Source organism: Galendromus occidentalis, unplaced genomic scaffold, assembly GCF_000255335.2.
Source record: "Galendromus occidentalis unplaced genomic scaffold, Mocc_1.1 scf7180000077485, whole genome shotgun sequence".
In the NCBI taxonomy this organism is placed as follows: Eukaryota; Metazoa; Arthropoda; class Arachnida; order Mesostigmata; family Phytoseiidae; genus Galendromus; species Galendromus occidentalis.
In genome coordinates, this window is record NW_003805473.1 from 2,161,711 (window position 1) to 2,214,523 (window position 52,813).

The window sequence follows — 52,813 nt, forward strand, 5'->3', positions numbered from 1 at the left end:
GCTGTACACGGTATGCCTCGTGAGATCGATTCTCCGACTTGGGAATGCCTGATTGTCGAGAATCTTGAATCCGTTGACGCTCATAGCGTCAAGCAGCAGAATCGCTGAAAACACGTATCAACGTATCCGATCGGGTGGAAGGCGCTAGCTCAGTTCTCCTTGTAGGAGCGTCGCGGTATCAACTTCCGACGTTGTTATGCGGAGGGTAATCACCTCAACTAAAAGCCAACACGTTGTCCTTTTTCTACGTCGTAAGAGCGTAGCTAAACAGGCTGCTCTATTCATGATGTCTCCGACGAGTGACGCATCTTCAAGATGTCGTGGGTCAGGGTCACTGAAAACATTACCGTTGCGACCCAAGCTGACGCATGACCTCAAAATCCGCGTGCGTGTTTCGTCTCGTCACCTCATCTCGGGTTCCACTCCACCAGTATGACGCTCATTTGAACGGCGAAATGAACGGGCAGAGCTCGAGTGACGCTCAGCGCCGAGCAGATGAATGGAATGTTTCCCCCCTTTACCCGTCACTCACTGGAAGGGGTCTCGAGGTTGCGTGAACTTGGATTTCTCGGGAGCCACTCGGATCGTATCGAAGCATTGGAGCTAGTCCCTACGTGCTGATAGGGGTTAGCGGGAGTTCCTAGGAGGGCAGGACAATGGGGCCTTCATCAGAGAATGCAGCGTTATAGCCCAAGGAACGACCGAGACTCTCCGGATCATGGGCCATTTTCATCTCAGCTGAAGGACACATCCCCTCCGTCTGACCTACCTGTGATAATAAATCGACACGAGTTCGCGATTGGGACAAGTTCGCCATCTACAGCAAGTTGAGCTGACCGTTTTCGACCCCTGCGTTGGGTGGGGCTCCGCGGAGTCTGTGTCTAATTAGAGGATTCCACTGGGGTCATGGTCCAGGCTATCCTTGAGCAAATCCCGAATCATGAGTTAATCGCTAAACTGTTTTTGTTCATTCATATTCGAAGCCCAATCGTCTAGGGAGCTCAATCACGTCACGGCACTTGTAAATTCGCCGGTTTGCAATTTCGCCAATGAACTCCATGACCCGGAAGATACGGTCAGAAAGAGAATACGCTGGGGCCCGGATGCACAAGGCTGTAGGTCGGAACCTCACGTCCGTTTCTCTCAAATAGAAGATCGAGGAGCGGAATCCGGCGAGCGCACTAGGGTTCATATTCGGTATGGTCTTGAACCGGCTTTGCGGTCATCCACTTCATAAGAGAGATCTGCTGTAGAATCTGATCCTTGCAATATAACGCGTTCTGTGCGGCAGAGCTCACACAGGGAGTGTACCTCCCGATCGGCATCCGAGCTCCGAGCTCAGAATAGGATAGAGCACGAGGCTGCTGAAGGCAAATTCCAGGGTGGTTTTATTCGCTGCTCCTTCCCCAGCTCGCGGGGAGCTAGCTGCCCAGAGTCTCAAGGCCGTAAATGCGATCGACGTCCGAACATCAGTACCGCTGCTATCGATGATTCCGCCATGGAGCTGATGGGTCGGGAAGAAGGATTGTAACCAAGTTTGTCCATGTCGCGCTTCACCGGAGAATACAGCGATTGCGCGGTGCCGATGACCTGGACTCCGTGCGATCAACGAGCAGGTTTACCGCTAGTGCTTCGGGGCAGATTCCCGAATGATGCTCAAGAACAAGGTCGACGGGTTCTCTTCTCGCGCGAAGCCTGAGAACCGCCTTTCCTCACCTCAATGACTTGTATCGAGAGGAACACGGTCACGGAGCGTGGGGAACGCATGTTTCATTTTTTTCGTTGGTGGATTCTTCATTTTCATGCATTCAACGCTGCATGGCAGAGACGGGGCTGAGAGCCACTGCGCTTAAGCTTGTGCGTAGCCGATGACCGAGAGCTTAGCTCTCTGCTCACCCCAAAAGCCCAGAGCACCCGGTGGGTTCGTTCTAAGATTCCTCTCTGAGAAAGGCCGCTTCTTCTCCGAGATTTTACCCGAAGGAGAGACGCCGAGCGACCGGAAGATGACACCACCGTCAGAGGACCCGATTCCAGCCATCGACAAAGAACGACTGATTTCTCAGAGAGCCGTGACGGTGGGGATTCTCCTCCGATACAGTCACCATGTCCCCGAACTTCCCAGAAAAAGGACTGGTATGTCAGTGTTGGGAGTGAATTCCTGACGGTAGCGTAAATCCCTCGAACTCGCTCCTTACGCTTCAACACTCCGTCCATCTATCCAGTATGAGTATGAATTCGATGACATCCCGCCCCGAACTGGATGAGAAAGGCTTCGTGCAAGATTTGGGAATAGAGTTCGAAGATCCCGTCGATGCCTGAGATCCGGCCCCCGATCGGGTGCGTCTTATTAGTTCTGACCGAGTGGAGATTTCATCGAACGAGAACACGCTTCTGAGATCGATCGGCAGGACCAGGCAAAGTCAGCAGCCCATCTTGCCCGAATCAGACTCGGAGTTCTCGATAAAATCGCGATTTCTGAAACTTCAAGCTGCGAGACAACGTGTGCCCGCCACGTGACCCTGGAGTGAACGGCGCGTGAATCCGCATCGTGGCGATATATGCCCTATCTGTGTTCATGGAGCTCGAATTTGCCTGAATATTCCGTTCCTGGGCAGGTGTCCGTCGATACCGAAATAAACCTGCAACAAGCTCCAAGATATTACGCAAATGGTTGTTAGGCGAAGCGCGAGATTAGGCTTTAGGACCGCGCTAAGATTAGGCTTTAGGACCGCGCTAAGATTAGCAGGCGTCGGAAGGTCGAGCGGAGTCTTAGCGGTTTCTAGTCCTCCGCTATTGACGGATCTTACAGCAAGCCGGCTCGGCTCCACCAGCTCGGGTCTGCTCCCGTAAGAGAATGATCATGGACTGAAACCGGAGCTGGCGTCGTCCCTGACGTAGGAGGGATCTCCTGCTCCCAAGGACGGATTGGACGTGATCCGATCGTGCTCCGGCCACTACGCTATATCAGATGGCTGAGAAACGACCGCAGGATCGATGCTGTGGCATCGGAAAATGAGAGAATTCTGGTTTCGCATCCGGGAAGAAAATTGGATCGGACCAGATGTGAAAACTCAAGAGCATGGCTGCATCCGTTCGACTCGTTTCGATCATCGACTCCGAGATCGCGGTAGAGTGTGATGGGCTCAGAGGCGAAGCAGGGTGCTCATGAGTTTTCGATCGCCGAATTCTGTATCACAATGAGGTTATCGGCAGACTTTCTGATTCCGTCTTCCCGCACCGACGAAGAACAAGCGCCGTCTGGTGACTGACTCCGAAAACTGAGCATCAACATACGGAGCAGCTTTCGTGCGGCCAAGATCAGCGGAAGCTCCGAAGTGAATCGACGATGTCACAGTCGTGTGGGAATATTTCTTTGCCTAGGAGATTGCCCCTGCTCATATTGGACAATGTGCTCTTCCCAGGCACCTCTGTACGGGTACCTGTCAACTCGCCGAAAAGGTAAACCTGTCTCCTTCATTCGGAGTGCATAGTCTGCGAAGTGGGGGCGAGATCTCTCACTCAGATCTTTGAGCGGGCTACTGGGGTTTCGAAGCGCGCTCCAGCAGAGGTTAAGCGAGAGCTTGAGCGCGTCGAGTACGCGAGAAACTTAGCACAAGAGTTCGTCGCTGCCACAGAAATGATCGACTCCATTCCGCATCTGAGCTGTCAGCTGTTTTTCCCTGACGGGTCGCTGAACCCTGGACCAGTTGCAGCCAGCAATGGAGTTTTCTTTGCTTTTCCAATCGCTGATCCCCTAGCTCACAGCGTACGGATCCCCTCCGAGGATTATTCCTCTCCGCGGACTGCTACCAGACGTGCTTTTCCATGATCAGGCGGCTACACGTTGTTTTCCCGAGGTGGATTTCGTGCCAGCTACTGGAAAATTCCCGAGTCATGTCGCTCGGGGAACGCCAGCTGATTTATTGATTTCCTCGGCTCATAAGGGGTTCGGCTCGGTGAGGTTCGGCTCAGTTCAATCTTCTTATGCTTAAGAACGAGTTGAAATTTATAAAATATCTTTGGGGACCTGGTGCGGACAAGAGGCAATTCTGAGGCAGCAGCTTTTTTCATCTGGTGTATCCGGCATCTTTTTCCTCAAGGACTCCGCCGGAATCCTTCCTGTTCCCACGTCAGATTTCTCTGTGGAGACTTCCAAAATATTGTTCCTCGTTCTCCATACTTGTCTCGCTACATCAAAGGACACTCTCCGAAGCGAGCTCCATAATTACTGCTGCTTATCGTTATTTTCTTTCCATTTCCTCCAGCGTATTGATGATAAAGAACCACCTTCTAAACCACCATACAATCGGCGGGGCTTTCGTCGGTGTAGTACCGAGAGAATATCCGAAAAAAGAGGTAAAATTCTTCAGATGATATTACGGCCAGAGGCGACTTGAGCTCATCATGCACAATATTCAATGAATGTATTATTGTTCAATAACTCGAGATAATTGGTCCCAGTCCGGACAAGCCGAGATTCTGCATCCTATCGGAACAGCGGGATTGGTGGTTCAGGTGATGGGCAGTAGCTGGCCCCGGACGACGTACACATTGCAGATAAACGGAGTCTGCAGATTCAGGCAAGAAACACGATTGGACAATGCATCCCCATTCCCATCGAAGGGCACCTAAGTCATCGATTCACTAAAGATCGAACGACAAAAATCTTCCGATTTCAGCCTCGATGAAATTGTTCACGAGTCGCCGTACCTGATCGGATCCGTGACACAGTTGGATCGACTTCCCGGAGAAGTTTATTCCGTAACCTCTCTCAATTTGGAGGACCCGTTGGAGCTAGAGCTGAGCGAACTTTTGACAGAAACACGCTCCCTGGCGGCCGATCTCATCGAACGCCTAGAGCTCAGTTCTGGCTCCGCGCAACGGTACAAGGTGAGCTTTCCCCGATTCGGAGACGTCCCGTGCAGCTATGAGCGTTTACGGAAGTAGTTCCATCCCATCGCCTGTTATTATTCATTTCATCATTGGTGTCCTTCCAGCGACTGATGAATAGTCTGCCATCGTATGCGCTGCCGGACATCTGCACATCGATAGTCTCCGCCAATCATGAAGAACGCTTAGCGGTTTTGGACGCGGTTCTCCTGACGGACCGAATACGAAAAGCTCTGCCCCTCTTGCGACGCCAGATCAATTCTCTTGAGGGAAAAGTGAAAGTCACGAAGCACAAAGACAAGATAATCAATGGACTGTCAAAAGACGTAAGAAGAGGATTCCAAATCGACGATGACGACGCAGAGGATGGAGACGAAATCATGGCCCTCGAGAAGAAAGTCAAATCCAACGACTTGCCGGAGCATGCGAAGAAAGCTGCTCTGAAAGAGCTGTCAAGACTGAAGAAGATGCCTCCTCACATGCCCGAGCACGCAATGACGCGCAACTACCTTGAACTTCTCGTTGAGCTGCCCTGGAATCGAAGAAGCCAGGAGCATATCGACCTTCAGAAAAGTAAAATCGCGTTGGATCACGACCATTTCGGTCTCGAGAAGCTCAAGAAACGAGTTCTGGAATATCTGGCTGTTCGGAAGTTGAAGTCACAGATAAAAGGACCAATTTTATGCTTCGTCGGCCCACCGGGAGTCGGGAAAACCAGCGTTGGTCGTTCAATAGCCAAGAGTCTGGGTAGGGAATTCTATCGCATTTCCCTAGGAGGTGTCTCCGACCAGGCTGATATTAGGGGGCATCGCAGAACATATATTGGATCGATGCCGGGAAGGATCATTCAAGGTTTGAAGACTGTTGGCGTGAAGAACCCCGTCATTCTTCTGGACGAGATTGATAAGATGGTAGGCTTTATTCCTGGCCTGAGATATGGAATTGAATCTTCTTTCTTTCTGAGCGTTACTTCATTGCCTAAACCTCCCATCCTCAGGCGGCCGGCATCCACGGAGATCCCGCCGCAGCTCTACTGGAGGTCCTGGACCCCGAGCAGAACTCATCCTTCACAGACCACTACCTGAACATATCGTTCGATCTGAGCGAGGTTCTGTTCATAGCGACCGCGAACACCGTTTCCACTGTTCCGGGGGCTCTCTTGGATCGCATGGAGCTCATCACGATTCCTGGTTACACACATGAGGAGAAGGAACACATAGCTCGAGATCATCTCCTCCCGAAACAATTGGAGCAACATGGCATTCTGTCTTCCATGTTTGAATTGACCGATGATGCGATAAGGAAAATCAGTGAGTCAGCGGCTTGGTTTGCGATTCAATTTCGGAAAAACCCACCCCGGAGAGTATCAAATAGAAAAGACGTCTCTCGTGGGAGCATAATCAATTGCCCGCTTTTTCAGTATCGAGCTACACGCGAGAAGCGGGGGTGCGCGCCCTCGAACGTCGTCTGAGCGCTATTTGTCGCGCCGCTGCCGTCAAGATTGTCGAAGCAAATCCCACCGACTTGAAAAGTGGACATATCGGCATCGATCAAGAGGTCTTGGAAGAGATTCTCGGTCCTCCTCTTTTCGAGTTCGATATTGATTCGAGGTAAACTAGCGAATTATCGTAAAAGTCTGTTCGAGTCAGTTCTTTAGTAGCTTACTCATCACGTGAATTAGCGTACCGGGAGATTCTCATCGCTCATGCTTTCAATCGGCACTCTTTCCCACATTCAGATTGGTGCAGCCAGGCGTAGCCATTGGCCTGGCTTGGACCGCTGTGGGGGGAGAAATCATGTTCGTCGAGGCCTCGAAAATGGGTGGTTGCGGTCAGTTGACCCTGACAGGTCAACTGGGCGATGTGATGAAGGAGTCTGCAACATTGGCCTTGAACTGGTTGCGTATCAACGCCTCCCGATTTGACCTTAATCCTGATATAATGGAGGGAACGGACATTCATATCCACTTCCCGGCGGGAGCTGTAGAGAAGGATGGTCCATCTGCTGGAGTCACGATCGGTGAGTGGCGAGGAATCGAAGTACCTACATCTACACGAAATTCGTGGCGTTCCGTGGCATGCGAACTCATCGATTTTATCTCTTTCCTTCTTTCAGCTTGTGTTCTCGTGTCTCTATTCACGCAGAGGATCGTGGCCTCCGACGTAGCGATGACAGGCGAGATCACCTTGCAAGGTCTGGTATTACCCGTTGGCGGCATAAAGGAGAAAGTATTAGCGGCCCACAGGTGTGGTCTCAGCCGGGTGATTCTCCCGCGTCGAAATCGAAGGGAACTTCAAGAAATTCCGAGGAACGTTCGAGAAAATCTGACCTTCTATCTCGCTGGAACCATTGAGGATGTTCTCCAGCAAGCGTTCGTTGGGGGATTCCCGCAACTGAGGCCTGTGGTCTACAATACGCAAAACGCCATGAGTAAACTTTGAGCCGGAAAAGAGCACAGCGGTTTCGGTGAACCCCGCGGGAGAACGCTGTCCACATCGTTTCTAATGACCGATGACGTATCGGGGAACAAACGACCTATCATCTTTCTGGCGGGTCAGCTGTTCTCGACGGGCCTAACATTCTCACAACTTGCTCATGTATATAAAAAGACTCCTCATGTAATCAACTCTTCCAATGCTCAGAGGTTGTGATAAGTGATGTTGTTTCTTTTGTGATACGATCGGGGGCGTGTTTCCGTTTCGAATAAACCGTTAGTTGTGTACCTTTTCTAGTTTATTCTGAAACTCATTATTAGATTCGGGAACGGGAGCGTCAACCTTGCGCGTTCCTGTCGAGGTCCACTACTCCTAAGATCCAATCTATGTAGGCGAGCACGTTGACGTGTACTCCTGGAGAATTCCTCACGGCACAGCCCCTCCCCCATGACACGATTCCCATCTGAACCAATCTCCCTCGCTCCTCTTGGAAAACCGGTCCACCCGAGTCTCCCTGCAAAAGAATTCAACTCCTCAAGGTACCTTCTCCGAACTCTGAGCATGTAATTATCTATGAATGATAAATTGAACGAGGGTGGCGAAAATATTTCCGAACAACTTACTATGCAAGCATCTTTGTTTTCTGATAAAGTGCAGAAGTTAGTCGTAGGATTCAGCTTGAATGCCGGCAAAAGTTCCAGGCATCGGGCCATGGGGAGAATATCCAAACGGACGATTTTCAGGAAATCTGATGCCGGGCCATCTGCAATCGATTCGTCTCCGATTGAGGAAGAATTCTCCAGCACTCCGAATCGGACAATGTTCATGATTCCTGTAAACTCACTGGGCTCAACGTATCCGTAGCCGGAAACGAACACTTTGGGAGCCGGTTCGAGGGTTCGAGCTGGCAGACAAATTATGTTTACGAAACCATCGAGAACGACTCGCTGTTTCAGACGGATGATCCCTGAGGGAGAAAAATCGATTAGCTCGGACCTCCGTGAATCGAGAATCTTCTCGTTCGATTGCTTGAAAATCTTCCCTCTCCGGATAGGCTCGCCGATGCTGTACCGATATCGTTCGCCAATGATTGTCTATCGAAAGCTGGATGAACGAAGAACATGGCGTCCGTCTGCATACGTCCTCTCGTAATTAGGGCAGGCAAGCTTTTTCTGTGGACTCCGATCCAAATGGTCACTTTCGAGCTATTCATCCTGAAATCGTGCTTGCCGCTCATCATTCGCTCATCGGATAATGGAAAATTTCAACTCGAATTAGGTCTTCCGGGATCGCAATAGGGACAGAGAATCCGAATTTCGATCACAGATAGACTCACCCATCTATACAATGGCCGCAGGTGAGAACGTGGCGATCCGATATGAGGGTTCCCGTGCCGTAGTATGTTCTCTCGTTGTAGAGAGCGACTTGGAAAGGCAACTCCCCGGGTAGAACGTTTCTACCGCCGATGATCCTCGACGGCATGCGCTGATGGACGAGTCGGGTACCGCACATCGGGAACTATTCGACAAATGAGAGGCACAGTGATTCTCGCAGGTTCATCGCAATCTCCGGTTACGGAATTACGTCTAGCTGCGAATTAAGTCTCAACCTGTTTAGCCGATCCGAGGAAGACGCTCGTCACAGGAGCATTCAGGAGAGAGATCAGGGTCGATGTCCAGAGGAACTCGACTGTGGGTCGCATTCTCGTGAAAACGCAGTCGAGCGATCCAGATGAGAAGCCTTAGTCAGAGCTCCACACGATGGGGCACCGACACTGGAATCGCTGTTATGAGAGTCTGTGGCCATCGAAGTGAACTGTTTGCCAGGTTTGACGATTGATTTGCGGTCGCGCTGCCTGATCGTCAGATGCTCCTCCTCCCGCTCCGACGACGACTATTCTGACATCTTTTCTTCCGTGGTCATTTGTTGACCCATTTATCCTCACGCAGTCGATTTCCCAGTGCTTCTATTTCTTGATAGCACTGGGACCTGCCCCCTCCGTCCCGCGTTCGATGCCTCGGAGCTCCGTCCAGACATCCCGGGAAGCCGCTCATTGTGACTCCGGATATTTCCCGTCCAAGGTCAGCTTCGAGATGCAGTCGATCCGGAGGAGAGAGAGCATCGCGGGAGTAGGCTATCCGGTGGAGAGAACCGAAAGATTTTTCCGAACCTCATTGATTGAATACTCCCGCTCTGGGGTCCCTTCTGCGGTTCGAGAACATTGTGCGGAAATGGAATCAATCCAACCAGACAGGACGGTCTTAGATCGCGAAGCGCCCGCGTCAATAGAGAATTCGGATATAAATAGCTCTCGAGTGCTGCCGTGAAACCCTCGGGAGCGGACTCCGCCGAGGATGACCGCTGCTACCTGCTCGCGAAAGCTCCGAACCTGACAAAGAGATAACTTCTTCTCCACAGAACTCCGGAAATTCGAGCAGCCCCGGTGAGCGGCGAGCAAGTTCTGCTGACAAACATTGACAGACTATACGCGACCAGGGTCAAGCCGAGACGATGATTCGCATCATTTGATGAGATGAGCCGTAATCGGAGCTTTCACTGGACTACCTAACCACCCTTCTTCGACAACCAAGATAATTCTGGTTCGTATATACGAGTTGGTTCCGTTGGAGAATATTTCAGCTCTCCGAATTTTATTCTCCTCTTCAGGGTCGAAACTCTATGTACACTGAATATTTAACAAGTCTTAGGCTCTGGAGACGGGCGTTTGAGCGTTTGGGTTTGCTTGGCTGCCGATCTGCCCGGAAACCGGTGCTTGGGCTCCCTGGATCGGATTCGATTTTCGGAGAGCATTGAAGTGTTCCATGTATTGTTGTATCGTGTCTACAGGGGTGTAGATCTCTCGCATGCGAAGAGCGAGATACTGGACGGGTTGGTTGAGTGGAAGACCTGCATGAACGAAAATTCGGTTTTACATCCTTGGGAGCTCCGATTGATGACTGACAAGCGATCGAAGAACTGACAATAAGTTCAGGACTCGATCCTCACCCAAAAGTGGCTCCATGAGCTCACGCATCAATTCCCAGCACGAGGCGGTGACAGCGCAAGGTTGATATTCGCATTCCACGAGAAGACCGCGGGCGGAAGTTCCAATGGTCACGGTGCCGATCTTCAGGATGAAATCTTCTACCTGACAAGGGAGACGGAGCTGCCTTAGTACAACGTCAATGCCAACAGAGAAAATGATTTTAGCCTCCTGACGTCCTCACCTGGTATCGAGGTCCCTTACATTCGACCTTGGTGCCAATTTTCGTCGTGAATAGCTGAGGATTGAGTTTGTTCATCAGACTGTCGAAGTTGGCGTCTGCGACCAGACAGAGACCTGACTCGAGCAGCGAGAACACAGATGCGGGATGCTCGCTATCGTGGAGAACGTGTTGAAACCTTCCCATAGAGACGTTTTGATAAGTTTCACAATCGACACAGAAAACGCCATCTCTCCGACCGCCGAGCTTCTCGATCATGCGACAAAGGTTGTCCGCAGTCGATTGCAATGCCTCCGGTCCGGAGCATGGGACCATATGAACGGTGACAACACCCATTCCCTGGTTAGCGGCAAGCCTCTGGAAGATAAGTTCCTTTTAAGTTCTCCGGCGCCATGAGGGCTGGAATTCGGGCTCTGAATTTGTCGACCCAACAATCGCAGGCACCCAGGTCAATCAGTGCCCCATACTGATCCTTCTCCCCGAAACGCCATCTAGGATACCGACTCACCGCACATTCGATCCGCGTAACCCCCAAGGGGGTTAAGACTCTCGAAGATGAGGAAGATGGACTCGCGGAGATAGCACCGAATCTTCAGTCTCAAGTCTCAACGAAAGTCCGCCGGCACTATGAAGACTACCTGGACCGGGCTTGCGGGACCAGAGACCCCCGATATTTACAAAACACAAAACCGTCGGACGGAGGAGATATGGGGTGCGTATTGGCGGGAAATTCAAAAGCCGACGATTGCTCTCCCTGGATCTCTCTAATCTCAGCTCTATTCCCGATTCGGGGGATCAGCGCAGGACATGGATCGGCGCGTCCCGGGGAAAGATGGTTGCCCGAGATTTAGGGAGGATTTGATGGACGTGAACGAGAATAGAAATAGGCCAATGGTTGGCATGCTCTGTCAGTCGCAAAATCATTGGAAAATCAGCCGATTAGGGAAGCCGCTTTATACCAGTCCATGAGGGGGACAGTCAACCTAGCCCGCTCTGCAGAAGCTGGATGCGGTTCGGCGGTCCGCGCGAACCATTTGCATATTCCATACCGGTCCAGTCACCCCGCCGCATATTATCCTGCGCCGGCTCGCATTGATTGTGTGCTCCGTCTACCTCGATAGCTTCGATGATGAAATGATGGGGCATGCATGGTCTCTCAATTAGATCGAACTCAATCGAGAGATCCGAATTTTCCATCAGATCGGCGTCTCGTCTTCAGCTTCCTATCGAAAAGTCTGAGGGGGGCTATGAGCATTCAGAAGAGGTGTGTAATTGTGGATCAGTGTCGGCCGTGAGAGCACTCAGTACAGTTCACTTTCAAACTCTCACGGCGAAGGTGAGAGCTCCCGTCAATGTCGCAGATTGTTGTCCTGATACCGAAAATCGTCAATTATTGGTCTTTCGGCAGATCGCTCCCGAGATTTGTGGAGCAGATCATCACGAGCGCGCGCTCTCTTTCTATGACACTATTCCGACCGCGTGAGCTACTGCGTCCCTCGACGCCGGAGCGCTTCTGCGCGAAATACGTGAATCTGAGCACGCAGATAATTTCCAATCGCGATTTGATCGTGCCAAGTCCCAAGCTCCGTCTCCGCTCGCTTCGCAGGTGTCATGGTCGATATTCGAGCTTAAGCCGCTCGGAGGCCTACGTTTTATAGTTTGCCAGTCGTCTAGCTCATCATTCGCTCGCGCTCTTCCACTGCTCGTGAGCAGCGGCGGAACCCAGATCGGTATTCGAGCTTTGGCGCCTCCGCCAGCAGCCAACATGGCGGTGACTCTCGTCTCTTGTCTTCGTCTTGTGTCTACCTACCCTACTCTCTCGTGCTCGAGAGAGCGGCGGCGGCGGCGAGCGGCGGCGGTAGTATGTGTCTGGTAGTAATACAGATGTGTCTGTATTAGTTCGATGCGGTCTGTCCCGCCGCCGGTAATAATTTCTCGTGGTCGACTATTCAACGGACTCCGGAACGAAGTTGTCTGTGCGTTGTCCCTACTCCCGCGTGGATTTCGGCACGAGCAGCGTACGTCTCAGGACGCTCGCACTCCGGTTGGGACGATGACCGAGACGAAGAAAGAGAAACCTATCGAGATAGACGGGAGCGTTCTAGAGGGTGTGAGTAGCCTCGTCGATCATCGTCTCCCCCTTTGGAATCTTATGGGTGATTTAATGGAGGTCTCAATTCACGATTCCGCCGATTTGCCTCCGGTCGTCTTCTGGGTTTGGAAAGAATTTATTCTGGTCCCCCCTCCTCTCGGGGAGGGATCTTACATTAAGTTACGGACGATCGATCACACTTTTGATCTTGACCGAGTGGGGGAGACCGAACGCTTTGTCCTCCGGGTGGTTCTATTTATTTGCACTATAATTACTGACGGTCGATTTTCTAGGGCGGTCAAGTCCTCCGGATAGCCGTATCGCTTTCGGCGATCCTCGGAAAGCCCGTCAATGTCTACAACATCAGGAAGAAGCGAAGCCGGGAAGGACTCAAGTGAGAACTGTAGTGAATGATGACAAGGTGTTCCCTGATCGATGTTGGCCCAACGGGAGACATGAACGAAGTTCTCTTTCAGGAATCAACACATGAAAGGTTTAGAGCTCGTGACGAAAATATCTAATGGCACCATCGACGGTTGCCAAGTCAACTCTCGAGAGATCACATTGTATCCTGGACGAACCACGGGAGGCCGACTGCTCGAAGCCGATTCAGAATCTGCCGGGTACGTTGCAAGCGCTTGCTCGAACACTCGCCGCATTTTTCGAGGAGCTCAGAAACGCAAATTATGAGTCGTATCTAAAGAACCAGTAATCTTGATGTGGGACTCGAGCTTACGAATCGAATTTCCAGGAGCATCGCGCTGATGTTGCAAGTCGCTCTGCCTGTTTTGATATTCGCGCCAGAGACCCAGCCGACGAAATTGATCCTCAGAGGCGGAACGAACTGCGATCTCGCGCCCCAGATCGACTACTGTGAACTTGTAAGTAGCTGTTAGGCGCGGGGGTAGGGTTAGTCGACTTGTCACGGACCGAGATTCTAGTGCACCTCGGACGGCTCGGAACCTTGTCGAAACGTCGTTGGCAAACGGCGTCGGTGGACATTGTTCTTGTATAGGTTCAGCTTGCTGAAGTATGTTGTTGTGTGGAATTCAGGTAATTTTAAGCCAAGCGAATGCACACGAGGCCAAGATGGTCTCGAACGGCCGTAGCCTTCTGAGTGAGCAGCTCGGGCAGGGCCAGGATTCCGCTCTGATGTTTCGTCCGTGAGTATCTAGAGCTACATCCGTTCGCTCCCCGCAGCCCTCCGAACAACCGAACCGAGGGCTCACCGACCGTCGTGCGCTCACCGTCACCGCGACCTCTGGGAAACTTCACTCTGCCAAGCTACCTGTGGTGTCTTTCCGAGCTCAACCCCTCGAATCGTATCATTGAAGTTCGTTTTGCTCTCCACAGGTTCTCCGGCCCTGGTTGAAACATTTCGGGGTGAATTTCGACATCGAGATCAAGCGGAGGTGAGTCCCTGACGCACGTCCCTGGCGCTCGATCCTCATGGCGGATAGTGTTGCTATTTCCAAGTTCTCGATTGATGCGATGAGCTTGATCGATGCCTTCGTTTCTAGGGGCTATTTTCCGAAAGGAGGAGGAGAAGTTGAAGCTGTCATCCATCCCATCACTTCACCGTTACGCGCTGTCGACAGAACTCGTCCGGGAGAGATAGTCTCCATGACTGGCTACTCCTTCGCTGCGGGTGGGCTGCCGCTAAATGTTAGTATGCACGTCGCTCCTTCTGCGATCCATTGAAGCGGTCTGAGCAGCCCTCGAGTCCGAAGAAATTCAGAGGATTGCGCGATATCGAGACATGTGGTGGCTCTTTTCGTCGATTTCATCCCATTTCTTCCCTCAGGTGGCTCAGGTTATGGCATCGGGGGCTTCGGCGACCTTGAAACAAGACTATCCTTGCGAAGTCAACATCCGCCGGGTCAAGGAACCGGCGGAAATCTGTGTCGGCTCGGCTGCTGGCATCATTCTGGCTGTAGAGTTCTCGGAAGGTTGCGTTCTGGGAGCGGACGCGCTCCTGCAGAAAAGTGGGTCTTGCTTCCTCGACCCTTCGGGGACCGTACTATTCCCTTGGTGCTACCCTTTTGCCAATACCACCAGCTGAGTGAATGGAGTGTCCGTCAAACTCGATTGTTTCTCAAGATTCCAGAGCCGAACGCTTAGGCGTGAACTGTGTGCGAGACCTCATCAAGGTCATGGATCGCGGCGTGACTGTGGACGATTACATGCAAGATCAGCTCATCATTTTCATGGCGCTGGCGAGAGGGAAATCCAGAATTCGGTAAGAGCTCCCGTAGTCCGGAGCCCAGAAGACTTTTCGCGAACCGTCACTCGAGTTGAGACCTTATCGGGAGCCTCTGCCTCCTTTCAGGTGTCATAAGCTATCGGAACACGCCGAAACCGCGATTTACATCTGTGAAAAAATGACTTCGGCGAAGTTTAGAATAAGCGAACGAGACTCCGGGACAACGATCATCGAATGTGAGGGCATCGGGTGGGCTCCCCCTACCCTTGACGGGACCCCAGGACACTCGACGGTGGAGCAAGAAATCGTTGGCGATACTGTTGAAGCACATCATGGATGATATTGCGGCTATTGATTATTATATCTATAGACTTGGCGATTCCTTCGAACGGACGCGATTGTACATTTGGAGAGGCATACAGCACGGCGCTGCACGTTATACAGGGGGAATGAATCAGGTTTCCAATGTAAATTGGGACATACGTGTCCAGCCTGGTCGAGTCTCCTCTTTGGCCGATGGCGGTTGATTTTAGTCCCGGTATCGAGGTCAAAAATAAAAGAGTTCTTGAAGGAGGCGTGCATACTACAAGGTACATACTAGTCGTCATACCACTCGTTACAAGGGGTCGGTTCTTGAGGATTTTTTCTCGGGGAGAACCGATTCTAGAATTGATGGCCCTGTCCCCGTCCGATAGCTTCATTGATATCGAGACCCAGTAAATTCGAGGAGCTCACGGGATCCCTTACGAGATCAGAGCGGAAGAGCGGAACTCGAGGGTATGCGCCCGCATGACCCCTCATCAGATGAGAAGAAACATGCCATTCCTCGCAGAGTATAGAGGATACACATCGATAGAGAATCATGGATATTCACCTATCTCAGCAGATGACATTTTATCGTCTGGCTGGAAACAGTCGATACAAAGGGTTTGTGGGATTGCAGCCGATGGTCAGTCTTCATTCTTCCCCATGCTCCCTTCCTCTGAGTTCTGGCTTCAGCATGCGATCATTATAAACTCTTGACGTCGACACTCACTCTACCTAGGAAACCTGATACGATCCCTACGGTGACTCACAGGAGTGCCCGACACCGCCTGGCTACAAAGACGAGGCGATCAATGAATCCGGGGAGTGTAGCTCAAGCTCCAGAATGAGCGCATGGATTTAGCTCGCTCTACTTCAACCCCATGAATCTTCTCCGCCGGTACGGGGAAGGAACATTCTAATTCGTACTCCATCAAGGTCGGGATCTGCCTCGGAGGGGACCCGCATGTTGTAAAACCCCGCCGATACAACGGACTCACTGCAGATTTGATTTTAGTCAGAACAGGAGGTCTGAGCTTTTGTCGTAGATGGTTGGAATGCGTACCTGGTTCCCAATCGGAGAGACCCTTCATTTTCAGGAATATTGCCTCTGGCCACGAAGAGAATGTGAGAAATCTCCATTCTCAATCGTCTTCCAAATTATCTACACATGGCACGTCGTGCGTCGTGCCAGGAATGACGGGCAGGCCACCGCATGCGTCGTGATGCTGCTCCTTTCGAGAAACGCTCGTGCAGCGAGCTCGTTCACTTGTCCTGTGTACTCTAGGTGCTTCTGGGAGTCGGAGAAAGAGGATTTCCCGGTTGCGAACGGACTGAGTTACTAGGTGGCGGAATCTGGCGGAGAAGGTAGTAGGAACATCTATAGCAGAGAAGGTAGTAGGAACATCTATGGCACAGGAGGTTGCAAACATCTGATTGAAACCTCGGGTGAATCCGGAACGTTTCCCTCATAAAGAACGCAGCGTTCCGGCCTGCGTTGACGCATCAATGGCATGGGTGCGCCCCCTCAGGCCAACGTCTCAGTCACCTGACTTTATAGTGGACAGGCAGAAAAGAACTCCTTCGCGATCAGGTGGAGACCTCCGGGTGATTCCGGGAACAATACGCTGAGCACGCGACAGATGACACATCGTCCGATACTCTGTCTCTCCGTGGCTCCCCTATCATTACATCGGTATCTTCTTCCATACGGAAGGGGGCTTGAGGATCCGCCTCTACTTCGCCGCGGGAAGTTCGCGGGAGCACGCATTGAAGGGATGCATACTTCACCCAGAGACCTCGAGAACCGGGAAAGATTTCCATTCAGTTCCGTTCACTTGTGTTCGATCCTTGGCGTCTTCGCCTCCCTCCGAATTCCCCCCCTCCCCACCTCCGGATTCAATGCCGTAAATGAGGAACAATTCATCCGGATCGGAATGCAGGACACATCATACATCGCCCTTTGAAACATCATATCTAGAGGAAGAGTATCAATCTTCAGAAGTCGAGGGACCGGAAAACTACTACCACAGGGATTCTCATCGTTCGAGTTCTCATAGGAGTCGAGGTTGCCTCTGGAGACTATCTCCTCGGTTCGAGAGGTGAAAGGATACAGCAAGGAGAATATATCTCGGGAATCCGTTCGCTTAGCAGAAAGTCTGTTATCCGAAACCCATTCTCCTGGCCTCGGCTTTACGCTTCCGCTGCTGCCTCTGGAGTCCGTCAATCAGGACTAGAGTAAAGGAGAATGATCCTCAGGAAGTAAGAGTGGGCGTGAAGGCTTCTTTCACATCGATGAATCTGAGGTGAAAGGGGTGCGGCTTCCGGAAGGTACAAAGTGGAACGTTCCGAGTCTCAATATACGAATAGGAAGGGGGACCTCGGGAGGATAGAGCTAGCAATGTGGTGTTGAAAGAAGAGTTTCAGCCACTTCCGGTTCTCGCATGACGCCGAGGGGAGGAAGCTCCCTGTCGCAGTTTGAAGAGTGTCCGCTCTCTGGTTGAGACCGGATTCCACTCTCTGAAACATTCGGAGTCTCGTCTTCTTTACTCCGGGAGACTCATTGGAGAATTCTCCAACCTCCAGTCTCAGACGATAAGGTCGTTAGAGACTCGGAGGAAGTTCGAGCGAATAAATATCGATGGTGCGCACAGTCCCTACTCTCGAGATAGCATCAGAATGCAGCTGAGGGGCGTAAATATCGTGTGGTTGGGGGGGGGGAGATTCGCAAGACTCGAATGTCGTCAATCAATTTCCCGTCATTTGCCATCAGGCATGATCATTCATCGAGAGAGTTCCCGTCGGGTTCGGCTGGCTGGCTGGATGCTCCTGGCCGTCGCTCCAGGGATTTTATTCGCGCTCCATGAGTGAAATGTATTTTTCCCCGATGATTTGGGCGGAGCGGTGTCGAAATGAAGTCTCCGATCATATAGGTATTTCGTCATCGACCATGAACATGCTCCATGCTTGCAGTCATGTCGAGGGAGATTCGCGGTTGAGACCTTCCTTTCGTGAATTTATCGTCATAGCAAATCTCCGTCCAGGTGCTGTCGGAAGACAAGTCGCTGCTTTGGTAGAGTCCTTAATGTCTGCTGCTCTTTCCGGTGATTTCATCTTTCGCTCGTCTCGCTGGAGCTTGAGCCTTTCGCTTCGCGTCATCGTCTCGGCTCTATGCGGCGAGTGGGTTCAAGCCGGCTGGCGAGCAAACTTGCTCGCTCATCTCGCGTTCGCTGACTTTTTCAATCTAGTGCAGCAGCGACCGCCGGTGCCGTCCGAGATGCGCGGCAAGAATCGAGGAAACGTGTGGCCTCCAGATGTTGAGGATGCGGAACGACCGACCGACCGACCGAGCAACCAACCATCCAAACCAGAAAGCTACCAAGCACCAACGACGACGACGACTTTCCCCGGAGTCGGGACGAAGATGGCTCGGAGGGAGGTAGGCTGGGACGGACTCGAGGTGGAACCACATGGGTCGTTGTTGTAGACCGTCTCAGCGACTATTCGATTCGTCGCTTGCTTGGGTTTTTGTCTGGTTTCCGAAACAAGAAACTTTTTCGTGAGACATTCAGATGACAGAGCCTCCAACAATTTTGGCCTCTGAGAAGCGGAGGTCGCTGAATTTCAAGAACAGGATGCCGGTCGGCGGGCTTTCGCACAGTGAAGAGCCCGAGCGCTGACTCCCAGCTAAGCGAGAGATTCTGAAGCTCCGAACTGGAATTTGCGCTCCGAGTTCCTCCCCGTTGCCGCCTGCGTTCGCGAGCCTATGCCCAACCTGGAAGTCACAGCTCACCGGAGGTAGAAAATGAAGTAATCATTCATACGATGATCACACGGTGTCCGCCATCCCGAGAAAAGATTCCTCTCGCCGATGCTGAGACTCGCCCATCATTCGGTAGTCTCGCGCAGAGGTGATTCCGCGCTGCGGGAAGTATAGTAATTCCTGAGTTCTGACGCATACGGGAGAGCATGATTCACCAGGACCGGCATGCATGATAATGTGGGAGGCGAAGAACCTCTGCTTTGAGGAATGTACATGCTCTTCCAAGAAGTCGTGTCATTTGCGATGAGGATTTTACCGCGACTCTGAGGAATGCCCTCCGCGAGCCGCGGTCCCTGGAAGCGCAGCCGTGAGATTTTATGCCAGAGCAGCGATGAACGCCACGACAGCACCCAGGGGGAAATGCGGATGTAAGAGTCCTGCTTGTGAGAAGCGATTTATTCCCCCCACTTTCGCGACTCCACGCGGGAGAACTCCAACCATCAACATCGGAGCGCAAGTTCTGGTGAGGGAGATTCCGCCTTCGGAGAAGCTCCGGACTCTGCTCGGGCATCTCCCGAGGAGCTTCCACCCCGGAGTGGAATTATTCCAGGTTGAGACTCCACTTTCGATAAGCGCTGGAGCCCTCCAGGGATTCATGCGTCAGTAGCACGTCTTCTTGATACTATCAAGTCATTTCCGATTGGCTATCAGGATCAGGTATCGGATGGATCGGATAGAGAGAGCGTCTGGCGCCGAAATGACTCATGCCATGGGTGATATTCATCCGAAGAAGTGAGTATAAGTTCAGGAAAATTTCCGACCGTCTCGTTGGTCGTGCCATCCATCATTTCCAGGCACTGCCCTTTGGATGAAGCAGGTCCTCTTCGATCAAGGTCAACGAATAGGAAAGATTTCGCGAGCTCGACAGCGGACCTCGCTCGTACCGAACCTTCTCAGATACTGATGGTGTGAGCGTCTCTCGTCGAAAGACTCTTGGTAAGACGTCAAACTCAGAGCTCATCGGGAGAATTCGATGAACAGCCGACGAGAGCGAGATGGTCTGCAACAGTCTTTCTCTCGAGGCGCATCACAGGAAGAGCGAGCGAGACGAAAACTTGGTGAGAATAGACATAATGAGCGATCGCACCGGAGCAGAGAGGGGCTCGAGAACTTGTTTGTGTCGTCGTTCCACCTATGACATCGGTTCTCCCTTCCACTCGCTGATTCTCGATTTTCTCCTCATACTCTAGCTATTTTCGGTTGGTCGCCGGCGGGGAGAGTTGCTAGAACGCACGGCGCTCTTGGAACACCGCCGCTCAGAAACCCTCGGTTCGCTTCCAGAGCAGAGCAGGCGCCGCACCGCTAGGGTTGCGCACTCTCGCGCCGCTGCCGCCGCAAACGTTGTCGTCATCGCCAGCCATACAGTCAGCCAACGGTTCGAGATACCAATGCACAGCGTTTGTTTGTTCTCTGCATCTACTCCGTCGTCTTGTTCATCTCCTTCTTGTTCAACTTCTCCTCGCGAGTTTCCTCCTCCTCTCAACGACAAGAACAGTGCAGCCTTTGAGTCAGTCCGCCGCCACCAGCACTCGCTGGACCAAGGAAAGCAAGAAAGCCAGTCAGCCAGCCAGCCAGAGGACAGGCGGGCAAAGCCCGACCGCTCGATCGCCTGGCTTAAGAAGAAAGGAAGGGGAAGCCAGAAGAGGGAGGAGGCTGTTCCCTCCTAAAAGGGGAATCTTCTAGCCATAGGCCTGTTCGAGCTCGCGATTGGCCACGGCAAGCTTCTCCCTCGCTTTCGGTCTCTCCCGAACCAATGGCACCGCACCCGGTTTCGCCAGAACACATGCAAGTCTCAGGCTCCCGAAATGTTTACTCTCCGCCTCGGTCCAAGTTCTTCAAAGTTTGGATAGTCTCCGCAGACCACGGTTCGGAGCACGTCGAGCTCCGTCTGATCTCCGCGGACAACGTCTCCTGAGAAAAGCGCTGTCGCGGGAAAAACGGCACCGCTTGTTCGAGCTCCGAGGAAGGGGTTCGGTAGATCCGCTTCTGGAAATGACCCTCCGGTGTCAGAATCTTCGAATCGTACCGAAAATTCGGCGAGTTTCCCGAAGTGAGTCGTAGAGCTTGCTTCGCTGCGACCGATAACGCCTCAGCTCGGTGAGTTGATCGTTCCTCCTTTGAAGGCTGAAACACAGCATCGATCAATAACAATAGGAGCTCCACTCATTGAGTAGGATATCGTCGAAACTTTTCTGAGAGTTCGCCTTCTCAACATTTCGGAACCTCCATCGACGGTGTCTCCGATTAGATCGCTCGTCAGCTCGAGAAGATCTCGACTTTGAGAGCGATCATCTCGATTTTGAGTTGATTCGTCTCATTCCGCACCGGAGGGACGGTCGGCGACGTCTCGAGAGTTGTTCGTGTAGACTTCCACCGAGAGGAAATCAGCTCACGTCCTCAGCGTTCTCTGGTTTCCTTCCGTTCGTTGAGTGTGCGACGTCGAACGACAGAAAGAAATGCCGCGGTCGCCGCGCGTCGCTCCTCTGTCGGCGATTCGGAGCTTCTGACGTGAAACATGTGTTCCTCAGATGTAGGTCTAGATTCGGAGCCGCCTTGGAAGTGAACTTCGAACGCTCGATGGTACCCGTTGTCTCCGGTGTGTGACCGGACAGCCCGGGTTTTTCTCTCGTCCATTGTTTGGAGAAGATTTTGTCGACGACCGACATTGAGCATTCCGCTCCTATTGGAATGGGTGACCACTGCATCCTGAGACTTTTGCGTATCGACAGAGCAGGGGGACGAGGTTACTCTGCGGAGCCATTCGGGTCCTGTGACTAGGAGATGGGTTTTGACGGTTTTTTCGCGAACCCGTTCCCGCTCCTCGATACAAGCGGCCCGGTTCGGTCGAGCTCCGAAAATATCTAGACCCAGATCGATTTGCAGCCCGCCGCGAAATTACCTAGCTATCTAAGCAGGCTCTTTAAGAGCGGCTTGACGTTTGCAGTGCTTTTTCGCAGTCCCATATGATAGTGCGAAGTTATGGAATGTGATCAAGTGCATCAAAAGTCTCGCACCTCGCTGTTTTTCCGAGGGTTAAATGCTTCCTTCACCGACCGGCCGTAGAGCTCTCCAGAACGTCTGCCTCCAGGAATTCGTGAATCTCGATCAGCACGGCCCGGAATCATCTGAACCCATAAACTCGCCGATGGGAGAGAGCCTGGCGTTTGCAGTACTTCTTTGCTATCCCATATGAAGATAAAGTTATGGAATGTAAAGAAGTATGGAGGACCCATGCTTCAAGCTTCAAAAGTCACCGCGATAATAACCTTCACCTGTACGCCCCTCCGAGCCCTCTGGCTCTGCAATCTGGATATATCCACAATGCGAGTATGTCGGGTGATCTCTCGGAATCGTCGAGGTGAGTTGTCGAACACAGCACGAATATTCCGGGTTTTTCGAAGAAACTCTGTGATCGCATTGCGTCGACATCTGGTAGTGCTCTAGCGTTGTTTTGCTTTCGGCTGAATCGGCGGAAATTCTTATCTTTCCGCCAGTCAGTCTCCGTTGAGAAAAACGTCGTTGCCTTTATTCGAGTCATACATTCTAGAAATACTCTTGAATTCCCTAATCGACTCACATCTACGTATCATCGCCGTGTATTACAGACTGAGAAGTGAAAACTTCGGAAGAATGCTAGATATAAATAATATGGTGTTGAAACGTCTGTTCAAGAAAAGATCATATTGTGAACCGAATCAGGACAGGCAGAGAGAATTGACGCTCCCCTGATTTCCTCAAACTTTCTCAGGCTTTATTCCTCTTCACGAATATTCCCCAATAAGTAAGGCGATTCTTTGTTCGAACATGATCTACGGGATCCTCGATCGGTCCGGCGCCCGGCTCAGAAAGACCGTTGAGTTTCTTCTGTGAGTAATGTAGGCTGGCTAGTCATCTCCGACGCTCTTGATTTGTACACTCGAAGCGTCCGAGGATGAAGTTTAGAGTTTGCTCTCGAGCGAACGTCTTGGCCGGACGCCAAGCTGTCGTCAATGAACCAAAGGTTCCTGGTCTGAAGGCTAAACTTGTCTCTCGACGCCGACCCTGAAGGCCGAGCGGCTGCAGCAGTGAGGTTGAGCAATCGGGCAACCAAGCTCTCGTTGGCGTCTTCGTTCATTTTTATTCCATCGCCTATCTGAGAACACTCGTCTTCGCAATACCAAAATAATCGCGCTGCCAGCCGATACAACGAGCACGATAAAAGCCGCGACGATCGCTGTAAATTTCAAAACAAGGCTAGGGGAAGGAACTGCCGAATGAGACTACTTTGTCATCGTGAAGCTCTGAATCACGGCACTGGATTGAATCGTCTCACCGATTATGGAATCACGGGGCATTCGAAAAACCTATATGTAGCACGTCCTTACCCGAGCCTGTCTCGATGCTTCCCCAGCGGTCTCCGTTTTCTTCGAGAGGTGATGACGGCAGTTTCGCGGTAGCGACATGGAACAGGGTTCCTCCCACGTTGAGCAGATGCAACGTACCTGGTGAAAGCGGCTGGATGCGGACTCGTGTACTGTCAACATGTCGACCATAAACGACGCGTCCCGAATGGACTTCTTTCGCCATGACGAAGCCGAGACTCCCGCTGCAGACGACATCGATCTCGAACAGAGCCGATTCGATGATCTGACACTTGCGACTCGATAGTCTCTCATCGGGTTTTTCAGCTGAAACCAGGGCAGGGCCAGGTGAGAATAACTCCGCAGGTGACCGCGAGCTTCCCACATCGCAGAGCTCGGCGGAGGGGGTCAGACTCAGGTCTAGGTGGGAGGTTTCGCGCTGAGAGCTTCGCTTACGTTTCGGCAGGAGATAGAAGACGCATGGCGAATACTGGAACCCAACCCAATTCGAGGCCCAGCACTGAACGGCGTGGTGTAGAAGCTCTCGCACATTCTCGATGAGCAAACTCGAATTCCGCTCAAGGAAAACCCTCGAGCCGATTTTCCATCTGAATAGGTCAGGTCTGGGAGACGCTAAAGGATCCGACGAGTCGTCTGTCTCACATCGAAGAATTACTTGACGTTGGTCGAGCATGTCCACGAAGATGCTGTTCACCGAGCGTCCGGAACGGCAGCGAGGCGGATCTGAGAAAACCATCGGATACGTCGGCGTGGAATCCGCGAGCACGAAAAGTACCTTGATTTCTCTAAATTCCACAGGGAAATACACCATTGGGAGATACTAGCGGTCCTGATGATCTATGAGAACGATTGTGGAGATAGAGAGTCTGCCTCGTGAAAAGCCCCGTTGTCCCGATCCTGCATCGTCGCATCAAGGGCTGGGTTACGAGCGGAGATTCGGAGACTACGTGGTAGAGAGTAGAGTATCGTAGCAAGGCTCACACTGAACTCTGATGACGAGCCGGTTGCTCGCGGATACCAATGTCCGTTTGTGGAGTTGACTTTCGATATTACAGCTATACTGGCCTTCATCCCTGGAAGTGACGTTTCTCAACACGAGGTAGCCCGCCGATGTCGTCGGATGGCCTCGAATTGGTGTTCCGTCTTTGAACCACGTCACGTCCACATCCCGCTTTCTGTAATTATCGTAGAACAGGGAGCATCATATCTGAACGATCAGTGCGTTGGTATTTGACCCCCGTGTGACTCTATGGATTATGCAAAGGTCGCAGAGAGTATGTATGGCATCGTTGTAGAGCCAGGGACCAAAAATCTGATGCTCGCCGCCCTGTCGAAATTGGTTCGCCGTTCTGCCTCCGGTCCTCTGAACGGGGAGTTCGACGTATGGACTCTGTATGTACATATGTACATATGATACAACCTCCTGTCAGAACCATGTACCCATGTCGCAGCATAGAGCGATCTGAATTTCGGTCACAGCTAATGGTACCTAGATCTTTCGAAATTCATAATAATACAATCAACGGAACACTTACGGAATCCAATCTGGAAGATTGGCTAACAGCCGACACTCGAAAAATATGTCGGAGCCTCTTTTGATGCGAGACGCGTTGAGACCACGACCGAGCGAGAGATGAACCTCGGGGCCCTCTGAAGAAAAAGCGACTTGGGACCACAAACCCATCTTTGATAGGAATCTCACAGTATAAACACGCCAAGAATAACATCAGCTAAGCTATGAGGCAAGCGAGAAGCAGCACCAGAACGCTGGGAAGATTTAGGTTCTGAATCTCCAAAACGCTTCCTGGCTCAATGGTCTCTGCAGCCTGCCGATGGAAACCTTTCCATTTCTGTTTGTAGGATTTCAGACGGCACAGCCCACCCCAACCATTGTCGAGGAGCGCTCCCTTCAACTCGAGTCGGCTCAGCGTTCTCGTTTCATGGAACAATGCTCAGCTCGAAAAGAGAATATCGTGGACCCGCGACCGAGAGGCCATTCCACGAGTAACATCGAGCCCAGTTGATGGGTCGCGCTTTTGCTTCGAGATAGGCGGACGGACTAAAGCTCAGACGCCGAGGGAGCCCTTCGTGCATTCAGATCTCGAGAGTGATTCATTCGAAGATTCTCGGATGTACAGGCAGCCAGGCTGGCGGCACACGCCAGTCGTTCCCAAAACGCCCGCTCCCCTTCCCAGCTGAAAAGTCGGAGACTCGAGACCTGACGACCGTCCGCCGCAATCTCACGGAGTTATTCTTCTGTCGCGGGGCTCTGAGATCACGCTTTTCCGAAGAGATTTCCCTCGGATAAGAATCGAGAGAGGAAAATTAGGTCAACGATCCACTCACTGATCAGTTGCAATATTATATGTTTTTCTATTTGTCGATGCGGCATTTGAGGATTTGCAGCTCGGCATCCTAGACGGAGCCCTCGCTGAGAAGCTTCAGGGGTGAATACCAGGACGCTCAATGAGGTCGGTTCTCCCGGTCGGAAGACTGATTCAGCCATGTTCTGTTGATGCAATGTCCACCAGACGGCCGGGGGCGGGCGTGATCCGTGCACCAGACAGTGGACTTCCGAAGGAACACCCTCCAGAAGTGGGGACGGTACTTCGATCTGTATAGACTTCGGTGGAGCTGAAATCAGGTGGGCGCGAGTTCATTCCGGAGCACTGAGTGGTGAATCGATGTCGATTGAGCTCGAGAAATAATCCAATCCACCTATTATATCGATGGTCGCACAGTCGTTCTCGACGTTATAAAGATCTCTCAGAAGAGCAATACAACAGAGTTTCTGGAGATGATGGTTCCGTTTCGGTAGGATACTGAGGGAACTGATGATTTTCCTCTTTGAGAAAACTGCGTTCGAGGCTATTTGAACCGATGCCAGTGTCCACGCAGCGTTGATCTCGCTGAGAGTATCATTCGCTGTAAGATGTTCGTAATTAGCGGGCTCATCTTTGCTCGAGAAAGTCAAATACACCCACTCAATCTCAATTCTCGGGTACAAAAATGCTCACTCTCGATGACGCAAGCGAGGTTGACCCTTTCGTCGAGATAGAAAGGACCGATCGACGAAGAGTTCTTTCCGAGGATCTCTACCGTAGGTTTCACGGTTAGATTCGCAGCTATCGAATTGGACAAAAATATTACTTAGCCACCCACGACGGAGAGGAAACAGCGCACGGAAACCGAAGAAAACCAATGCGGATTCCGATAGAGACTTTCTCGGAGCGCCAGTGACGGTCAAACAAATAATCACTTGCAAATACCGTATCCCAAATAATGTCAACCTCGGGATCCTCGACAATATTTCCTTAATCAACTAGAGATTCCATAGGAATTATGTCGCGGAGGCGCAAGAGTGAGCGCAAGGATGACCAAGCCAGTTGATGGGGGAAATATTCTAGATCGCCGCGGATGACATATAGGAAGCCCTTATACTATTGAAGGACATACGGTACGTTCGATATCTTGTGAAAGCCGCGCTCATCTCGAGAAAAAAAACAAGCAACGCTTCCGGTACTTGTGTACTCACTCTCGAGGTCGATCCAGAACGTCTGCGACAGTGACGGTCGGAGTAAATCCGTACAGAGCACAATCAGAGAATACACGATCCCTTTCAAGAACATCGGGAGCGATGCCTCGAGGGAATCATCAGAGAGTACCACAGTTCGCCGCAAGAAAAAATCTCCTCATAACCTTCCGGTGAGACGCACTTCTTCGGGAAGTTCCGTCGGAAGCTGACCTTTTCGGCGGAACGCGAACTGATAAATCAGACCTCGGGACTCAGCTCCGAGTTGCCCATCGGAGCGGAATTTCAGTGTTCTCCTGAGAGGAGACAGCCAGCGGAACGAGTTTTCGGATCTAAGGTGTCATGTGTCGTGCTTAGGGCGTGGACACAGGAGGTTATGCTGTCCCGTGGGGGGCAATAGCGATTCTAAGGAGAGGGCGGTATAGCGTGACTCGAGAATGGACATACCCTAAATGGCCACGGCTCTGTAAAAGCCGCCGGCCTATAGTATCGTTGACGGGATGGATACATAAGACCGCTCGTACAGGAACGAGCTCCGACCGCAGTGGGCTCATCCATCGATGGGTATCGTTCCCCCCTCTAAGATCCGAGCCATGCCTAGAGTTTTTTGTCCGCGAATGATATATCCGAACGCGTGTTCTCGAGAGCACTGATAACTCCGGCGGAATCATTCCGCTCCAGCTTCTCGGCCTTATTCTAAAAAAATGCTGACTGAGAATCATCGGTGCGAGGAGGTCGCGGACCGCCGTCAAGTCGCGAAACGGAAACCCCCCTCGTGCAGGAGTCGATGAAGCGCCGCGATCGGGAGCTCCAAAACTCCAACTAGACGAATTTCCTCTCCTTTCTGGAACCTCCTCATTTTCGATTCTGAGCCTCGCTCGACAAGTTCCCTCCGCGCTAAGCCGAGAATATCTCGTCAGATGCAAAGCGAGATTTCGGAATCCGATACGCAGTCTACGCGAATCCATGGGCTTGGGAGCGGGATATTCTTGGAGCGAGAGCCCATAGGCATTATTCGCCGTATCCAAACCGGGGGGACCGGCTCGTCGATGTAGAATGCATGGAAACATCTTCCAAAAACAGCAATTAGAGCGAGCTGAAGTCAGCCCCTCCGACAACCCCGCACGAAAATCTATCGGCCGTGTCCATGGCAACAGATCGACACTCCGAAGAGCACAGACCGCTCCGAGAATCGTAGAGCTCAGCTGGTGGAGCAGGAGATGAAGTTCCACACATCGATTCACGGTGAAAACGTCATCATCGATGAAGGTGGCAAGCTCGCGTCTCGGAAAACATCATTTTGCGACGGAGTAGTCTTCTTCGCGAAAGCGCTTTCGATCGGTACGAGGTACTCAATACTGTTGGCCAGTACTGACGAGTCCTGGAATGGAGGTTTACGCATCGGCCTGTCTACGAAAGAGCCGTCAACGGTACAGCCCGTCCCGAAGTTCACGTTTCCCGAGCTGACAGGTAGGTCAGGCGATTCAATCATGAGGTCGCATTCGCGGCAGGATTTGCGATTACGAGGAGGAGGTGACCTCGAAAACTTTAGAAGGAGACTCAGAATTTCTCGGTGAGCGGCTCGACGATCCGTGGGGTCCGAGCGCGTATCCCATGATGAGATAATTTGCATTCGGTGTTTACATTTGAATCAATTTCGCGGCTCGTATTATCTTGAGATCCCTGGATGGAATCATCGATTTGTTTGCGCTGAATGTGTTGAGCTATGCTGGGCCTGAAGCAGGAGCAGGAAACACTTGAGTTCAACAACCTCAAGCCTTGCTTGAACCCGGGTCAATCGGCGACTGCTTACCCTGCGTTTTTCTCATCATACGTTCCGACGCTGCTCTCCCTCTCGATAACAGGCATCATATCTCCATGCCGGAACCCAAGAGGGGTGCACCCCCTAACGAGAATAGAAGCTTAGATTGTTGCGGAATCGATAAGCGAAAATGTTCTGAAAGAGATCCGAGCTCACATTTTCCAAAACGTCACGGTGGGGAGCTCATGTGTTATTTATGTACGTATTCGAGGAGAGCCCATGAGGATCCGATTTCACCGGCAGACATTGAATGATTGGCATCAGACGATGGGAAGAGTTGATTTCGACTCTTCTGGAATTCCTCACTTATGAGGCTCTGAATCCTCCACGGGGAATTTGTTGTGTGGTGGACGGGCTTCCATTCCCTCGAGAGCCGTCGCCGGGGAAGAACTGTTGATGGGGGTAGCGATCGGGATGGGAATCCCATCAACAGTGCAGGATCAGATCACAATGAATGACGGGACTCAAGCTCGCTTCATCGCTCACATCGATATCATATCTCCGCAGAGCAAGACGGGTTTTGGCTGGCAGCCTTGCCCGAAGAATACTGCAGAGTTCAGTCACGACTCACTTTCTATTTATCTGGAAGTGGAGACTTGGCACTCTTCGTGAATAGTGATTACAAAGGAGTTCTTCTCTCCGGGATTCCAACTTCGGAAAATGTATATTGCTTCATCGACCTGTTCGGCATCAACACTTCGGCTCGACTCATATCTCACGGTGAGTAAGCAAACAGCAGGCTTGTAATCCTCGTGAATCAGAGCAAACCTTCCCACTCATCGATTGTTCATTGGATCCCGCTGGTGGGACGCCTCATCGCACGAGTTCCGATACAACGCTGAGACAAGTGAAGAAAAAGTTCTGTCGCAGCTCAAATATTTGTGCCCTTCAAATATAGGGATGGAAGGGCGAAATTCGCATGGTATAGCGAGCTAATGATGGATCAATGTCGCTCCGGAGGGGAGTCTCCTTTCAGATTCGAGACTTGTCGATCCTTTCCGATTTGACCGCTCCCTTCGGATTGCACCTAGTTCTTGCACGAAGATTGTTCCCTCCGGGGATGTCCGATTGAGACGCGCAAACGTGATATTCTGATGTTGTCGACTAGCGTGACTCGAGTTTCGATTCTCGTCGAAACTAATACCTCGTTATCGACGACGGCAGCACCGTCAGCCACGAACGTCACCTCATTTGGCTCACGTTGTCGCGGCCTTAGGGCGCGGAGACACCCTAGTGATTGAGTGGGCCTAGAGAAAACGATTCCTATGAATCAACGTCTTCTCGCTCCTCCATTCATTGGTTTCAACGTGGAAAACGGGTACATTCCCCGAGGCAGATGAAGCTCGGGATGGCTACCGATGAGACAACGGAATTCTTTGTTTTCCAGCGGGAAATACCCTGGTGGAAGTTCTCTCTCGGGGCCCAGAAGCGCTACGCGCCTACAAACAGAGCTGCTCACAGGGATGCATACCATTACGTCGCACTCGACTATTTCTCATCGGACCCAAAGGCGCGGGTAAATCTGCGCTGAAAAGAGCATTACTTGGAGAAACAGAGGAAACGGTATAAGTCTCGTATCATTCCTAGTGAAATAAAGTCCTTACTGCGTGGGACGCTCCGAGCGTTTGTGATTTATCGATAGATTAATTTTCTCTCCTTTTTCTCCGTAGGAGGAGGAACCATTCGATACGATAGAATGCCTCACATCCGAGGAAGGGGACGGCGCAGCGTGGACTCGGACAGCCGAGGGGGGAAAGTTAGAAGAAGACAATCTCGATCAGCGCTTGGAGAGCTTCATCAGCGAGGGTCAATTGGAAGAGGCTATTGCTCGAAATTTAGTCAAGGAACTAACGCTTTCTCGCCGGAAAAAACAAGTTTCGCAAGCTAAATCAACGGGTGCGTTCGGAAAATCTAGATTTCGCTCGTAGCTACTCGCGCTCTCTTCTTGCAATCACATAGGAGGAAGTAATTTCATGAACGCACATTTTCCGCCAATTCAAGGGGCCGTTTCTCGAACATCTTTGCGGGGGATTCGGATGAAGCGGAACGAGAATGCTACCCCCGCGTCGATGTCCTTCGCTGCGAGCTCAAGCTCCGAAAAGGACCTCCGTCGGGAAGATGCTCGTATCGCTCAAGACTTACCCGAGAGCATCTTGAAACTCGTTGACGGTGATAATTAATCCGATTAGTATTCCTCCGACCGGAATATTTCCGCGTCCCCGGATATCCGTCCCAGGCAGTCGTCTCACGCCCTTGAACGATCTCATCCACAGGATTCATGAAGAGCGAGGCGAAACAAGAATTGGACAGCAAGGAGAACGAAAAATCCTCCGCGAAAACTCCGACCTTGAAAAAGGCGGTAGCGCCCTCAAAACTCACCGTTAATATCGTGGATATCACCGGCGATCGGCACTTATCTCTCAGTACGGAGACGTTTTTCACTCCGAACGGCGTCTATGTCCTGGTGTTCGATCTATCGAAGGAGTTGGACGGGAGCGTGGACGATGACATCGCCTGTCCCCAAGAGAAAACATACTTGGAGTACATTCACGAAATTCTCATGTCGATCCATCTCCGGGTCGCACACTCTGGGACCGATATACCGGAGGATTCAAAAATTTTGGGTAGGCTCATACCACCTAATGCTCTGAGCGTAGGCGAGCAGCGGAAAACACGCCGGAGTCAGTCGGTATTTTTCGCTCAATCTCTCTCTTTCCTCATCGTGAAACTAAGGAGGATTTCGTTCCTTGACCAGGGGAAGACGCTGACATCAGCGGGCTGCAACCTCCTGTGGTTCTGGTTGGGACGCATGCTGCATCGCTGAGTCAGGAAAGGGATGAGCGGCTGAACATGGTCTCGGAGAAGTTCCAGAGGATCCGGGACTCCCTCAAGGGCAAGACATTCGCTGCGCATGTCGTGCAGATGTATTTCTCTCTCGAGCTGGTCGACCAGGGGTGAGTTGAACCGCCGAGTCTTCGCTCAGAAACCACCAGGGAACTCGATCTCGGAGAGTTTCCTAATCATGTGAAATCGAATGTTTTTCCAGCGCTGAAGAAGATTCGTCGGTGGACGAGCTGCGCTCCAAGCTCGAGCGTATCGCCTTGAGGTCGGGTGCCCTCGACTCAGACGTACCTCTGAAATGGTTACAATTCGAATGTCTGATCGGGAAGCTCGTGCAAGTACAGAATGCTTTCTTCGCTGGGTTCTATCAGCTGGAAGAAATGGCCAGACAGGAAGGCCTCGAACACGGACAGGAGTTCCGCTCCCTGATCCACTTCCTTCACCAACAAGGGAAACTCTTCTGTTTCGGATGTCTGCACTCTTTTCAATTGGATTCGCAATGGGACGGTGTCATCATACTCCGCCCCAACTGGTTCCTGATGCGCTGCATTGAACTTTTCAACGTTAGTGGAACAAAACCTAAAGGCTCGTGCGGAGTCAAGATCCCCTCAGAAGAATGATGTGCATATGTGAATTCTCAGCTTGTCCGATGTATCCATACCGCTGACGAGTCGTTGCTTGAACTCCCCCCTTCCTCCCCACAGACCTCCGACCGAAACGCCCTGATGAAGCTCAGCAAATCCTATCTGTCGGATCAAGTCTGGCCGCGGTTCGACGATCAATCTGGGACATTGGTCTCCGTTCTGGATGCGCTTGATATCATTGTTGAAAGTTACTACGAGCCTCAGTCCAGGAAGACGCAAGAGCACAATGAGAGATGTTTGGCAGTCTTCCCTTGGGTGGCACTCAGACCAATGACTTCACTTAGGTGAGGACTGAAGACTCGCCTACAACACGAGCCCAGTTTCTCCAATCAGAAAGGTTATACGATTATTGCGGTTTTACGCTCGCAATCAGTTCTAGAGTTTGGGATTTGGATTCGTTGCAGGTTCCAATCGCAATGTTCCATGGACACGATGGTGTTTTTTGTAGACATGGGAAACTCACTGACAGAGAGTGTTTTCCACCGATTCTCATGCAGACTACTTCGATGGACAGACTGGAGAGAATGTGATGTTTATAAAAACTCGTTGGTTATACCCCTCGATGTCGACCATACTTTGCTGGTTCGGATCACCCAAAATCGCCTCATACAAATAATGGTGAGTGGTGTCTGTCAAACGCTGCTGCTGCTTATATTTATCTATGACATATATATTTTACATGAATACATATATATATAAACTATATTAGATTTGATTATATAAATTCTTATCGGAGCAATCGCCGGCGCGAGCGGTTCTCACGGTAGCCCGTCGTTTTCCAGGTTCAGAGAGTCCAACACGGTCGCGAAGACTGGCTCGCATCTTCGCCACCACAACCTTCGATATGTGAGAAAGTTCGGCACTTAGTACAAGCCGAACTTGAATCCTTACGGCAGTCATGGTATGCCAGGTTGACCTTTTCTCTGGTCGTGGCCTGTCCCTGCGACGGTGTCGCCTGTGCCCTACACGGCTTGCGGCCTTGCAAGACCTGTTTGCATTTTCTCTCGCTTGAAGAGTGCATCGCCAAGAAAGTCGTTCACTGTGATTTCCGGTGGGTTTCCCTCGATTGAGCTATGTTCCTTCATGTGAAGCGTTAGCCGCTCACGCAGCGGAATTCACGAGAATTCGTCCATTGCAGACGGGTAGAGACCGATTTCATTCGTGATCATTTCCCTCATTCTGTTATCCACGGCGTGGTTCCGGGAGGCCACCGCCGGAGCTCGCTCGGATTCGCGTGGCCGTCATCGCAATTGACGCTTAGCTCTGACAATCTATGGGACGAGCCCGAATGGACGAAAGAAGCCGCTCGGCTCGTCGGCTCGGACTGGGTGGCTCTCGCGAAGAGATTAGGTTTGGAGAGACGAAGCTATGAAAGAAGCTACTGGCGTGTTGTCCAGTCGATTTTATACAGTCATCCGGCCCGACATTTTCCTTTCGGGTCCTACAGGGTATACCGACCGGGAACTGAGCCGGTTCTCCGAAGAACCGGCCGCGGGCCTGGCCCTCCTCCGTGACTGGAGAGAGTCCAATGGAGCAACAATGTACTCCACCGATGTGCTCGTTTCATGTCTTCAGCAAATGGAACGGGATGACATAGCGAAACTCATCCAATCGGACGAGGCACCTCAACCGATTGTATTCATCAGTTACCAGTGGCACTCTCAGGTGAAAGCTCGATTGCGACACCGATCGACACCTCTATAGAGAAAACCTGAAAATCACGGATCAACCACGACTGATGATCGACGACTTGGCGTTCCTTGGTTCTCCTGCAGGAAGCGGTCTTGAGCATTCGACAGCGACTCGAAGCCGCGGGCTTGCCGTGCTGGATGGACGTGGGTCAACTGGGCGGCGGGGATTCCCTGTACGGGAAAATTTATGAGGGAATTTCCCGTTCGAAGGTCGTTCTATGTTGCCTAAGCGCAAGGTGAGGAGCAGATGGAGCTAGGATTTTAGGACCGATGCCTCTTCCTTCCGTACCTAACGGTCGTGAACAATATTCCTGCCAAGGTATGCGGCATCGGCCAGCTGCGCTCGAGAACTTTCGTTGGCCGACGTTTTGCGCAAGCCAATTGTTCCCGTCATGGTCGAACCCACACCGTGGCCTCCCCCAGGACCGATGGCTGTTATTCTATCGTCACTCGTTTACGTCGATTTATGCGGTGTTGGTAAGTTCAAAAGCGCTGCGAAGAAATGCTCAGACAAGAATCGGCGCAAGCAAGAGCCTCGGCTCCCGGCAATGATCACCTATGCTCAGACACTGATAGCTTCACGAACCTGGGTTGCTCGTCCGGGACATGAATTTCGGCTGCATCCGAATCAGCTTCACAGAATTCTCCCAGCCGACCTGTTTCCGATTCGCTCTCTTTCCCCACAGGAGGACACGGGGGATACGGGAGAGACGCCGATTGGAACTCACGGTGTCAAGATATCATTGAGAGAGCGAACTCATTAATCCATTCTCCACCATTGGCGCCTGGACCGCATTTACCGGGAGCACCCCATCGAAAACTTCCTCAGGGGATGTCTCCCCCAAAAGGCCGCGAATGCTCTTCCGATCTCCATCTCCATATGGCAATCCATCAGAGGAGGTGAGAGAAGGCGAACCGACGCTTGTTCCCATCTGGATTCTCCCGCAGGCCACGAGAACTTCGCTCGCTCTCGGTTTCTTTTTCTCTTGACAAGACATTTTTCACAGGGATTCTACATCTTCAGTCGGAGGTAACCTCACGCCTCCCCCCATGGGAGCCATGAGTGATGCGGGAGACCACATGAGCACAGCGTCTTCATCCTTAGCGGATCCCAGTTCACCACAACACGAGCCCACGACTCCGAATGCCGTCCTGGATAATCCTGACGAGAGCTCGATGCAAGTGGTTTCCGGGAGAGTTCTACGGTGCTCCGTCTGTTCCATACTCTAGGCAGCGATCTCTGAGCCTCGGTGAACTACGAAGTCGACTCTGCATCTAGGTCGACAGACTTCCGGAGACATCAAGGCGTCTCGAAGTCATTCGTTCCTCGGGAACCCTTGCAGGCTGAACGGCGCTTCCGGGCTCAGCGTGCCTGGCAGCGAGGAATCACCCTCCTTGTGAAGCCTAATCGCTCATAATCCATGACAATATCCAAATCGATGGCTGGGCATATGGGGCAAGGGAACAGCTGAGCCTCGCGGGGGATGAGATCGAGCTCCAGTAAAATGACTGACTTCCGCACGCTTTGGACAATTTTTGTTTCGTAGATCCCAAGCCTTGTTTGTCGTAGTCCAAATGAATTTATTGATAATTGTTCTTCCTATATCACTAGGTCGGGGTTATTTTGATCGAGACGCATGCAGCACCCGGCCTGGGGAACGCGGCCTGGTGGATAACATACGGTAACAAAAGATCCACCCAAACTCTGATTGCTTTCACTGCGCGGTCCGCGATCGATACCGCCCTTCTCACGATCTCGAAGGCTCGGAACATTTTGGTTCCTGTGACTGACGTTTGGCTGATCACGAATCGAAGGGTCGACCAAAGCTTGAAACGTGGTCTCGCACCGGAAGCACTGTCTCGGAAAGTCTCTTCGTTTCAGAGTTTCCTGAAGCTCGATATTGTTTTCTCTCATCAAATTTCCTGCTCGAATTGAAATGTTCTCTTTCTCTCCTGTGGGCCTGGGTCTCATCCGGCCGGAGTCATCATCCAGATCCGCTCACGGTCGTGGCGTAGCGCCGAAGGACCTCGGTCTAGAGATTGGAGCTCCGTGATTGGCGTGAAGCACGCTTCGATCCCAGTTCGCGTATCGGTTGTGGGCTCGTTTCGACGACTGGTGTTCGAGCACCTATCGACCCCGTCGCCCGTTGTACCGATGGACGGGAAGAGGAAATCTCCGGAACACCGGCCCAGGCCCACCGCCCGGTACTTCAGAATCGATTCAATCAATAATCGCATCCTCTGACTCATCGTCCGTTCGTGCGACGATCTTTAAAGGATTGTTGTGGGGGCTGCTGCGGTAATTGTCCGTCTTGGTTACGATTGTTCGATGAGTCGAGGAGCGTCGCTCGGAAGTTTCCGTTCGGTACGACCGAAGCATTGGCGCTCTGGTTGCCCATGATGCGGGCCCTGGCACGTGCGTACTCGTCTTGACGCTGCGCGAAAGTCTTAGTGCTCGGAGGGTTCTTCGGCGCCGATTGTCCGTTCGCGTTACTCAATGCAAGTTCCTTGTTCGTTGCGATTCTCGGGCTCGCGGTTTCTCTCTTCAATATCCGGACCATGGGCGTGAATGGTGTTCGGATGGGCGGTTCTTCCAGACGAACCTGCAGTTGGGAGATAAGGTTTTCAGTATGCTGAGGATCACACCAAAGAGGACACGCCCTCCTCGAGAAATCGAATTCAGAGGATTATCATAAGCATCAGAGTCATTATGAGAATAATCAATACAGCAAACTGGCCTGGACTTTCGGAGCTTCCTCCATATCTTTCTCAGAATCATTCGTGGCTCCTTTCGGGGAGTTTTTCATGCTGAGCTTCTCGATGGCCCGATCTAACGACTACAGGAGAGAATGAAAAAAAAACATGAAATGACCAGCCGATGCTCAATCGGTCGAACGAGCCAAGATGTCAAGAATATCGAGATCGACACAAAATGTGCGGCCAAGCGAGAAACATCTAGTCCGGAAAAATACTCGCTCCGCGAGTCAATCTCGATCGAGTCTCGGATGAATCATCACGATCGAGCGCGTGTCTGTGAAAACTGCTCGCAATAATCGCCTCGTGCTCCCAGAACAGGAATACTCACGCCATTGTCGATCATTCGCTCCCAGTCGTCGTCGGCCGCTGGCGATTCCTTATTGCCGTTATTTTTACCCATTTTCGCTTCATCGGTGGCCATCTGTGAGTGTCGGGTTAAGGCAGGCGGGGTGGATTCTCACAGTTTCGGACGTGGACTCGTGGATCGCGATTACTTGATGGAAGCGTTCTCCGTTCAGGGATATCTCTGCTCCCCGAATTCGCAGTCTATGTCCGCCCGACAATGTCACGCTGCTGCAGCTGCTCCACCTGATTTTCTTCTATCAAGCGTGTGAATCGCGGCGGACTTCGGGAAGTACCGATTCGGGACGGATGGCGGCACCGCGAGTGGAGGTGTGTAAGGCAGTGGCGACGTCGTCTCGTTTTTCACCTCCAACTCAGCAGCGGCACTCGACGACGACTTGGAATGAGTTGATGTGGGAGAGTTGCACACAACAATATCACCAGCTTGCAGCACCACCACCGAGCAGCATATCACCACCACAACACAACGATGGCACGGCCCCTCAGTAGATATTGGGTTCGGATCGACTGCTTATACGCCCTTATAGCGCTTGCTGTGAGGCAGCAGTTCTGCATAAACGCCGTGTCGGTTCGAGAGGGACTTATTGGGCTTGATAAAATCGAATCTTTCTGCATGTAGTCAGTCGGAGATGATGATGCCGATGATCTTTACCTCCTCACGGAGGACCGGCGGGCGGTCCTCTCAACTATGGTCGCATATCGACTCTCCAATCTTCAACGGCTGTACCGGAGGAAACGTCCGATCAGAACAGCCCGGCCCATCCTGTTCCGAGACGCCTTGCGGAGGGGAATCGAGCTGTCTTTGCCTAGAAGCTGATATTGTCATCGAGCTATCAGATAGGAATCGCAATCCGACGATGCGGCGATCCTTTATCGTCAGTCTCATCCGCTCCGACTTATCGGGGCACCGGAATCCTCAGAGCGGCTCCTCGCTTGCTTCGGATGACAAATTTTTCGATCAATTCCTCAACGATCCAAACTCATTCGGTCCCTCCATGGTTCACCAACTAGTGAGCAATCGCCCTCATTTCTCGCGATCCAGGCTCTTCAAATCGGGGCTATCCGGCAGGCTGCTCTCGGAGGAACCTGCGCACAGATATGGTCTGCCGGAATGCGCTGCTGACGCTGACTATTCAGAGCGAATTCCCAGAGATCATCTCCAAGCCTCACGATCCTTCGGCGCAACTCGAGTGGTCCTGTCTGGTTTCCCTTTAACAACATCCTCTTCTCGCGAATCGATTCGAGATCGACCGCAAATGATTTCTAACGAAGTCACCCGCCCAGCAGTCAGTCGAGCTTCCAATGACTCCAGAGACGACTCTATCTCTGTGAATCCATTCCATCCGATTGGAGCCTCTCAATGCAGAAGAAGAACGATTTTGGTCGAGATCCACGCGTGCATCCGGCGTCTGAGAGTTGGCAGTCTGCGTCAGTCCCGCTTGTCACGCTCTAGACTTTAGACAAGTGTTTCCCATGAGCCGGAAAGTGTCTCCTCGGTGGGTCACGGCGATATTCCAGGGGGCCGCGGGACTTCCGGAGTCGTTCGTACTACAGTGGAATCCGCTTAATGGGAGCACATCGGGACCGAGCCATCTCGGTACCAATGAGCGGTTGGTCCGACTCACAGCAATGATTAGGAAACCTCATTTTCCCGAATGAGGTACCCTGGTCAAATCCGGCTTCCGATCCGATTACCCGGTTGTCCCAATAAGCGAACTTCACTGTATGGATTCAAGGCTCATAGCGAGATGCATCGAAAGCGGAATTCGCACAGGGAGACCACCCGAGTCGGTGGTTTGTGGATAGACTGATGCTTTCAGACCATTTACCCCTCCAACGTCATGTTCCTTTCTCTGAGTGAGACGACGGCTCCCCCCAATACTTTTTGTGTGCTGGTGGGCCACGGACAGCTCCCGGGCTACCGGGGAAACACGCGCGGGAAACAGTTCTCCACACCCTCGTGCTGTCTCGAGATTCTTCCCTCTTGCGATTCGGAAACCGTCCGAGACACATCGATCGTCTGCTGTTTTCGCGATGGCGCGGCAGGATCCCCCCATGAGGTCAGTAGAGACTCGCCCGATTCGGAGCTTCACCGTCCATTCTCGATTCTCGATCACTGCAGCGGAAACCTTGAACAGTCACCGAGGTCATCAGTCCCCGCGGTAATAGTTTTACTCAGGTGCACATGAATCGCTCCGGATTCTCTCAGAGAAACTTCGTCGCGGAGCGATCCCAGCAATTTCAATGTGATCCGCTTCCTGCAACCGCTCCGAATCTAACAGTAGATATCAGCATATCTGTGGTATCGTTCAGAGCAAGAGAGAACAACGATGGGCATACTATGGTCTTCAGCGGCGAGCATCGTCACCGGGAGACCGGTTCGAACTATGAGGGAATTCCGTTTGCCTGGAGGGCAGAGGGAATCCTGCACGGGTGAACTTATAGAGGAAAATGTTTATCAGATGAACCTCAAGAGAGGGAAAACTGAATTCGAAACGAGATTCAGAGGGAACACTAGTCCCCTGGTGAATATTAAAGATAACTTCTCTATCGTGGGCTTCTTGTGCAGCGGGGCATGGGGCAGCGTTTACAAGGTCACGAACCTGAACGACCGGACGAAATGCGCCCTGAAGGTTATGAAGAAAGAGTGTTTCAGGGGCGATCGCACACCGCTCAAAAAGGTCGTGATCAACGAAAAAAGATTGCAGTGGGCTCTGGTGAACCAATTCTGTGTCCCTCTGTTCAGTGCTTACCAAGATTCAGAAAATCTGTATCTGGTGATGGAGTTTGCAAAGTACGGGGAACTCGAGAGATTTTGTCGCACACCGAACACGATGAGTGAAAACACAATCCGAATTATCGTTGGTCAGATCATCCTTGGACTTGAATATTTGCATTTCTGCGGCGTCATATACCGCGATTTGAAGCCCGAGAATATCCTCGTTTTCCGAGACGGCTATCTGAAGCTCGGAGACTTCGGCTTGGCGAGACCTCTCAAAGGGCGAGCAACCACTTTCGCCGGGACGCCCGAATTCATGGCCCCAGAGATGCAGGGACCTAGGAGTTCTTATGGGCTCGAAGTGGATTATTGGGCGCTGGGAATAGTCATGTACCAGCTTTTTTACTTCGATCATCCATTCTCAGATGGTAGTAGATCGCGTGATCAACTTTTCCGGAACATCAAGGAAAGGGCCCTGACCTTCCCCGGAGTTCGGGAGAACGAGGCCCTGAGGCCGAGGGACGAATTTCTCAAGGGTTTGCTCGACAAAGACCCCAGGCGTCGCCTCGGGATACATGGCGGCGACCTTAAGAAACATGAGTATTTCGACGGCTTTTCTTTCTTCAAACTTCAGCGCAAACAGATCAAGATCAAAGTACTTATGGGTCCGGTGCGATGCGAACCAGTCGCGGGCCACGAGTTCCTCCCTGAACCTGGCAGGAGGCAATCGATGAATTACTTCGACAGTTTCTGATGTGCCGGAAGAAAGGAGCACGCTTTCCCCCGTAATGCAGGACAGAAATTCGAGAACGGGAAAGGGTGCCTCCTACCATTTTGCTTGAGCCTTAACCTGTAATCGGAGGAGCAAGCTTCACAAATCGGGACGTCGCGTTACAAGCACCTCGCATAAAGAGTGGTACAGATGAACCACGTTTGATGTCTCGGAAACGAAGCTGGCTGTGGATAAACCCAAAATCAAGCGCAGTCGGATAAATACTGAGCCGAAAAAAATATTTTGCATTTTCCATTCGGAGATCGGTCGGGCGATCGCCCCGGCGGTGTACTCATCGGGTATGCATCGATCGTCCGGAACCCGATCGGTGGAACTGATTGTCATTCAACACCCCTATGGGAGCATTGCGTCCCTGTACTCATTCTTGTTGGCCAAAGCTCACCCGTTAGCGCGACGGATCGTGTCACTCCCGGTTTCGCCGCCTCTGATATCGGTCTTCCGACGCCGCGCCGGCGCCGTCAGAATCGGGAAGTACATCCATCCAAATAAGCATAATCGTAGCGAGGATTCGGTTCCCCCTAACGTCGGGAGACCTCGTATGTCGGAAGAGCCGAGGAACGAGACTCGAGACCGCTCTAATAGGAGATACGGGACATCCGCTACTTGAGCTCCGGTCTCGGTTGAATAATCGTGGAACTTCCGAGTCTGCAGTCGCTGAGGTACTGAGTCCTGTTAGATTGCTCTGCTCCCGCGTCCCAATTAACCTGCAGCGTCCATGTACCAATATAAAGGATGGGTGTTTCGAGCCCATTTCGATCGCAGCGTCGCTCCGGTTCACATAAAACATGGCTTCGGGTGATCCGAGCAGGCACGGCATGAATCCTAAAAGCCTCGGAGGATTCAGTCGCATGAAGATCATCAAGCAGCATTTTGGATCGGCAATCAATGACTCGCATAGGGGGGAAGCGTATGGTTTGACGTGAACCGAGATCTGGAGGCAAAGGAGTTCACGGAATCTGAGGGAGGGCTGCCGATTCTTTCCAAGGAAGGACGTTCACTTAGATGCGTAGTCGAAAGCAGCCTTGCCGAAATCCAATCGGCGTGACGGCTCTCTGCCATGACCGTGGCGTGGTGCATGGAAGAGCGAGATGGAACCAGTGCCCAAGGTCGTCCGTTTCAAAAGGTGGAGGGCGAGACGGAACGACTAGACGTGATGGACGCCCGCTTTTAGAACCAGGATTCCAGAGCGGAAAGCTGTGGAGTGTAGGACGGAGAGTCACCACTGAGGCTCCCCGAGGCCTAATTCCTATGAGGGAGTGCATGAATATACACGTAAACTCTCGTTTGACAGTGAACGGACTCTGCGTCGTTTTACGGATCCTCAGAGCGTCGGCCGTTTCAATTTTCTGACGTTGAAGTCCAGGGGACCAAGAGCCGGGTTTCAAATTTCGCTTCATGATTCGAGCCCGCGAAACGGCTCTCTATGGAGGCTCTCAAACCGCGACAAGAGGATTTGGCTGTCCAGGACCCATTTCAATCAGGGGAAGCCCCTCTTGTACTGGTCGCTAATCGGTCGTCTAGCATCTGGCAGAATGACTGCTCAAAGCTGATAACGTTCAGCGGAGTGAGCTGATACTCCGAACGTACTTGTAACCGAAAATCGTCACCAGTGGCTTGTGGTCAGTGTCCGAAGTGAAGTTTCTCCCATGGACGTGAGATTCCCGAACTGTACGCACTAAAGCCACTGCTTCCTCTTCGATCTGACTGTCCTTCATTCCAGTTCGTGAGAGTGACCTAGATATGTGCATTCCGAGTCTTGTCGCTTGTCCCTGTGCCATCGGGTCGGTTAGAGACTCGGGCAATCGTTCGGTCCATTCTCAGACACGCTTTGCGGAACGAAGCCCCCTCCCCACTTTGGCGTTCGACCCTGATCCTGATATCCCAAGAGACCCCCATTCGTCGACGGATCGATGTCGATGAGAGGAAAGCCGATCGGCTGATTCACTGCACCCATCGCAGGTATTGACGTGGGGAGCGTACGCGACGATTGCACGCGGCTTTTTCTGCATGCCATAGTATGGATGGGATTGAGCGCCCGAAACGATAGTCATGGCGCGCCTTGGGGTTTTGGCAATGCACGTGAATCGTGACGCCCAAGATTGGTGCTCTCGTTATGACGTGTCTCTAGCTGAGCTTGCGACTTCGCAGGCCATCGTTTTAAGTGAGCGGTAGAGAACGAGATAACCCGCGCATCCAACGATCGAATGAGCATCTACGGTGCGCTCCATGTCCGTGCCCCTCTTGTGCTGGATGTTATCGCGGAGAGACATGTAGCTTATACCCCATACCCATACAATATTCTCAAGGCTCGTATATGGATATGCATGCTGACTCTCCGGGTATCCGACAGTCCGAGTGTAGACGGTCAATCGTCTATCGTCTGGCGAGTGCTGCTCCCGGGCGCGAAACAAGTGCTACAAGGGTAACTTTCAATGGTTTACCCCAAGCACCACTAACGATAATTAAGGATCAGTTGGTTTCAATGAGTTGTCAATATTCATTACACGCCTCACACGAAAAGAATTTGGCAGTTCTGTCATACATGGACTTTGCAATTTCTTCCCCGTATATTCGACATCGAGAAAAGTAGTGTGGAGGGTCTTTCCCCGCCGCCTTTTCTATGATCTCCTCCCTCGGATAGGCTGCAACAACCCTCGAGGGAAGTCACATAAATTCTGGAAAGTCGGGAAGTCTGCGAGTTTTTGAGGAATCAGTTTGGAGCTTCAATGAGAGGCAATGCGTGTGCATGCGAGAGTTGGGAACGGCGCGCAGCGGCTGTCGGTAGCGAAGATGTCGGTCTGCTTTCGTTGGTCTGATGAAGACAACGAAGTTGTGGTTTGTGCGCTGCGCCGCTGCGTCGTCGGGAGCAGTCGTGGCTCGCGGCTGCCGTAGTGCCGTATTCCGTGATGTGTATGATCGCGCTCTTTGCGTGAAGTGAGTTCGTGGCCTCGGAGCAAACTCACCGAAAAGTGTTCGGAGCGTGAGCGAAAAATGAAAAACGAAAAGCGAAATCAGTGCTCCTTCTTCGGAAATAGGGAAACAGTATCCTCAAGCGTGAGTGTTTTCATCAAATCACTATTAGGAATAGCTCGCCGTATCCGTCTACTCGATCGGAGTTTGGACTCATCCCGATTTCTTACGCCCACGAAGGCTCTGGGTAGGAGCTAGGAGCCCTCCCTGAGTTGAATAGTAACTCCCTCCCTCCAATTAGCTACCTCGAATCACTCTGCGACATCGTGCGACCGCGCGTAGAATCGACCGAGGCCACTTTTGAGATCATGAGGCGTTTCCAAGCTCCCGAGATCATGATTCATGACTCATGAATGAGCGAGGTCCTAGCTCTGGCGGTGAGTTCTCCGCGATATGGCCTGGGACCGAGGTCCGCAGCTTTTTGTTCTTCCGCATCCTCTTCCTCGCGCCGGGACGCTCGTTGACTTCGTATCCTCCTCTTCAATGCTTTTCTAGGGTAGGGTGGTGTCGTTCCACGCGAGGCCGATCGCCATTGTAGTCCGAGAACTTCCCCAGCAGCGTAGACTGATTGTTCTAGATTCATCTGAGATGCGGAAAATGATCTTGGTGGACCTCCTCAAGTCATTTGCGTCGGAGAGTTAGCCTAGGCCTACTCCGGCAACGCAGCAGTGGAGCGATGGCCGCTGCCCCTTTCGCCTTAGAATTCGTCCACTTCTGAACTTGAAGAGATTCAAATACGTAGCTTCAATGCGGGTTCGTCACCCGATCGCCGATCGGCGATCGGTGATTTGAGACGGTGCGGCGGCGACGAAGCGCACAGCGCCGCGTCATAATGCCCGAAGTGTCGGTACGAATCCGTTAGTCTGACGAAGATAACGAAGTTGTTTGGTGTGTGCTGGGGCAGCGAAAGCGAACGCATGAAGCGGCCGCTCGTGTTCCGCTATGGACTTGATTGTGTTCTCCGCCAGGAAGCGTCCCCGTGCTCCCTGAGCGAATTCACCGTTGTATTCGAGGGCGTGCGCGATAAGCGAAATCAGTGCTCCTTCTGCGGACATACGGAATTCTCAAGCGTAAGTGGAAGTCGCCATCAGGAGTCGCTCGCCGGATCTGTCTGTTTGAACTTTGAGCTCACTCTGATCCTTACTATTCCGAAGGCTTGAGGTTCCCTGAGTCCTCTCTATCTACAGCAGCTCTTCCCCTCTACTGTACATCTAGCTATCTATAATCCAATTGCTTCGCGGTTTTGTTCGACCGCTTAAAGAATCGGCTAAGATCGGTGTTAAGATCAAGCGACCTCTCGGAGTTCTCGGAGTTACTGCTGGGTAGTGGATTATATCCGTCCAGCGGCCTGAGACCGAGCTTCGCGACCTTCTATATCTCCGGCGTCCCATCCCCAGTGACTTCGCGAGTCTGAAATTTCCCCTGGTGATTCTCCAGGGGTTCCACGCCAGCGCCAGCTCCTAAGAACCGTCCAATCAGCGTCCGGTGATTCTTGGAAAATCGTTGCTTCGAAGAAAATCTCCATGCCTCCACGAAGCAAGCTTTCGGCCGGATTCTGTGACGTTTTTTGGCGTGGTGGCTGTCGAAAAGTGTGTGTGGTCGATCTCTGAGTTGAGTCATTAAAGTTCGTTCACGGCTCTCTTGTAGGGCGAAATCAGTGCTCCATCTGTAGTCGTGCGGACTCCAGTGACCCGAGGCTCTGGGATCACTCATGATGATCGAGAGCACGGTCCAATCACTCAGGACACCGATTATCCCTCCGAGCTCTTCCATAAGCTGAGCGGATTATTCTATACCCCTGAGTCGCGGCTCTTGGAGATCATAACCCCTTCTCGAGTCCTGTCTTTCCATCTACGGGATCGATTTCCTTTGGCTCTCCCATTCTCTCGGAGCGCTCGATATAGTTCCGGACTTGACGATCTTGTTGCCTCTCCTTGGTCGTCTGTATAGTGTGAGGCATACCTTGTCTTGCAGCGGAAGGTATTTACGCCCCGTGGATTCAATCGTCCTGCGTCTTGCGATTCTCTGTGGGAACGGTGTCGTTTTACGCGATCATTCTTCCGATCCGAGTTGTCTCGAATCGCTCCTAAGAAAAACCTTGACCAGGCCCCTGTCCATGACCAGCAATCGACTGTGGGGAGGAGATGGTGTGGAGGAATGGCATCATGAGAGGTCGGACGAGATCTCGATTCGATCTTCATGGCATCGATTTTCAGCTCCGGAAATGACGGTCGCACGCACGCTCAGATGTAAATCGCAGTGCTAACAAGGTCTGGAGAGATTATTCGTGAGAGGGGAAACGCCGACTCCGGCTCCCGACTCGTAACGGAGACCTTATCCTATCGAAGGTTTATCCGGACACTGGATGCACCTCCGCATCTAGTCTGCTCTGCATGTCGCTGGGGTACTGGGAACCTTCTCATGCGTGAGATCACAATTTGCCGGTTAACCGAGTATGTCTGTCAATTATTCCGAATTTTCTTGATATTGCAAGCGCCTCCAGGTGTTCAGTTTCTGCGAATGGACTTGAGAATGGAGCTGGAGAAGAGGAGATGGTGCTCCAAAGGTCGGCGTCTGAGGCGGAGAAGAGTTGGTCCTAGGCAAATAATCCTCCGCTGGGATCGGTGTCACCAGAAGCGTGTCTCCCGCGGTTTCCGAGTACAGAAGAGGTCTGCATTGGACCCGAATCGATTTGCGCGTGCCTTAAAATAATCATGCTGAGCGCGCAAGGACGGCCGCTACCGGATCGCGTATCCACCCGGGAATTCTCGCTACGGTTTCGGTCGGATGGGCTCATCCAAGAAGCAAGGAGACTCCCGTTCCGCCCCATCTGATTTCTTCGGAGCGTCGAGTCGAGGATGTCGAGATCGACAATTCAATCTACCTCGCTTTAGCACGTGCCTGCTGTCAGATGCTGTCATTCTTGAAAGAGTTCTCGGGTTTCGCCAAAAGCCATGTTGCTATGGTTCTGAGGGTTCTCGAGCCATTTAGGATGCCCGGCTGAACTACCCCTTCATCCCTAGCCGGGACCATTCCATTGGTCCATTTCTCCGTTGAGAAGATCAATGCATGGTCCGCATTAGGACGTCTGAGCTCTTCGCCATTGAAGAGCTTCGTCATCGACACGCGCACAGTATCCGAAGAGTCCGTTCGTGACAATATGATTATTCAGTCCCTGGACGGAGATCGTCCTCCCCGCAAGTAGAAAGTTGCTTCTGCTTTCCTCGACAGATCCACGCCCGGTAAAGCGCCCACCATTCCCGATGAGATCGATCTCCTCGAACTGTTTGCCTAGAACTCTCACATCCTCGAAGCCTCCTGAGCACCGTCGCATCGTGGGATCCGCCAAATAATTATTGCGCCGGAACGCACGGTCGGCTGGGCCGGGATACGATGATCGCTCGCTAGGACGCGGTCGTCCCTCTTGAAAACTCGGAATCGGTCCCCGGGATTCGAGACCCAGCAGCGACAGCTCGCTCCGTTCGGTGCTGTCGAGGAAGACAGGACAGCGACACGGCGTATATCGATAAGTCAGCAGCAGCATACTCAGTGAGTTGTGCTACGCCTCGTCTCGCTCCTCCCCGCGGAGTTTTCGCCAGGTCCCTCTGACGGTGCTGGGGAAAACCTCCGCGTGTCCGTATGACTGTGGGTGAAATTAAGGAGGAGTTGCGCGAGTGAGGTCCCGCCCTGGGCAGGTGTCGCGTTTGGGTGCTCTTACTTCGTCTGAAGGAAAAGGTTCCGACGTGCGAGCTCAGGGCTTCTGGGGTCAAATAATTCTTCCTGAGTAGTGATTGTCTCGCAACTGTTCGAGTCCGCCTAGTCCTGCCGGAGGTGAAGGGCATCGAATTTCGGGGGTAATTCCTTACCCAGTTTTCGACAATGAAGACGAGCCCTTGCTCCCTCATTCAGTACCCTTAGATCTGCCTCTGTATTAAACTCGTCTAACTTCTGCGCGATACTTCTCTGAAAGTGAGTCTTGCTCCAGGGCCCTATTCGGATATGGAGATTCTGTCGTCAAGGGATTTCGCACTGTTTGAAAGAGAGCAACGATTTGCGTTCGACATCGTTAGAGGCAGTATCACCGTGTTCTGAGTCAGTTGTCATCAACACTCCCATGAATGTGTCACGGGTTACGGAGGACTCTTTTTTACAAGGGAGAAAATTGAACTGCTGAACTCTCGTGAAATATGTCATCGAGTCCTGAGGGCCACCTTCATACCGTAGCCCTTGCTGTTAATGTTAATTCGCCTCGAATCTCGAATCTATCCTCCCAGCTTGAAAATCTCCCTCTCCGAAACAACCTCGGCGGAAGAAACGTGAAGTCTCTCAAGTCGGACCCTAAGCGGGTTTCTCGGAGCTCCGAAACGTAGCCGAAAGGAAGGGAGGCTTTTCCAGTTTAGAGGCGAGAATTCGAGAAGGGCGCGCGGCGGCGGCGCTATAGTTCGAGTTTTCGTCGGTTCGCATCCGTTGGTCTGTCCTGTCGATCGAGGACAACGAAGTGAAATCAACCACAGCCGACGGCGTCGGCGCCGAGAGCAGTCGCGGCTCGCGGCTAGCGTATCTCTGTCCGTGTTTCGATGTGTGTTTGTCCGTGTTGCGTGCCGTACTCCGTGCCAGGAAGCGTCTTCGTGATCTCTGTGAGCTGAATTACCGAAGTGTGTTGATGACTCGCGTGATGTGTTGATAAGCTCAATCAGTGCTCCATCAGCGGACGTTCATTCATCGTAAGTCTTTGAGCATCAGAAGTACCCCGCCGGTTCAGTCTGCCGAGACTTCGAGCTTATTCGGATTCCCGTCTACTTCGGAGGTTCGGGGTATTTGGAGTCTCATTCATCTCTCGTAGCCTTTCGCCTCTTCCCTCCAACGCACTCGGATCGTTTCATGACTTCATTTGATCGCTTAGAGTACAGGCAAATCGTGCGAGCATGCGACCCCTTCGAGCTCCCATGATTACTCTACTGTATCGAGGACTCTAGTCAATTGGTCAATCTTCCGGTTACTCTTCATGAAATTTTCCTGTATGGCCAAATTCTATACTGAGTCGCGGTTCGCGGCAATCCTCTCCAGGCTCGTCGGGGTTCCGGGGAAGAATCGTGATAGACCTCTAGAAAGTCTAATATTCCCATTTGGGTCGTAGTCCTCGCCGAGGCCCAGTCCGGTGTCGCAGAATGACCTCCCTCGTGTCTCCGGTCGATCATCTATCATTTCGAGACGAGAATCTCGTCCCCTCCGAGACGGCCATGTCAACGCCCCACAGCAGAGCCGTGACGTCTTGGATTCCGATACGTGGCTAGAACAGGAGCTCGTTCCCCGATCAAGAGCTGGCAACGGCGCGCGGCAGCGGCGCCATAGCCCAAAATGTTTGAATGCGTCTCTGTGTCGAAGATGACGAAGTCGTTGTGTGATGCGGCCGCGAAAGCAGTCGCGGCAAGCGTCTCGCCGTGTTCTTCCGTGTATTCGGTCGTGCTACGTCGTGTATTCGGTGGTGCTTCGTCACCGAAAATGCCTTGGCACCCTCTGCTTGAATGTGTCTCCGGAATTTCTGCCTTAAAGTGTTTTTGTGCTCTCTGACAGGTGGTGTCCTCGGGCTCGCCGAGCGCTCTCATCGGAGTGTCTTCTAGGCTACGTCATAGGCGGGATCAATGCATTACCTGCGGACATACCGACTCTTTGAGGGTAAGTCAGCCCCACTATCGGGAATTCCTGGAACCCCTGATCCGTCTGCTCGGAGTTTGAACTTATCCTGACTCCCGTCTCCGTCGGAGGTTTTGGAGTTTTCTCTATCTCCCGCTGCTTCTTCATTCCAACTCTCTCGGATCGGTCCGAAATATCACCTTCGCTAGGAGAATCGTGGGATCCTGAATCCTGAGAGCTCGAGGTGGTCCACAATCCAACGATTCGAAGAGTTCCCAGGATTCCACGACTCGAAGAAGTCCCAGGATCCCACAATTCGAAGAGGTCCCAGGATTGCTCTTCAATATTGGGATAGTAAGAGTAAATCGTTCAATCTATCGACAACCCGTCGGCTCCCATTTCCCGTCCGGCCGTTTCCTCTTCTGGGTCGCGGCTTGCGGCAATCATCTCCAGGCTCGCCGCGGGCGCGCGGAAAAATCGTGGTGGACGTCCAGAAGGACTCAAATTCCTCTATGCGGCGTAGGCTTCGCTCAAGGCTATTCCGGTGTCGCCAGAGTAGAGTGAAGGCCGCTGTCCTCGCCCTCGCCTTCGGTGGATCATCTCAGGATGAGCATCTCTTCCCTCTATGCGTGTACACGCGAGACGGAACTCGTGACTTCTTGGGGCTCGCACGTTTCTGCAGATTCCAATGCATAAGTCGAACGAGGGATTGCTCGGTCGATCGATAGTTGAGACGGCCGCGCGGCGGCAGCGCTGCGGCCTAGCCCCACGTACCGGTTCGAGCTCGTACGTCTGACGAAGATAGAGAATGGAAGGTGTGCTGAGGCAGCGGAAGCGATCGCGGCAAGCGCCTGGCCGTCTTCCGCGGCGTAACCCTGTCCCTCATCGTGGTCGCTGTCAAGCAGAGTCTAAACGACTTCGGAGCGAACTTTCCGAGGTGTGTCTAAGGCTCGCGTGATGAGCGGGATCAGTCTCCATCTGTTTACGCGGACTCGATGAGCGCGAGTGAACTCGTCCATCGAGGTCTCGTTAAATTAGTCAGAACTCTGATCGCCGCTCGGATCGTTCTCATGAGCCTTGTGGCCTGTTCTCTCGACTTTTCGCTTTGACTGGCCCGTCGTGCTCCACGAGTTTCGTCTTACCCGTGTGCAGGGTCCCAGTCTGCCGTCCCTCCTGATCGGGGCGATTGAAGTCATCCCGGATCCGGATGCTTCGCGGACTCGAACTTGGTCTCTCGGAGGTCCGAATGTTTCACATCCCGCCCGCATGTCCCGCTTTCCTTCAGTATGCCGATACGTTTTGCGAGTCGGACTCGTCCTCTCTCGCGGATCGCCTCGAAAACGGTGTCGCTCCCTGGAATACGAATAATTCGGGATGTCTCGATTTGAACGATACGAGACTGACTTCGGACTCGCCCATTTAGCGCGATAGATTAGGATGGGCTTAGGGGTAGGAGACGGTGTGGAGGGAGGTCACTGTTTGAGGACGAATGAGATCCCGATCAGACCTCCTTCGTGACATGATTCGAATATATCGTTCCAGTAGCGGAGCAAAAATGAATTTAGAGCGATTTTTGTGCGGTCTCAGTCCTCTGAGCGAGGTTTCGGAAACAGGCATCGGAAGTCCGATTTCGGCTCCTGATACTGATCTGAGATCTCATCATTTCGGAAATGGTTTCATTCTCCCCGTTGAGAGCGGATTCTGTACATCGCTATCTGGTCTGTTCCGCATGTCGCGTCGTAAGCTCGGCTTTCGAGCTGATTGAAATGACGCGCCCAAAGAGGCGTCCAGGGGCGCAGGCATGTTCCGTGACCAGAGCCTCTCGCTCACCCCGAAGCTCCGGATTGATCGAGTCGGAATAAGGTAATCTGTCTCCAGGACGCGCGAGTCCCTCTCGACGTCGGTCTTCGATCCGGTTCACAGTCCAAGTCGTCGGTCGTCCGGGTCTTGAGAACGACAGGACTCAGTCCGGGATGTTCTGCCGATGAAGAACTCGGTCGGCGCGGCGTAAGTCTGAAGCGGCATGCACAGTGCCTGCGTAATTCCGCGAGAGGGTCAGGACACTGAGTTTTTGAGAGGAAACTCCTGATCCAGTTTCGAACCAAAAGGCCAAGCTCAGCTACTTGGTGCGGCTCTATCTGCCTCTGTCGCACATGGCATTCGTCCGCCTCCTGAGCCATAACTCGACTCAGGGAACTTCGTCTCGCTTCAGAGTCTCATTCGGATTTGATGATCCGATCGTGAAGGGAGGGGCGTAGCTAGACATCCTCTCCACGAGGCTCTATCACGGCGAGAAGGCGGGGCGGCCGCCGCTTTCTCCAAACTCGACGGCCCGTGAGCTCGCGCTTCCATTGAATATGTATAGATGCCGCGCTTATCATCGTGTGTATTCTCGTCGCCGATTGCGGCGGGTCCGATTGTAAGGGAAAGCACACCCGTCACTAGAAGCGAGCTTGAACCCGATATCGTTCAGCTATAAACTGACAGAGGGGAAGCACGCAAACTGCCATTCTGATCTCAGTGTGAGCCGAGGAGGCTCCGGAGGGTCTCCGAGCATGATTTCTCTGTGCCCTCACAATGAAACCCCGTTATAGCGGACCCGGATAATGCAGGTTAAAACGCACCGGTTGAAACCGGTTAAGACCGGTTAAAATGCACCTGCTCGTGCGAGGCGGAAATTCGGAGGCGACCCTCTCTCGAGATTCCTGCACGTGCGCCTCGCAGCGAGAGCCGAAGCGATGGCCGCGTAGCTCCCAGCTGCTGACGATGTCCTCAAGAGCTAGACATTCATGCCTCGATATCGAAACTGAATTTGAAATGATCGACGAGATAACGATCGGTGTGAGCCAGGCCACTGAGTGGGAATCGTGGAATGTCGGAGCAGTCTGCGAACACGATTTGAATGAGTCGAGACGAAATCTGAAACGCAAGCGACAGTTAAGTGCTCAGCAGGAGGGGGAGATCAGGTCCGCGGCTCATGACGACGTCCAGAGAGCCCTTCTCGAATATCGTCGCGTGGTTACCAATCGGTCTCTCGTTTGTGTAGAGAGTAGGGTCGATTCTCGGGTCGAGTTCTGGTCGCGATACTGATGCTGGCAACAGCCTGAAGTCTTGATTCTAGAAGCACTATTGCCAACTGCTCCGGGCAGCCGGTTGCTTGTGTAGCAGAGTGTGTAACAGCATTTGTAGCGAGGCCGAGTCCGCGCACCTAGACTTCCGTGATGAAGACGAGAAAACGAACCAGGAGCCTCCTATGAATGAGCTTCATTCGGGGGATTTGGCTGAATATGCTGCGATCGAATATGGAGTCTGGACACATGAAACTCCCACGGAAGGAAGCATTAGGAGAGATCATACCGCCTAGCCTTCCAGATGCCTTGGAGGCAATTGAAACGCTCTTAAGTTTTGTACACAATCGCGGATAGCTGTAGCGGAGAGTCGAGACCTTATTTTTCATTCATTCGAAGCATTCTGAGAAAACCATTATGAACAATGTCAACTTTTTTCGTGAGTCCATGCATAGCGACTACCAACACCTAACCCACCCCAGTCTCCCTAATCTGTCTTCACGCTAAGGATTTTCTGCTTCCACTGAAACGTTAGTCGATGTTTTCTCCACCGGAATTGAAAACTTGAGCCTCTAGCTCTTCTTACCCTCGCGCTTGCTTCCGAATAATGATTCTAGTCGCAGTTCCCCCTTGTACCTTCTTCATTCG

At 52.2% G+C, this 52,813-nt stretch overlaps 7 protein-coding genes across 7 annotated transcripts; 4 read left to right on the plus strand and 3 right to left on the minus strand.

The window, feature by feature from the left end:
• Positions 1–3,346: 3,346 nt before the first annotated feature.
• LOC100901928 (lon protease homolog 2, peroxisomal) lies at positions 3,347–7,331 on the plus strand. Its single transcript, XM_003745915.1, has 9 exons — positions 3,347–3,459; positions 4,266–4,356; positions 4,462–4,580; positions 4,680–4,890; positions 4,998–5,801; positions 5,888–6,200; positions 6,311–6,500; positions 6,629–6,909; positions 7,006–7,331. The coding sequence occupies exons 1-9, from the start codon at positions 3,347–3,349 to the stop codon at positions 7,329–7,331; spliced, it is 2,448 nt and encodes an 815-aa protein (XP_003745963.1).
• Positions 7,332–7,662: 331 nt separating this feature from the next.
• LOC100902077 (trypsin-1-like) lies at positions 7,663–8,837 on the minus strand. Its single transcript, XM_003745916.1, has 5 exons — positions 8,662–8,837; positions 8,397–8,539; positions 8,170–8,292; positions 7,949–8,088; positions 7,663–7,839 (listed from the first exon to the last, which is right to left on the minus strand). The coding sequence occupies exons 1-5, from the start codon at positions 8,835–8,837 to the stop codon at positions 7,663–7,665; spliced, it is 759 nt and encodes a 252-aa protein (XP_003745964.1).
• A 1,097-nt stretch (positions 8,838–9,934) lies between these two features.
• On the minus strand, positions 9,935–11,226 carry LOC100908237 (mediator of RNA polymerase II transcription subunit 20). Its single transcript, XM_003745794.2, has 4 exons — positions 11,058–11,226; positions 10,553–10,906; positions 10,332–10,473; positions 9,935–10,232 (listed from the first exon to the last, which is right to left on the minus strand). Exons 2-4 carry the CDS (start codon positions 10,883–10,885, stop codon positions 10,030–10,032), a joined length of 678 nt encoding a protein of 225 aa, XP_003745842.1. The 5' UTR covers positions 10,886–10,906; positions 11,058–11,226; the 3' UTR covers positions 9,935–10,029.
• Positions 11,227–12,451: 1,225 nt separating this feature from the next.
• On the plus strand, positions 12,452–15,184 carry Rtca (RNA 3'-terminal phosphate cyclase). The gene is made up of 9 exons (XM_003745917.1): positions 12,452–12,659; positions 12,935–13,035; positions 13,118–13,264; positions 13,393–13,522; positions 13,995–14,053; positions 14,162–14,306; positions 14,446–14,626; positions 14,742–14,880; positions 14,971–15,184. Exons 1-9 carry the CDS (start codon positions 12,453–12,455, stop codon positions 15,182–15,184), a joined length of 1,323 nt encoding a protein of 440 aa, XP_003745965.1. The 5' UTR covers position 12,452.
• Positions 15,185–28,083: 12,899 nt separating this feature from the next.
• On the plus strand, positions 28,084–35,162 carry LOC100902364 (uncharacterized). Its single transcript, XM_029112196.1, has 17 exons — positions 28,084–28,333; positions 29,193–29,405; positions 30,073–30,248; positions 30,356–30,581; positions 30,687–30,854; positions 30,959–31,309; positions 31,441–31,639; positions 31,732–32,089; positions 32,231–32,454; positions 32,575–32,788; positions 32,953–33,221; positions 33,309–33,520; positions 33,618–33,835; positions 33,946–34,097; positions 34,181–34,338; positions 34,548–34,761; positions 34,869–35,162. The coding sequence occupies exons 1-17, from the start codon at positions 28,084–28,086 to the stop codon at positions 35,089–35,091; spliced, it is 3,825 nt and encodes a 1,274-aa protein (XP_028968029.1). The 3' UTR covers positions 35,092–35,162.
• Positions 35,163–35,450: 288 nt separating this feature from the next.
• Positions 35,451–37,475, minus strand: LOC100908524 (uncharacterized). The gene is made up of 3 exons (XM_003745795.2): positions 36,947–37,475; positions 36,600–36,698; positions 35,451–36,464 (listed from the first exon to the last, which is right to left on the minus strand). Exons 1-3 carry the CDS (start codon positions 37,037–37,039, stop codon positions 36,108–36,110), a joined length of 549 nt encoding a protein of 182 aa, XP_003745843.1. The 5' UTR covers positions 37,040–37,475; the 3' UTR covers positions 35,451–36,107.
• A 1,836-nt stretch (positions 37,476–39,311) lies between these two features.
• On the plus strand, positions 39,312–40,454 carry LOC100902507 (cAMP-dependent protein kinase catalytic subunit gamma-like). Its single transcript, XM_003745919.1, has one exon. The coding sequence runs from the start codon at positions 39,312–39,314 to the stop codon at positions 40,452–40,454; it is 1,143 nt and encodes a 380-aa protein (XP_003745967.1).
• Positions 40,455–52,813: the final 12,359 nt, after the last annotated feature.

What these genes read in the sequence shown, in the direction of transcription:
- LOC100901928 (XM_003745915.1), top strand. Translation starts at nt 3,347, where the DNA reads ATGTCACAGTCGTGTGGGAATATTTCTTTGCCTAGGAGATTGCCCCTG. An exon ending in CCTGTCAACTCGCCGAAAAG is followed by an intron (nt 3,460 to 4,265) that starts GTAAACCTGTCT and finishes CATTTCCTCCAG; the next exon opens with CGTATTGATGATAAAGAACC. An exon ending in GAGTTCGATATTGATTCGAG is followed by an intron (nt 6,501 to 6,628) that starts GTAAACTAGCGA and finishes TCCCACATTCAG; the next exon opens with ATTGGTGCAGCCAGGCGTAG.
- LOC100902077 (XM_003745916.1), bottom strand. Translation starts at nt 8,837, where the DNA reads ATGTGCGGTACCCGACTCGTCCATCAGCGCATGCCGTCGAGGATCATC. An exon ending in ATCATTGGCGAACGATATCG is followed by an intron (nt 8,293 to 8,396) that starts GTACAGCATCGG and finishes TTTCTCCCTCAG; the next exon opens with GGATCATCCGTCTGAAACAG. An exon ending in AAAACAAAGATGCTTGCATA is followed by an intron (nt 7,840 to 7,948) that starts GTAAGTTGTTCG and finishes ATTCTTTTGCAG; the next exon opens with GGAGACTCGGGTGGACCGGT.
- LOC100908237 (XM_003745794.2), bottom strand. Translation starts at nt 10,885, where the DNA reads ATGGGTGTTGTCACCGTTCATATGGTCCCATGCTCCGGACCGGAGGCA. An exon ending in GTAAGGGACCTCGATACCAG is followed by an intron (nt 10,474 to 10,552) that starts GTGAGGACGTCA and finishes CTCCCTTGTCAG; the next exon opens with GTAGAAGATTTCATCCTGAA. An exon ending in GCTCATGGAGCCACTTTTGG is followed by an intron (nt 10,233 to 10,331) that starts GTGAGGATCGAG and finishes TCGTTCATGCAG; the next exon opens with GTCTTCCACTCAACCAACCC.
- Rtca (XM_003745917.1), top strand. Translation starts at nt 12,453, where the DNA reads ATGCGGTCTGTCCCGCCGCCGGTAATAATTTCTCGTGGTCGACTATTC. An exon ending in AGATCGACTACTGTGAACTT is followed by an intron (nt 13,523 to 13,994) that starts GTAAGTAGCTGT and finishes TGCTCTCCACAG; the next exon opens with GTTCTCCGGCCCTGGTTGAA. An exon ending in AGAGGGAAATCCAGAATTCG is followed by an intron (nt 14,881 to 14,970) that starts GTAAGAGCTCCC and finishes GCCTCCTTTCAG; the next exon opens with GTGTCATAAGCTATCGGAAC.
- LOC100902364 (XM_029112196.1), top strand. Translation starts at nt 28,084, where the DNA reads ATGAAGTTCCACACATCGATTCACGGTGAAAACGTCATCATCGATGAA. An exon ending in GCTGCATTGAACTTTTCAAC is followed by an intron (nt 32,090 to 32,230) that starts GTTAGTGGAACA and finishes TCCTCCCCACAG; the next exon opens with ACCTCCGACCGAAACGCCCT. An exon ending in GGCTCTCGCGAAGAGATTAG is followed by an intron (nt 33,521 to 33,617) that starts GTTTGGAGAGAC and finishes CGGGTCCTACAG; the next exon opens with GGTATACCGACCGGGAACTG.
- LOC100908524 (XM_003745795.2), bottom strand. Translation starts at nt 37,039, where the DNA reads ATGGCCACCGATGAAGCGAAAATGGGTAAAAATAACGGCAATAAGGAA. An exon ending in AGCGAATGATCGACAATGGC is followed by an intron (nt 36,699 to 36,946) that starts GTGAGTATTCCT and finishes TCTCTCCTGTAG; the next exon opens with TCGTTAGATCGGGCCATCGA. An exon ending in AGGAAGCTCCGAAAGTCCAG is followed by an intron (nt 36,465 to 36,599) that starts GCCAGTTTGCTG and finishes TCCCAACTGCAG; the next exon opens with GTTCGTCTGGAAGAACCGCC.
- LOC100902507 (XM_003745919.1), top strand. Translation starts at nt 39,312, where the DNA reads ATGGGCATACTATGGTCTTCAGCGGCGAGCATCGTCACCGGGAGACCG.